This window comes from Leuciscus leuciscus, assembly GCF_965113295.1.
Source record: "Leuciscus leuciscus genome assembly, chromosome: 9".
Classification (NCBI taxonomy): domain Eukaryota; kingdom Metazoa; phylum Chordata; class Actinopteri; order Cypriniformes; family Leuciscidae; genus Leuciscus; species Leuciscus leuciscus.
This window is the reverse complement of record NC_138733.1, coordinates 45,234,237-45,306,325: the sequence shown is the minus strand read 5'-3', so window position 1 is coordinate 45,306,325 and position 72,089 is coordinate 45,234,237. Positions and strand designations below refer to the sequence as shown.

The 72,089-nt window shown below is 42.8% G+C and overlaps 1 protein-coding gene and 1 long non-coding RNA gene across 5 annotated transcripts; both read right to left on the bottom strand.

Annotated features, from left to right (window-relative positions):
• Positions 1–24,096: 24,096 nt before the first annotated feature.
• LOC309506068 lies at positions 24,097–27,319 on the bottom strand. 4 transcript variants are annotated; one of them, XR_014208628.1, is made up of 3 exons: positions 25,738–27,319; positions 25,241–25,576; positions 24,097–24,221 (listed from the first exon to the last, which is right to left on the bottom strand). It is a non-coding gene; the product is annotated as an uncharacterized lncRNA (long non-coding RNA). The 4 variants fall into 4 exon arrangements; XR_014208629.1 differs by having other exon boundaries at positions 24,104–24,221; positions 25,245–25,576; XR_014208630.1 differs by lacking the exon at positions 24,097–24,221 and having other exon boundaries at positions 25,118–25,576; positions 25,738–25,771; positions 26,073–27,319.
• Positions 27,320–41,286: 13,967 nt separating this feature from the next.
• nudt8 (nudix hydrolase 8) lies at positions 41,287–53,604 on the bottom strand. Its single transcript, XM_082179780.1, has 5 exons — positions 53,519–53,604; positions 50,642–51,478; positions 50,408–50,540; positions 42,096–42,173; positions 41,287–41,964 (listed from the first exon to the last, which is right to left on the bottom strand). The coding sequence occupies exons 2-5, from the start codon at positions 51,475–51,477 to the stop codon at positions 41,734–41,736; spliced, it is 1,278 nt and encodes a 425-aa protein (XP_082035906.1). The 5' UTR covers position 51,478; positions 53,519–53,604; the 3' UTR covers positions 41,287–41,733.
• Positions 53,605–72,089: the final 18,485 nt, after the last annotated feature.

The following is a 72,089-nucleotide window of genomic DNA, read 5'->3' as shown; positions in this document are numbered from 1 at the left end:
GATGGTGTGGCCTGCAGTGAGGGAGCTGGACATTGAGTGGGACGCGGGGATGGAGAGCGCTGTGGTGGTGGAGTGGGTCGCACGGATGGAGTGGGCTGCGGGGATGGAGTGGGTCGCACGGATGGAGTGGGCTGCGGGGATGGAGTGGGTCGCACGGATGGAGTGGGCTGCGGGGATGGAGTGGGTCGCACGGATGGAGTGGGTCGCGGGGATGGAGTGGGTTGCGGGGATGGAGTGGGTCGCGGGGATGGAGTGGGTCGCATGGATGGAGTGGGTCGCGGGGATGGAGTGGGCTGCGGGGATAGAGTGGGTCGCACGGATGGAGTGGGCTGCGGGGATGGAGTGGGTCGCACGGATGGAGTGGGCTGCGGGGATGGAGTGGGTCGCACGGATGGAGTGGGCTGCGGGGATGGAGTGGGTCGCACGGATGGAGTGGGTCGCGGGGATGGAGTGGGTCGCGGGGATGGAGTGGGTCGCAGGGATGGAGTGGGTCGCGGGGATGGAGTGGGTCGCACGGATGGAGTGGGTCGCGGGGATGGAGTGGGTCGCACGGATGGAGTGGGTCGCGGGGATGGAGTGGGTCGCATGGATGGAGTGGGTCGCGGGGATGGAGTGGGTCGCGGGGATGGAGTGGGTCGCATGGATGGAGTGGGCCGCGGGGATGGAAACACTGGTGCTGGCAAGTGCTGCTGAGGAGGCGCCTGCCTTGGAGATGGTGAGGGGCACGTAGATGCAGATGGTGCTGGATTCTTTGAAGCCCTATTGAAACGTGAAGCCAATAGGGCCCCATAATGGCTGGACTCAATGTGTTGGAGCAGTCCAACAGCACCCTGGACCCTGGCCCCACAGCTGTCACACCTCTCTTCAACGTGGTGGTCAGAGAGGTGCTCGGAGAACTTCTCTGCCTCCACAACCACACCACACAGTGAACACTTCACCCCCTGTTCACCCTGTGATGTCCCTGCCCCCTGTTCACCCTGTGATGTCCCTGCCTCCTTTGAGCTGCCGCCTTCCTCTACCATAGGCCCTGCCTCAATCAAGGCCTCATCTGTTGTCTGGGAGAAAATTACGATTAGGGATTAGGAACAAAAGAAGGTCATACTATTCATGTTAAATAATTTCAACAATTATTATGCAGAACTGTGCATTCTGAGAATAGATCAGGGTCCATAAAATAGTCTTTGATATATTATACCTACCTTATGAAACCCACAAGTGCACACTATGTGCCTGCCAAACAGGTCCACCTTATTCCCCCTTTGCAATGGACAGGCATCAATTCGCTCCAGGGCCTCCTTCCATTTTTTGCTTCCAGGCCTTTTGCCTGTACTGAACTGGAAGGTGCCCTGGGCATACCTATGGCAGATGTCAATCCAATAGGCGGCGGATTTGCCTGTTTTGGTCATATCTGAAAAATATTGTGGAACAAATTAATTTCTTGGCAGTGACGTGACGTAAATATCTCTGTTCCAATAACATTGAAAAGTTTTAATGTTTAAAATAGTAATATTATATGTACAATAAAATGTGCTTTTGTAGCTATTTGTGTCTGTGTATTAAACTATTCATAATGTCAAGGGCAGCAGACATAGTCATTCGGTATAACCAGCCTTGGTCATTCAGTAAACCGATGTAGAAAATATAAATATAATAATATTGTTTTTTAGGAACTACATTAATACAAATATAAAGCAGATTCAGGTTTTTTTTTCATTTCCCTGTGCAATGTTTAACTTGAATATGTTGGACGGTTTACAGTAGACCAATAAAATTATTACGTTATTTTATATTTCTTCTGTGTCACACTATATCTCAACTTCAGTGTCAAATCAGGTTTGTTCATGAGTAATGATCTGCAAATTAATTATTTTAAATATATTCATTGTTAATGTGGGAGGAGACGGGCCAGCAATCAGTGTCACCCAGCCAACATTTGTATGTGGGACCCATATGGGTATGAAATGGGCTGAAAAATGGGCCCCATGTAGGATTGTTGGGCCCCATGTAGCATTATTGTTCCATAATGGCCCCATGTTAACTGCCCAGATGGATTTCATGTAGGATTGCACTTGGTACTAGGCGGGACCCAAGTGGACAAAATGCACAAGACCCATCTCTGTCCCAGCTTTAACCCAGTCGACATTTATATGTGGGGCCCATGTGGGTTTGAAATGGGCTGAAAAATGGGCTCTGTATGGGATTGTCCGCGGGTTCCATAATGGCCCCATGTTAATTGCCCAGATGGATTTCATGTAGGATTGCACTTGGTACTACTAGGTGGGACCTAAGTGGGCAACATGCACAAGACCCATCTCGGTCCCAGCTTAACCCCACCAACATTTGTATATGGGGCCCATGTGGGTTTGAAATGGGTTGAAAAATGGGCTCTGTATGGGATTGTCCGCGGGTTCCATAATGGCCCCATGTTAATTGCCCAGATGGATTTCATGTAGGATTGCACTTGGTACTACTAGGTGGGACCTAAGTGGGCAACATGCACAAGACCCATCTCGGTCCCAGCTTAACCCCACCAACATTTGTATATGGGGCCCATGTGGGTTTGAAATGGGTTGAAAAATGGGCTCTGTATGGGATTGTCCGTGGGTTCCATAATGGCCCCATGTTAATTGCCCAGATGGATTTCATGTAGGATTGCACTTGGTACTAGGCGGGACCCAAGTGGACAAAATGCACAAGACCCATCTCTGTCCCAGCTTTAACCCAGTCGACATTTATATGTGGGGCCCATGTGGGTTTGAAATGGGCTGAAAAATGGGCTCTGTATGGGATTGTCCGCGGGTTCCATAATGGCCCCATGTTAATTGCCCAGATGGATTTCATGTAGGATTGCACTTGGTACTACTAGGTGGGACCTAAGTGGGCAACATGCACAAGACCCATCTCGGTCCCAGCTTAACCCCACCAACATTTGTATATGGGGCCCATGTGGGTTTGAAATGGGTTGAAAAATGGGCTCTGTATGGGATTGTCCGCGGGTTCCATAATGGCCCCATGTTAATTGCCCAGATGGATTTCATGTAGGATTGCACTTGGTACTATAGGTGGGGCCCAAGTGGGCAGCATGCACAAGACCCATCTCGGTCCCAGCTTAAGGTGCAGGTGGCTAGTTCTATCATTAAGACCGCATAAAGGGTTCTTACAGCAACAGGTGGTGGTTTTTCTGCAGTTCTGGCGGGTGTTTGTTGTGCTCAACGTGCAGCCTCTGTACCCTTTAATATAGGTATGTTTTTAGTTGAGTGGTTTGTTTGCGTGGAGTGACTGCGCCTAGTGATGGCCAGTGTTGTGCCTGAACGCGTTCATTGAACGATAGTTCATGAACTCGTTCATATTTTGGGCGAACGTGAACTGAACGTACTCTATTACTGCCTGATGAACGTTACTGTGAACTCGTTCATTCTGGTGGCTGTGAACGGCACGCTCTCTCAGTTTAACTTCGTTCATAAGGGTGCAAGATTTCTATAGAAATGTATTTGTCCCGTTCGGAACCTCCGTTGTCTCGTTTATTGACGCTGATCTAACCACTGATGTATGACTGAATCTGATACAACAGCAGCACTTGATCACGACACACCGGTCATCATCCAATCACAGTCCACACTCACGCGCACCAGACCATACGAATAACAAACTCTAAATTGAGAATTTATTATTATTTTGGGACAAATCATTGTTTGATTTGCGCACAGAATCCTCCGCTGTCGGGTCGCTTCGATCCGGACTCGCGCTACCGGCAAATCCCTTTCACTGTCCGACTGGGTTTTGATTTCGGCAAATCAGTTTTGACAAATTCAAACAACGTGATTATTGTGAGTCCAACATACACCCAGCCACGCAAGAAAGCATGAAATCGTCCTGAGGGAATAATATACTGATGTGATTTGCTGCCCAAGAAACATTTCTGATTATTATTAATAAAAAAAATTAAAAAATCAGGATTCTTTGATGAATAAAAGGTTCAAAGTAAATTCATCCGAAATAAAAAAAAACGTAACATTATAAATGTACTTTCTGAATAAAAGTAGGCTATTCATTTCTTTAATTTCTTTAAAAGTAGTGAATAATTACAAAAGCTTTCTATTTCAGATTTAAATGCTATTATTTTGAACTATGGTTTGTGTGTAATATAACTTTAATCAAAACAAATGTGTTGTCTGAAAACCTTTTAAACACATACGAACCTGAAATGACATACAGGCCTACTGTGTTATGTTGGCCTAGCCTATAGCCTACAAATATTTTGAGTGTCCCTCATTTTCCTGTAAAGAACCATGCACGATTGTCCCGCATTTGTTTAGTTGGCAACCCTACCCTCAATGCTATGTAAACCCTGGTTGGATAAGGATTTTAAAATTGGATATGAAGATGAAATCTGACACATAGTTTCAGTGTTAAAACTGATAACATAATTGCTGTCTGTGGTTTTATATGGGCTGTGGCAATCATTTTGAAAAATAATAGCTCGCAGCAACATATGGAAAAAAAGAACTGAACTAGTTCATTTTTTGGAACTGAGAACTTTAGTTCAAAATTTTGAAGTTTGAACTATGAACTGAACTAGTTCATTTTAAAATTTGTGAACTGAACTTTGAACTAGTTCATGTAGAAAGTGAACTTTCCCAACACTGGTGATGGCCAAATGAAGCGTTTCGAAGCATTATTGCTTTCTGATACAATTGTGTTGACAATGGTTCATTACTCGAAGCTTCATTCAGATAGAAATTGCAGCACCATCTCCTGGTGAAGTAAATGTAATGCAACAAAGCTGACAACCATAAAATGCAAGTAGGCTTATATGTTAACGCCCCGTTTATTACGTGTTTACCGAGGCGATCAAAGCTGAAACAGTGTTAGTGCTGTGAAACTCATTTATGTAGGTGAATTTTACAGATACTGATGAATTTCATGTGTTCACCTTGATAATAAAACATTAAGCATGATGTGTGTGTGTAATTATTTCTTTAGACAAGGACAGAAGATCAGACCAGCTTAAAAAAAGTTGGAAACCATCACAGAAATTCTAATGGTTTCTATTAAAATACCAAATAGGAACCATTGACAGAATTATTTTTTGTAGTGTGTTTGGGACATATTCCATTAGGATTTAATGCCCCCACCAATAGAACCCAACACATATCAGTAGAGACCCACAAAGACCACTATAATTCCCATTACAACCAATAAAATTCCCATGAAAACCATTAAATCCAATAGAATTTCTGTAATGGTTTCTATAGTTTTTTTTTTTTTTAGCAGGGCAGTATCATGTGTGAAAGCTTTATCTTGTTTAGCTGTGGGAAGCAGAACTCTATAACTTGTTAACTGGTGGGACTGATATTTTTGTATGTTGAAAAGGATGTGCTTGTGTAACTGGTTGTACTTGTATAATGTAGCAGAGGGTTTTTTAAGTTTCTGTCTTTGATGCATGTTTTTATGTAACAATGTTCATATGTTCTCTAATTAATAATAATAAAAAAAGAAATATAGCCGCCAGTTTTCAAACCTGTCAACACTGGATTGGGCTGTCAAAGCAGTCAGGTGGTTCACTATACAGGAGTGAACCAGTGTTTGCTTCAGAAGTCATTTTCACGTGACTAGTGACGTAATGATACAAGCTCTGAAGCAGTGGTTCATTGCAACCGTTCGAGTTTGAAGCAAGCTTCGGAGCGTCGGTGTCAGACGTAACATCTGCGCCTTGATGGCGCAATTCCATCTTTATGTTATATTTTCTTCTTTTAGGCTGATTTTTTAAGAGGTTTTATTCTCTGTCTGGGAAGCGAGGCAGACAAACTTTTATTGCTGCGGTACCTTCAATGGGCTGACGGCCGTGTTGGAATGCTGAATAACGGTAAACGCAATATCTAGGCTACACTTTAAGACCGATCGTTTATGAGTTTGATGCAATTAATATACAAATGTATTTGATGTGGTAATATTTTCTCTTGTTTTATAGTAGCCTATCTTTTATCAATCATGTTTGGGGATTGAGAGCTGAGATTGGGTAACTGTAGCCGCGTTTCCATTACCCTTCAAATTGCGCAAATTGAAATTGCGAATTGAAAATACGCTTAATGGAAACACGTCAATTTCGCAAAAACTCCCATTTATCGCAAAACTGCAATGGAAACAGTTTTTGCGCATTTACAGTCACCTGACTTGAAGTCCATGTATAGCTACGCAAATAATAATAATTTTATATTATTTTATTATAACATTTAATAGGCTATATTTAGAAGAGGCTTTTATGCAAAAAAGGAACAAAGCTGAGCGTGGAGCGCGCACTGCATGACACGGAGGCGCGGCCGCAAACACTTGCATTTTCCTATCAACAGTGGAAACAACTTATACTCTATCATTTCTGGTCAGACAGAAAATAATAATACATTATTCTCAACCACTTTTATTTGTGTAAACTCACAATAACAAGAAAATGCTGTGCTTTTGTAAAATAAAAGAAACAATCAGACGCACATGATCTCCGTAAACTGGGGCGCGAGAACTGAAACAAAATATAGCCTATGTAGGCTAAAGCTTGAAATGTCCACTTTAAAACGAACAAATTCGAATCGAAAGCTAATACCTTCTGATTATGTAGGCTAATCCGTATGAAAGTTGCATTTCTCTCTAAAAGCGCATCTGATAACAGCGGAGATGGAGATGTGATTTTAGCCGACACTTAGAAAACAATAGTTTATTAATTATATTAATGGCTCTTCTCATTCAGCACTGCGGGAAATACATCAATTCCAGTTTCTAATTTGGCCTTAGAAAACCAGTAAAATCGACATGTTTTCCATATTAATTTGTGAATATTTTAAATGTTTAATAAAGGGGCAAAAAGTCATAAATAAAGCACAGCAGTTGTGTGTAGCCAGTTCAAATTAAAATTTTGGTGTTCAACTTGTTTTAAGAAGACAACAACCGTTCATTTTTCGTTTTTCAATTAGGGGTTAAAAAAGGAAAAACAAATAGACACAAAAGTTGCCTACATGGATCATTTGGACAGAACACGAGACAGAATTATTTATTAAATTCATAAAAGAAACAATAATTAGCTTATAGGAATACTGGATTTTAAATCTCAAAGAAATGCCACAATCGGAGCAGAAATGAGGGCGAAACACCCAGAAACTCCTTATATGTGTCGTTCGGGGGTCTTTCCCTGCCATTAATGCTTGGATAACACGCCACGTCTCCTTCCATTAATAATAATAATAATGTCTAATGCGGTGGCTGTGATATTATAACCAACGTCCGTTGCCGTGATTTTTGGAATGACTTATCGCGAGAGAAAAAAAGACGTTTTAGTCGCATAACATCGGTTAATGGAAACGCCGTCATTTCGCAATAGTTTTTTATCGATATTTAGATAATAGCGCAAAACATTTGCGCAAATCTGTAATGGAAACGCGGCTTGCAGTTGTACTTTCGCTAAAGTAGGCTGTTTTGTTTGGTTGTTTTATATTGTGGGCTGCATTGATGTGTACTAACATGCATGTTCCCTTTATTGTTAAAGGGGCAGACCAGCCACTGTTTCTTGTATATTTTCGATTTATATTGTGGTTTATTGTTATTTGATATTGACTTTGATCTTAAATGTTGTTTGTCATTTGCTTTGTCTCTTTGGTATTGCTCTCCTCTTTTTGTGTGTTCCAGTGCTCAGAGACTTTGTACAGGGCCGGGCCTGCATCTACACTAAACCTCCTTTGGTGTAGGTGATTTGGGTGGTGTGACACTGCTCTGTGGTGTGTACTGGAGGTTGGCACTGAAATAGTGACTTAAAGGTTACTACTTATTTGCGATGTATACTGTGGGGTTTCTTCTGTTTTCTTCTGTCTCTTACAGGTGGTAGGAGGTCTACAAGGGCAGGCCCGACCCTCTTGCAGTCTTGAGGAGAGCTAATTCCATCTTCTGTGAATGTTATTATTGACACGTTTCTAACATTTGATGGTTTTATTGGAACAATAAAATTGTTATCTTTTTACAAACTACATTTGTTGTCCATAATCAGTATTGTGACCTCTAGAGGGCTCCTCCTGCCTTAAATAAGGTGGCGTAGTCAGCTTATATTTCCTACACTATACATTTTACCGAATTAGTTTTTTAGTGACACATTTTGTCCATCTTTTAAAAAATGTTAATCGATTGTAAAAAAAACATGTAATATCATAATGTTAATACTTAGTGAAACTTAAAAAATGGTTTCAAATGTAATCCGGCCCAGCTGCAGGATGAAATGACTGAGGGGGCATGTGAAATTGTAAAGGGGGCTTAACTTTATACCATCAATCAATACACACTGGTAACTCGCTTAATAAAAAGATAAGCCAGCGTCATTTATTATGCATATAGTAACCCTTTCACGTTTAATTTTAATATTCTAACTGACTCCCCAGAGTGAGTTTTTTCCAAGGCGACTGCTATTTTAGAACGTTCCATGGCGACGCGTCATATTTGTCACGTGACACACCGCAGCCAGATGTATCGCTTTTATTTCCTTTTTCCTTTTTTATTCAAAATATTCACAAACTTGCTTATGTCATCAACTATATGATTTGAATTCCGATAGAAAAATGTGTAAGTGAGTGTGTTTTGTCGTTTAAAAACCATTATAAATAATCTTGATCTATAACGTGAGATGGGCCGCAGTTTCTTTGTTCAGAGTTCAGAGAATGTTCAGAGAATGCTGTCAGCAGAGCCGTCGCAGACTGTGCGAACTGTGCAACCGCACAGGGCCTCGCTCGCGCCACTAGGGGGCCTCGCAATCCTGCTGTTTTTTTATTTATTTTTTATCATGTCTCTGTCAATATCACAAAAAAAAAAAAAAAAAAAAAAAATCCAACAAATTAAGCGGGTTTTTCATTGTCGCTATGTTATTAGCCTATGTAATGCGTCCTCACTGAAGACGGGAGAGGGGGAAAGCTAAAGCGAGGTAAATGTTGATGTCACCTGCAAGAGAACGCGACCGATTTCGCAAGCACACGAATCAGGTTCTGAGGAAAGAAAAAAAAGAAAAACGAAAAGAAGGAAGACTGTCATAAGTCACTGCGGGGATCGCTGGAGAAATTTATCAGCACTTCCAGAGATGCGGTGGCAACAGCTAGAATCTGCATAACCCATAATTATTGTTTCTTTTATGAAATTAATAAAGAACTCTGTCTCGTATTCTGTCCAAACGATCCGTGTATAGGCTACTTTTGTGTCCATTCGTTTTTCCTTTTTTAACCCGTAATTGAAAAACGAACAATGAATGGTTGTTGTCTTTTTAAAACCCAAAGTTGAACACCAAAATTTGAATTTGAACTGCTACACCAAATGCAGCGCAAAAAAGTAAATATCGACGAATTTTCTGATTTTTGTTTATGACCTTTTGCCCCTTTATTAAACATTTAAAATATTCACAAATTAATATGGAAAAACATGTCGATTTTACTGGTTTTCTAAGGCCAAATTAGAACCTGGAATTTATATTTTTCCCGCAGTGCTGAATGACTCTGGAACCACAGCCTACAGAAAGGTGATTTAGCCTATAGGTGAGTTATAGGCTAATGAGAATAAATGTGTCTGAAAAAATAGCGAGGCATTTTAATTGTAAAATGAGATAATTTTTCTGATATTGTGAAAAAATATAATTACAGTTACAATACAAGTCAACTCCTATTTTCACTGTAGGAATATTTTAATGTAAAGCGATTTCAGACACCCCTATTGTGGACCGTACCATTTTTAACCACCGTGGCTAGAAGCAACGGAGATAGAGAACGACTTCAACCAAGCAAGTGTCAACGTTGAATGACAAAACGCTAGTTTCATAAAGTATCATTCTTTTCAACATTCCTTATTTGTATATTCAAAAATATTTAAAATAATCTAATTTAATACAGTTATAATTTTTCAATGTAAATTATTTAATTTTATTGGTAACAGCCTAGTGTCATTATTTTAATTGAATATATTTATCAAATTTAAGAATTTGAAATGAAAGATGGAGCATACATTTAATAAAATTAGGGGAAAATGCCCTTTATAAAGGTACAAAAAAGTGTTTTCAAACAGTGCACTCTTAGAAGAAAAGGTTCTATATAGAACCTTAAAAGGTTCTATCAGGCGCTACGTATTTGGAACCCCTAAAAGGTTCTATATAGAACCCTTTTTAAGGGTTCAATCAAAAGAACCCTTTAGGGTTCTTTGTAACCAGGAAAAAGGTTCTATATGGAACCTTTTAGGGGTTCATTCATTATCATTTGTTTTGTCCTTTCCGGATTAAATATTTCATATTATTGACAAACATCAGGACCCTAAAATGTAAAAATGTAATTCACATAAAAAAGTCACCCATGAATACTGAAAAAAAGCACACCCAAAGTGCATAGAACTAGTAATTTATTTATATTAACAAAAATAATTACTATTACTATTACTGAAAGAATGCTACTGTAATTTCAAGTATTCAAGGCTTTAAATGTACAAATCAACATTAAAACATCAACCATTTAAAAAATATCTCATAAATAATGAAAATAGAGTTTCACCTACATCTACATATTACAAAATAAGTCCATAAAATATACAAAATTACATTAATCTATCACTAACAAATAATGCAAATATACAGATTCATCTAAATTCCCATCAGTGTTAGAACAACATCAAGTCCCTCAAAACTACAAATCCATATTAATATAACTCACAATGGAAATATACAGATATAGAAGTACTTCAAATCTACAAATTCATATTAATATCACTCATAAAGAATGTGAATACATAGATTAAAATTCAGATCAGCATTTCAGAACATCAAGTACTTCAAATCTACAAATTTACATTAATATCACTCATAAAGAATTGTAATTACAGATTCAAATTCAGATCAGCATTTCAGAATAACATCAATCGCCTCATATTTACTAATTTACATTAGCACTATTCATGACATATCAAAGTATTATGATAATTGATTATACATTTTGAGCACTGGGACAGACAGTTTTTTGTTTTGGCTGCTGGAGAGTTTAAACAGGTAGTGCTCAACAAAATTCATTGTGTGAGTGATGTGCTTGGGGTATTCCACACTGAATAGCATCCATCACTGGTTGATGGTTTGGAGCCATTTGCAGACATCATCTGTAATCTTGAAAAGGAAAACAGAAAGTTACTATTAATTTCACATCATGTACATGTCACTACTTTATTAACCTCTTAGTCTACCATGAAAACAAGTAAAGTTGTATTCTGTAAATGTAAATATTAAAGTAAATATTAGTGGAATTTCTAAATAATTTATTGATTTTTCATATAAAATCGCCAAAATTTTTAAAATGAACAATCATGATGCGTATGTAAATTTCTCAAAAACAAATCTTCTACAAAAAGCATTAAACAAATTTGTATTTGAACAGGCAATTTAAAAATGTTGCTGAGGGAAAAAGGCTCCAGCCTCCCAACAACCCTAAAGAGGAAAAGTGATTTAGGGAATTAATGGATGAAGGGGAATAAGAACATGTGAATAGACCCTAATTGTACAGTCTACAAGCAAGTGTATTCCAAGTAAAGATACAGTGTCAATTTAATACACTTGTTATCAAGCCTGATTAATTGTAGTTAAAGGGATAGTTCACTTTAAAATGAAAATTCTGTCAACCTTTACTCACCCTCAAGTTGTTTCAAACCTGTATGAATTTCTTTCTTCTGCTGAACACAAGGGAAGATATTTTGAAGAATGTCAGTAACCAAACAGTTAACTGGAACCATTGACTTTCATAGTATTTTTTTTTTCCTACTATGGAAGTCAATGGTTCCAGTTAACTGTTTGGTTGGAACTATCCCTTTAAGCTGTGTGTGCTTTAGAAACAACCGAACCCTGGCCTGCTTCCAGTTCCTTAGACACCACTTGACTTGAACATAAAATAATCATTTATAAAGTTTGAAAAGGTTGAAGTGAATCACAAGAGTGTTCACATTGGGCTGTTTACAATTATCTAGCATCATAAAAGCATTCTGAGTCGAAGTGCGAGTACATTTAACCACTAGCTATAGGGCATACCTGTCAAGTATCCCGTTTTGGCCGGGAAAGTCCCGTATTTTACCCTTCTTTCCCGCCGTCCTCCCGTATTAGTATTTTCCCTTATTTTCAAATCCAAAACTTGACAGGTATGCTATAGGGGCGGTTCTAGGATTTCACCTTTAGGGGGGTCGATCAGTAAACAAGAGAGAAGGATAAACTTTACTGAAGAAGCAGCACTGGCCTGATCATTCAGACAGCTGATTATAGTTCTCTTACGAGAGTCCTCTCGTACTGCGTTTTGTAAAAACGCTACGGGAAAAGTCTCTTTTCACGAAATACTGAAGCAAAAAATTATCCTTAATTTTCATACATGTAAAGCGCGTTGCGGCAGTGCTTAGCTATGGCGAGACGGCTCGCTCGCTCATTGGCTGCTCTGCAGCAACTGCATAAGCCTATCGAGCGAGGCCTGAGGTGACGTCAGGCCAATGAGGACGCTTCGCGCCCTCCTAGCCATTTCCCGCCGAGACGGGTGTGGCTAGCCTCTATATAAGGAGCTCGAGAAGGCTGATTCACTTGATTTTCATCTCTTCAGCGAAGCTCACGCATCGCTGGATCACGAGGAAGCACGCGTCGTCTGATGCAAGCACTTCAGCGGGACGAGCCCTCGAAGCAGCTGGCCAACGCCGCCTTCTACCGCCGTACCTGCTGCGCTTTCCGACGCCATATCCTTTACATTCTTGTTCTTGTGTGTGTGTGTGTGTGTTCGCTTTGCAACACTCACCCCTAAAAGAGCTGCGTCTTTTTCAAGATGCCTTCAAATGCAGCGCTCGCGCTCGCTGACGGCGAAACGCCTTCACTCCGAGCCAATTGCCTACGGTGACTCTGAGGACTCGCCGGGCATCCTTTCCGAGGCTGCCCTTCCTGGAAGCGGATGGCGGGATTAGTTTTTCTTTACGTTACAAGAAAAGCTACCCTGCCTCTGCACGCGTCATTCACCGGCGAAGGAGAAAAGAGCGTTCTCACCGTTGGTCGGTCTGACCTCTTTTCTCTCACATTTCTCAGTTCCCTGTTAGGCGACTGGAAATATTATTGCAGCAAGTGAGTCTGTTATAACACGCTTGCCTGCCAGCAAACGCCGAAGAATAAATGTTGACGCCGCTTTCAAAAGCCTGTATCCCCCTGTGGCTCAGTGGTGGAATTATAGGTTTTCCACATGGGAGACCGGAGTTCGAATCCCGGTCTAACGGCATATATATTTATGCCGCCAATGCTTTGCTCTGTCAGTCCCCTGAAGGCGACTGCAGAGATGCATTTTGCAGCCAGCGAGCGCGTAGTACCCGCTTGCCTGCAACCGAACACCGTTTCTACGGTTCCCGTGCGTCACTGGCGAAAGGAGAATGGAGGGTTTTCAGCCCCGCTGTAGCTGGGCGATATCCACTCTTCTCACATTCTGGCATTTTGCAGGCGTCTGAAAATGCAAATCACTTTGTTTGTTCCCCGAGAGGCAACTGCAGACGTGTTTTTTGCTGCCCACGAGCACGTGGTACATGCCTGCAAGCAAACGCCAGTGTGGATAATACTCGCGCTGACGTTGTCTATGTATCTTCACTGTGGTCCAGTGGTAGATTCTTAGGCTTTCGCGCGGGGGATCCGAGTTCGAATCCCGGGTCTACCGGCAGAAAATATTTATGCCGCCGAATGCAAATCACTCTGATTGTTCCCCGAGAGGCAACTGCAGACGTGTTTTTTTTTGCTGCCCACGAGCACGTGGTACATGCCTGCAAGCAAACGCCAGTGTGGATAATACTCGCGCTGACTTTGTCTATGTATCTTCACTGTGGTCCAGTGGTAGATTCTTAGGCTTTCGCGCGGGGGATCCGAGTTCGAATCCCAGGTCTGCCGGCAGAAAATATTTATGCCGCCGAATGCAAATCACTCTGTTTGTTCCCCGAGAGGCAACTGCAGACGTGTTTTTTGCAGCCCACAAGCACCTGGTACATGGCCAGACTTCTACCGAAGTCCCGGCCACGGCCGATAATGCTATATGTGTAGAGAAGATGCCCACTGCCTAGTGCCCATCCCTACACACTAGCACAGCCCTTCACACAGAGCCCGCGCTCATATATTCGACTCGGGTCGATCACGCACACAACATAGTGAACGTGCCCACTGCCTAGTGCCCACAAACACTATGTTCTGCATGCCTTGTGGTTTCTGTAAAGACGAAACCTGTGTGCATTCACTCTGCTCAGGCAGACAGTGCACTCGTTGCAGTAACTGTGCCCGCTCTCCCGCGCCCACACTTACTCACGGCCATTATATGTCCTACGGGACTCGCCCAGCCCTCCTTTGCTCGGTTAAACACCGCAGCGGGGTCGAGCGCAGGCATTCTGTCCACTGTGATCAGCGCGCTTCCCCCTAGGGCTCGCGCACATAAAATCGACTCAGGTCGATTGCGCTTCCAACATAGTAAAAGTGCCCACTTCCCAGTGCCCACGAACACTATGTCTCACAGATCACAGGCTCTCTGTGAAAACGGGACCTGTGCGCGCTCGCTCTGCTCAGGCAGGCAGCGCGTCCAAAGCAGTGAATGTGCCCGTTTCCTGCCCACATTTACTCGCAGACAGCATGAGTCCCACGAGACTTTCTCAGCCCTCCCTCACTCAGTTAAGCACTGTAGTAGGGTCGAGGACGAGCGTTCTGCCCGCTGTAATAAGCGCGCTCCCCGCCTCGAATGTCACAGGCGTAACGCCTATGTTATTGCGCCCCGAAGCACCTCTGTTGCAGAACAGAGCGTGCTTCGCATCCAACCCTTAGCCAGCCATGCAGAGGCATGGGCAGCGCTTCCAGGGGTTTCGGACTGGGTGCTAGACATTATAAACAGAGGCTTCTCGCTACAGTTTTTTCGACGCCCTCCCCGCTTCACAGCGCGCGTCGAAACTATGGTGACTTTAGGAGTAGCACACCTACTTCGCGCCGAAATATCAAAACTGATGAGCAAAGGGGCGATAGAGCATGTATCCCAAGCTCAAAGCGAAGGGGGGCTATACAGCAGATACTTTATAGTCCCCAAAAAGGACGGTGGTATCAGACCCATACTGGATCCAAGACGGCTGAACAGAGCATTAGTGAAACGCAGTTTCAAAATGCTCACGACCAGCAAAATTCTCGCGCATGTTCGCCGAGAAGACTGGTTCATGTCGATAGATCTGAAGGACGCGTATTTTTAAATACAGATAGCGTCATATCACAGGCGATACTTGAGATTCGCCTTCGAGGGTCAGACATACCAGTATACAGTCCTGCCCTTCGGCTTGTCCCTGGCACCTCGTACATTTACGAAATGCATGGACGCAGCGCTCGCTCCTCTCAGACTCAGAGGCATGCGAGTGCTGAACTATTTGGACGACTGGTTGATCCTAGCTCAATCACGATCTCAGCTCGTGGAGCACAGAACCATTTTACTCGATCACCTCGAGAATCTTGGTATCACGGTCAATTGGGCGAAGAGTTCACTGAACCCCAGTCAAACGATTTCGTTTCTGGGTATCGTTCTGGACTCGCAGTCTATGACGGCGCGGCTGTCGCCACAGCGTGTGCTGCACATTCAGCGCGCGGCGGAAAGACCGCGGCGTTTTCACCCCGCTCAGGAAGTTTCAAAGGATGCTGGGTCTCATGGCCTCAGCATCATCAGTTCTCCAGCTGGGCTTGCTCCGCATGCGCCCGCTGCAGTTCTGGTTGAAAGCGCGAGTACCGCGCGGAGCGTGGGTGTCCGGCCGGTTACGCCTCAAGATCAATCAAAGCTGTGTGACAGCCCTGATACCTTGGTTGGCGGACGGCTGGTACCAATCAGGTGTAAGCCTGGGGACTTCCTCGAGAGTGAGGATGGTGTCGACAGACGCATCCACCTCGGGATGGGGAGCGCTGCTCGAGGGCAGACCGTTCTTCGGCCTGTGGTCGGAACGAGAAAAGCTCCAACACATCAACTGCCTGGAAATGCTGGCAGTGCACAACGCGCTGACGCGTTTTTGTCCCCATATCAAGGACCAACACGTCGCAGTCCGTTTGGACAACACGGCCGTGGTGTCCCATATAAATCGCCAGGGCGGTCTGAAATCCACATCCCTGTACAGGCTGGCGAAACGCCTCCTAATATGGGCTCAGCACAATTTGCGCTCGCTGAGGGCAGTGCATGTGCCTGGGCTCCAGAATGTGGGCCCAGACAGACTGTCCAGGAACAACATTCCCCTGGGCGAATGGTCTCTACACCCACAAACAGTCCGGCTGTTGTGGGAGAGATTCGGCAGAGCGGAGGTGGACCTATTCGCGTCCTGCGAAAAACGCTCATTGCCCGTGTTCTTTTCCAAGAACGACAGCGCGCTGTCCTAGATGTGGCCGCGCTGCCCGCTATACGCTTTCCCCCCCGTCTCCCTCCTGCCACAGGTGTTAGAGCGGGTCAGGGAAACAGAATGCCCAGTGCTGCTTGTAGCACCGTTCTGGAGGAACCAAGCATGGTTTCCAGTCCTGATGCAGCTAGCAGACTTCGCTCCATGGCCAGTGCCATTGAGGAGAGATCTCCTCTCGCAGGCCGGGGGCTCGATTTGGCACCCACACCCGGAGCTGTGGTCCCTTCATGCGTGGGCGCTCAACGGATATCCGTTGACCTCGCAGAGGGAGTGATAAATACCATCACTCAGGCCAGAGCGCCGTCGACTCGGCGGCTTTATGCCTCGAAGTGGTCGGTTTTCTCCGGCTGGTGTACAGCTCGGAGCGTATCACCTATCGATTGTGAGGTGACGGAGGTCCTCTCCTTCCTACAGGAGCTGTTGGATAAGGGCAGATCCCCTTCCACGCTCAAAGTTTATGTGGCGGCTATTACAGCGTTCTCTGGAACAACGCTGGGGCAGTCTCTAGGAAGGAACGATTTAGTCATCCGCTTCCTCAGGGGAGCTAGGAGGCTGAATCCTCCCAGACCTCCTTCAGTCCCTATGTGGGATCTTTCTACGTTTTTGGCGGCCATGAAAGGTGCCCCTTTCGAGCCTATCCAATCTATTAGCCTCAAACATTTGTCTTTCAAAACAGTGTTCTTGATGGCTCTCGCTTCAGTGAAGCGCATAGGCGACCTGCACGCGCTCTCTGTGAGCCCAGCGTGCTTAGAGTTTGGACCTAACGACTCTAAAGTCATACTCAAACCTAAGCATGGCTATGTGCCAAAATCCCTCAACACACCATTTCGGGCTCAGGTTATCTCCCTGTCTGCCCTGCCGGGATCAAGTGAGGAAGGGGACTCAAGTTTTCTTTGCCCCATTAGGGCTTTAAGAGCTTACGTGTCCCGCTCTGCTGTCTTCAGACAGACTGAGCAGCTCTTTGTCTCGTTCAGTGGACGTTCCAAGGTAATGGCTGTTTCGAAACAGAGCTTATCCAGATGGATAGTTGACGCCATAGCGCTGGCTTATACTGCCAAGGGCCTCCAGTGCCCGTTGGGAGTTAGAGCGCACTCCACGAGGAGTGTTGCCTCCTCGTGGGCTTGGTCCAGCGGGATTTCCTTACAGGATATATGTACGGCGGCGGGCTGGGCCTCGCCGTCTACATTTATTAGGTTTTACAACCTAGAGGTTCCCGCCTTACAGGCTAAGCTACTATCGGTGTAGCCGATTCAGCTGTCTAACTAGAACACTGAAATCGCATGCGCAACGCACTGCCGACTGTCTTATGGGCAGAACTGTGTAAGACCCACATTTCCCACATTTAGCTCAGGTTTCCCCACCCTGTCTATGTGATGTCATATTCGCGTCTGCTGACGCAACCTTATAAGGACAGAGGAATCCCCTCTTGTCTCTAGACTCTCTATGTGAGGTCATGTTTTACGTCCGCGGACGTCACAATATAGGGAATTATGTAATCCCAGGCTCTTTGTGAGTCTATCTGGTGATTATGCACTGTACACCTGGTTTGCTTCCAGTGATCGGTGTCTTTATCCCAGCACGCACGGCGTTTTACAAGGGGTTCCCGTAGCGTTTTTACAAAACGCAGTACGAGAGGACTCTCGTAAGAGAACGTACTCGGTTACTAACGTAACCTCGGTTCTCTCTAGAAGAGGGAACGAGTACTGCGTTCTCTGCCGTGCGTACGGTTCACTCTGGTTCGCTTCGGCGATGAAAATCAAGTGAATCAGCCTTCTCGAGCTCCTTATATAGAGGCTAGCCACACCCGTCTCGGCGGGAAATGGCTAGGAGGGCGCGAAGCGTCCTCATTGGCCTGACGTCACCTCAGGCCTCGCTCGATAGGCTTATGCAGTTGCTGCAGAGCAGCCAATGAGCGAGCGAGCCGTCTCGCCATAGCTAAGCACTGCCGCAACGCGCTTTACATGTATGAAAATTAAGGATAATTTTTTGCTTCAGTATTTCGTGAAAAGAGACTTTTCCCGTAGCGTTTTTACAAAACGCAGTACTCGTTCCCTCTTCTAGAGAGAACCGAGGTTACGTTAGTAACCGAGTACGTTTTAGGGGGGCTGAGACGAAAAATATGGGGGTTGAAGCCCACCTAAAAAGGGTCTAGAACCGCCCTTATGCTGAACGCACAAGCGCTCTGTTCTGTTCTGTTCTGTAGTGCTGTTCTTCATGACCATTTGAGTGTGCGGTCAAAAACTAGCTTAGAAGCACTATCTGCAGTTAAAAACTAACTTAAGCTTAGGATCAGAAAACACAAAATTTAACAGTTTGCAACAAGCACAACAAAACTTACCGATGTAAGGCAACTTGCCGTCTGTCGCGGTTCAGGCTCTTTCGTGTTTTAGTGTAAATCCGCTGTAGAAACATTGACAACTTCATTACTAATGGGTTTAAAGCTTATAACAAGTAAATTACTTTAAAAAATCGATGTATTTCTCTGACTTACCACAACAATATTTCCGTCAGACCATAAATCAGCAGACGGGGATCAGTCTCTTCTCGACCGTTGGAATTCAAAAACGTGCACTGCGCTCGCGAGACAGCGCTGCGTGAATATGCTCGCGCAAATGCAAACAAATTGTTTACTTTGTAAAATTAATGAAAATAATGAGTTTATTACTTCTTTTTGTTTATGTTTGCTGTTCAACAGATAAAAAAAAATTAAATCCATAATGCTAAATTGTTTAGTTGTGGTACAATAATTTCACATAAATGTCAAAGAATGAAATGAAAGAGCAGCAAACAAGGCTAAGTAAGACAAGACGAAAGCCTATTCAGCTATAAATGGCTTAGAATGAGCCCTTATTTATATATTGTTTTTGTAGCCTACTGAGTAATTTCTTGTTATGATGATAATAATGATGATGATGTTGATGACGATATGGTCAATATAGGGGTGTGCGATATAGCTAAATCGTCTGCGATAATATCGTATTTTTTGTTTTAACGATGTGCGCTTTAACATTATCAAGTATATTTCAAAAACTAAACAAATCGTGCCTAGGCTAATGTAAAGTTACATGATGAAGTCTAGTTAGTGCGCGTGTGCATTTTGAGTGCGTTCTTTCACTGCATTATTCAGTGTATTCAAATGCATTTATGAATGCATGTGAATGATCACAAAATTCAAGATATGGGGGTTAGAAAATGTATATATTTATATCATTTTATGTAGTTAATCAATATCACACGAAGAGTGCCATTTCAGTTCTATATAGAACCCCAATGAACCCTTTTTTCTAAGAGTGTAGTTTCTCCCGAAATACATGCAAGAAAACGGCCGGTGAACTGTGACAAGAATAGAGTAAACTTAATAGTTACTTCCACTGTGTCTGATTTGAATAACACTTCGGCGAATTATATTTGAATAGATTGTAGGCTAATAGCTGCTTCCACGGCCATCAGTGTGTATTTTACAGACTCCAAATGTATTGTTTTACTCGTGCTTATGTGTATTTAAATGTCTGAAACCTAAAATAAACATTACGAGGTTGAAAACACTGCATAGTTGTGATGTATGTCAGCGCTGAGGTCGTCCGTCTCTGGCTCAGCGCTAAAAAACGCGCGAAAGCACAGTTTGAATCTGGGTTATGCGACGTCACTGAACATTCTAAATACCATGTCCATGTGGGACCGTACTCTCAGGGGCACAGAAGTAAAAATCCCATATATGCGACCATAACGCTCAAAAGGTTAAACATTTCATTTGTGACCATGAATACAAAAATGAAACTGAGGGGACACGGGCCCTAATGTAATCATATCTCCATAACTTACCTGACTACGCCAGCGTACCGACCCAAATAAATAATCTTTATTCAAAATCATGAATTAACGTTTGAACAAATAGGTTACCATTAGTGTCACAATCGGATGGTAGGCTACCTTGAATCTCTGGATATCAGATGTCCCGTGAGATGCATACATCTGGAATGTGACGAAACTAGGTCTGCTAATCAGCGCGCGAGATTGGCATATCAACTCGATAGCTGATTGGCTCTCTCAAACACCGTTTGGTAGGAATTGATTGGCTCTTTTGTCCCACATGTTCGGAGTTTTCGGATTTGCGTTAGGATGTGTTCGGATTTAGTTAGGAGGTGTTTGCACCTCGTTCGGATTGTGTTAGGAAGTGTTTGCACCTTGTTCGGATTGTGTTAGGAAGTTAGAAGCCGGCCGATCGCTGGAAGTAGCGGCCACGAATACAAGCTGGCCTAAGGGGGCACGTCATTTTGCTTGGTGCCTTACAGCATCGCTGCCCGAGGCCAGCGCAGGTCAGCAAGAACTCGACAGCAAAACGTAGCGCTCCACAAAAAAAGAGGCTCGATCGCCCGAACAGGGACTTGAACCCTGGACCCTCAGATTAAAAGTCTGATGCTCTACCGACTGAGCTATCCGGGCTCTTTCTCATGATGCGTGCGAGTTGCATGGGAACGCGCAGAAAAATGAATTGTATCGGCTGAAAAAACAGACGTTTCTCCCATGCATCGCGTTCCCTTCTTCGACGATTAAGAACGGCCGTCCAAATGTCTGCTATGTCAAAATATATTTGCGAATCAGTAGGAATGCAGCCTATTAGACGGATAATAATAATCAACAGACAACAATGCTAGGAAAAAGAACAAAAACTCAAAGCTTCTTGTCTGGAAAGCATCTTTACACGCTTGAATGCTGTGGACTTGCCGCACTCTTATCGTTATTGTAAACTTGCTTCAAAGGCGCAATTGTTTGGAGAAAATAGCAAGTCCACTGCACTCTAGGTAACAGCCAGCGAGTCTACTGACACCTAGCAATCAGAAAACACACCAGCACCATATTCTCTCTGAAGCAAGATTCTTCCAAACTAAACGGGAGCGTTTCATTTTCAGACTTTTCTCTAAGGGTTCAAACCTGAGAGCTCGTGCTCTCAAAGAAGGTCCCAGTGGCAATTCACTCAAACATCAAGAGCACGTCAAGGGCGCACCGTGCAAAAAAAAAGAAAAAGAAAGTGGTCTGAAGGACGGGGTGAGGAGAGGTGGTAACGTGTAGCTCAATTTCAAAGGTACCCTGAAAATCTTGCCATGACCCGGATTCGAACCGGGGTTGCTGCGGCCACAACGCAGGGTACTAACCACTATACGATCACGGCGAGCTACCGGTCTCCCCGATGTATCACCGAGTGCAAAAGGGCCCTTGTCATCTTTAGCTTGCAGACAAAAGTGTTTCTTACCAACCTAACTCTTTTCAAGGGTAATATTGTCACAGTGACTTTTTTCTTTTTATAAAGTTTTAGCAAGGCCTCCAGAAGGTTACAACCTAAAGCAGGCGCATGCTGTCAAACGTAGTCGGCAGGATTCGAACCTGCGTGGGGAGACCCCAATGGATTTCTAGTACATCTCCTTAACCTGGGCGGAGGCCTGTCATGACATCTACTTTTTCTCATGCCATTAACAGGCCTGGAGCCAACGTCAGGAAGGGGTCCGATGAGGGGCCTGCTGTAAAAACCTTGGAGATGGAGGCCTCACATGTTGGGGATCTCGGCTGCTTCGTTTTCATGGCAAGTTGTGGTGTTGTTAGGATATTCCTACAGAGCCTGTGACAGTTTCTCAGCGGAAGAACTGGGATCCAGATTCAGAGACGTCTCCTCTCCTGGAGGAAAATACAAGCCTTAGTGGTCCTGCTGGAAAATCTGGTAGAGGCCGGGCTTGAGGGGAAGGAGTCAACAGACCTTTGCTGGTGGTCTAGTGGTTAGGATTCGACGGTCTCACCGGCGCGGCCCGGGTTCGATTCCCGGTCAGGGAATGAGCTTTTGCCATCCAGCGGTGGTCGTGATTGCAAAATGCTGCACTACAAACTCAAGCGCTGACAGCCTCGTCGAGAAGCACGGCCAAGGAAAAAAGACCTCCTTCGAGCCGGAGTCGAACCAGCGACCTAAGGATTGCTAATTTGCCACCTTCCCTGGTGGTCTAGTGGTTAGGATTCAGCGCTCTCACCGCCGCCTCCCCGGTTCGATTCCTGGTCAGGGAATGAGCTTTTGCACTCCAGCGGCGGTCGTGATTTCAAAATGCCGCACTACAAACTCAAGCGCTGACGGTCCCGTCGAGAAGCACGGCCAAGGAAATGTTTGCATGTGAAAAAGACCTCCGTCGAACCAGAGATCTAAGGATTGCCAACTTGCCACCTACAGTCCTCCGCTCTATCAACCGCAGCTATCGCAGCTATCGAAGGCACGCTGGTCAGGGACAGAACCTCAACCCATCAGGTTACTGAAGCTCCGCCGCTGGCTAAAAGTTCTAGTGGCACAGACAGACGTCCCGCTTGGCACTACGTGGTAGGAGGTAAGTGGACCGCTGCGCACCGCCCCCTAGGCGATTCTTTGGGGCCCGGCTGACCACGACCAGCGCACGTGCCTCCCCCTGAACGAATATCCCTGACCGCCCCCGCCGACCACGAAGGGCCCAGTTCGTCCCCCTGACCACCCGTGACCGCCCCCTGACGCAAACAGCCTATTCGTTCTCCTAATCGCCTGTGTGACCATGAACGGCCCATCCGTCCTCCTGACCGCCTGTGCCCGCCAACTGACGCCCTGGGGCCCCGCCCACTGACCATGAACAGCCTATTCGTCCCCCTGACCGCCTATGTGACCACGAACGGCCTGTTTGTCCACGGCCAATCTAAGTGACAGCCCGTGGCCTTGTCCATTGACCACGAACAGCCTATTCGTCCCCCTGACTTAAACATTTAAACAAGTAGGAAAAAGCATCACAATTAAATCATTTTCATTTTACAGCAATGTATATTTCCATTACAAATTATTTTAGCAACTATAAATGAAAAACAATAACAACATTTTAACCATTGAAAAGTAAACCCCTATGGATACTGCATCTAAACATGGTTTACAACACTGAAAATGTAATGAGGTAGACATTAAAGGAGACAAAATACAAGTTATACAGACTGTATAGGCTTATCACAAGTTTTTTTTTTTTTTTTTTTACATGAATGTTTGGTTTCTGTTACAGGTGTTTTTTGCGGGATGAAAACTGCGGCAGGTTCTTGTGATGATTAATTTTCTTCAATTTGAAGAAGTTCCTCATCAGTATCGTGGTTGGGTGTTGTTTGCATTTGTAGAACCTGCATTTCGGAGAAAATTCTTGCTGAAGAGTGGCACACTTTGGGCAGTGTTTACTAATGTTTATTTGGACACCTTGCAAAGCAGAGGTGATGCTTTTGTGAGAAGTAATTTCATCTTCATACATTTGGTGAAGTGGTCCAGTAGAAATTTTAATGGTTGGTGTAGGTGTAATTGTCGTGTGTCTGGTTGATTGTAAAAAGGTTTTTTGTTGGTACCTTTTTGTCGCCAAGTTCGTAAAGTCATACGAGTTCCCTTGATAGACGTCATTAATAAAGTTGTCCCACAAGGCAATTTGAATTCCTCCTGTTTCGTCGATTATCCAACAGATTATCCACCTCTCCTTCAGTCTTGTTAAAAAACAAATTTTTAACAGATCTTTCTCACTGTGGCTTTTAGTATCTGTGCACAAAGAGAGTGCGAGAGAGAAATCAACAGTCATGACATTTGTTTTCAATGTACTTCAACTTTTTAAATGTAGTGCAACTTACATGATGCCGTGCATCTAGGGTTTTCCTTTCGTCAATGGTTGAGGGGTGTACTTGCTTTGGGGGTTAAAGGGGGAATGGTCCTTGAGTCACTTCGAGTGTTGTAGAGCTGGTATTCTGGATGTCATATTTTGTGTCATTGCTGTCTGGAAAATGAAAGAAACATTAAAAAAAAATTAGATGACAAGGAGGCACATGTGCAATCACTTACATTTTACTTAAAATACCATGGCATTTTTTGTAATACTGATAATAACAACAAACAAAGCATTGTGAATTTGTAATAAATAAATGTTGACCACGTCACAAAAGTGAACCGAAACAGTGTATACAAGTATATCCACAGACATGAGAAATGTATTAATGGAAAGTTTGAAATGTCTACTTTAAAAAACATGAACTGATTCAGATCTTAAACACTTTCAGATTATGTAATCTGCATGAAACGTTTTTTTCAAGACACATTAATTATTATGTTTGCCGGTGCACCACAGCCAGCTTTATGCGTTTGAGCACTGATTAGGCATAATGAATGGAATCCTTTGTTGCCAGCTAGCATGTCCTGAGTAAAAGTGATATAAAAAAACAAAAAAAAACCCACCTAATTACTTCTTGTGGCCTGCGTATTCACAACGAGTACAAATAGCGATGCAGATTAACACTAGGCGATTTCCTATGCAGATTTTGACTTGGGACTATATTAGGGGGAAGCACAGGCGAAGCACTGCTACTTGGGCGCAGAGAGTCAATATCTGCCAAGGAAATCGCCTAGTGTTAATCTGCATCGCTATTTGTACTTGTTGTGAATACGCAGGCCACAAGAAGTAATTAGGTTTTTTTTTTTTTTTATATCACTTTTATTCAGGACATGCTAGCTGGCAACAAAGGATTCCATTCATTATGCTAAGCTAAGCTCACGCCGACCCTGTCAAACTAAAACAATGCATGCACTGAGACAAAAAGTCATTTGCCCACCTATCTAAATGTGGGAAAGAAGGTGAATAAGCCCTATTTCAAAAAACGGTGGAGTGTTCCTTTAAGTGAACAATTGCTAGTTGACTAGAAAAATCTAGGACAACCAAAGAAAAAAAAAGAAAAGTAACTTATGGTAACACAATTAAAAATTATTACAAATAAGAAGTGGAGTAAAATATACAAGGCATACCTACTTGGAACTTTCTTTGCATACGTGAGTGTGATTGCAGCATTGTGCCATGAGGTTTGTTGATTACACTGAAAGATGCCTGTGTGGTGGTATGCGTCCCTGTCTGTTTGTAGGGAAGCTGTGAAATATTTGCTATTCATTTTAGATAGTTTTATGGGTGATACAGAATGCACATATCCTGAAATTGAGTCTGGAAGTTGGTTCATTTTTCTCTCAATTTTGTTTTTCAATATTTCTGTTCTTACAGTGGAAAAGATCTAATGGGATTCTGTGCAGGATACTGGGAAGCTGGTATCCAATCTATGAAGGACCACCACCATGTGTGAAACAGAACAGCTTAATAAGAAATGATTGTAGCCACACACACACACACACACACACACACACACACACACACACACACACACACACAAAAAAAAAAAACATGAATAAAGTTATAATTAGTAAATTAATAATGCATGCATTAATTGATAAAGCAGAAAAAACAGAATACACACCATACTGGACAGGGCTCCCAGTCAACCAACATTTCTGCTTTGCCCATCAAGAAAAATAAACACATTGATTCCATTCTTAGCATAAGGCTATTACGTTTTGTTATAGGCATTGAGTTTCATTGATACAATGGGTCACTGTTGGTATTTACAGCATCTGATCATGAATTTTCTGTAATCTTCCTAATCTGTAATCCAAAGACTAAACACATCAAAAGTATCTACCTAACAATAATGGTATGTATAGTATGTACTGCCAACACACAAGGAAGTTTCTAAATCCTATATTACTCTCTGCATACTGTCTACACTATGCAGTTCCTTTATGACTGTCTAACCTTTCTCACTCTTTCTCTTCCTACACTCCTGATGGGGAAAGCCTCTAGGTGAGTCTGGTACGAGCAATCTGTGAACAGCAAAAACAGGTCATCATATTTCTTAGATTAGGAACAAATAACTCTGTGAACTGTGACTTTAAAAATACAGTGCATGCATCTCATCTTCACAGAGGTATTCATGAAATGAACCTATCTTCTGAAGGTAGTCCTGGGCACAGGCGGAGAGTGTGCGGCGAGGGGTTAATATTTCACACTTAATTTCTGTCTTTTTGGTCTCCTTTCCAAGAAGCAGAACTGGCTTGTATCCAATGGCATGGAGTTTCTCAAGCTGCAATGACAACATCAGGTATTTTCTGTTTAAAGTAATAGAAAAACAACATCAAAAATATCTAAGCATATTAATTATTGACAAAATATAACATTATTGATGACAGCATCCAGGTTAATGCCATCAGGATTTTTAACTTCATGGTGAGTTTAGCTTTTGTATAACCAATGTGCAAACAGGACAGGCTCAAACAGTAGAAGCAAAAACGAACTCTTCTATATAGAATCACAGCACAAAGATTAATCTGACACCATAAGGGTACGATAGAAGTTTTTGCAACATTAGTAACTCAGGTTTGGGACCTGATAAGATTGTGTAACCTCTGTGCAATTGGACAGTGACAGTCTATAGATTTATGCAAAATAAAGGCAGAACCTGTGTGAATATATGACCAAATGGGGCACATACATTTACAGTGTATGAGTGTACATGGTGAAGTGCTTTGAGTAGTACAGTATGAATGCAGTCCATTTGTTATTTCTCATTCACTCGACAAGAAAGTTTGATTAATATATTGTGTTCCAATTTTGTTGAAAAAATAAATTCAACTTTATCTATATTCTCAATTAGATGATCTGGACAGTTTAATGTCATGGATGAAATTGCACATACCATGACAATGGCTTCGATCCTTGATGGATGCAATGTTGTGGTTCTTCTTACGACCAACCACCCATTCCTCTCGCTTCTCCTCAAACCTCTGAAGCTTCTTCTTGAGGCGCTGCTCCTTCTTACAATGGGAACAGATCTTCTGTGCACAAAATAAAATGCCCTGACAAAAGGGACAAATCTTTTTTGTAGACCCCAAAAGCATGATAACAAACTGACAAACTAAGACAGACTGACCGACAGAGACGGATAAGACAGAGATGGATAAGTCGACAAAGACAGACAGAGAGGAAAGATTAAGGAAATAGATAAAGACTGAGATAGATAAAGATATAGATATAGATTGGAGAGATGGATAGAACTACAGATAGTGAGAAAGATGGACAGATAGTTCTCTTACGAGAGGTTCTCTCGTATTGCGTAAGTTTAGCTTACGCTACGGGTAAAGTCATCTTTTCTCGAGATATGAAGCAAAAAATTATCCTTAATTTTTATATCTTGTCAACGCAGTGCGGCAGCAAGCAGACCTAGAGCAGGCAATCTAGCGTGCTCATAGGCTGCTCTGCGGCAACTGCAGCAGCCTATCACTGAGCCCTTGGCGTGACGTCACGCCCAATGAGCGCGAGCAGCGCGCCTACGCGTCACGGCCCGAGGCGGGGCGTGGCAGAGGGTATAAATATGGGCTGAGAGGCTGCTTTCACTGATTTTTGTCTCTTCAGCGAAGCTCTTGGCATCGCTGATCTCTGAGGAAGCCGCCGTTGAAACCAGCGCCTTGCAAGCCGAGGATTCTGCCTGAGGAAGCCGGCCGCCTTCGCCGCCTTCAGCTATCCCTGCCTGCTTCGCTATCCGGCGAATATATCCTTTATTTGCTCTATGTGTGTGTGTTGTGTGCTCGCCCCGCGACACACTTTGCATCTAAAAGAGCGCGAGGCGTTGTTTCAAATGCCTCGCTCATCCTGTGGCTCGTGCAGAGCCACGCTCAGCGACGGAGACCGCCTTGTGATTGCGCTCTCTGCCTGGCCTTCTACCCGGGCGGCTGCGTTCAGCGAGCCGGGTATGACAGCTGAGCGCTCGCCGGAGCCCCTCCCGCGAGCCTCGCTCTCTCCTTCTCCCCCGCCCTTCACCGACGCGCAGCGGCCGGCCATTGCCCGCACTGCCGTCGCCTCAGGGGACGAAGCAGATGACGTCAGACCCCTCTGTCAAGCCGCGCAAACGGCGCCGCTCACAAGGGATGTCAGAAACGGACGGTCTCGGGCTATAGCTTCCTTTACGTTACAAGAAAGCTACCCCCCCCCGTCACTGGCTAAAGGAGAGTAGAGTGTTAGCGGACTAACCTCCATTCCTGACATATTTCTCAGTCCCCTCCTAAGCTCAGGCGACTGGAAATACATATATTGCAGTAACGAGCCTGTTTTTATGCACGCACGCCTGCAAACTAACGCTACGCAAAACATGACGACGCTCGCCCTTCCTGCGCTCTCCCCCTCTGTTCGAGCCGCGCAAACGCGCCGCTCACAAGGGATGTCAGAAGTAGGCGGTCACGGGCTGGCTTCCTTTACGTTATAAGAAAGCTACCCCGCGTCTCGGTCGTGCGCGTCACCTACCGGCCACCTCCATTTCTCAGTCCCCTCCTAAGCTACAGGCGACTAGAAATATCTATGTTGCAGTAAACGAGCCTGTTTTCATACACGCACGTCTGCAAACTAACGATGTCACAGCACATGATGACATCTTCCCGCTCTCTCTCCCTTTGTCCGAGCCGCGCAACCGCGCCGTTCTCAAGGGATATCAGAGCGGACGTCACGAGCACCGGCGAAAAGAGGAAGTCCCACCCAGGTCGGACTAAACTCCGTTCCTGACATATTTCTCAGTCCCCTCTAAAGTTCAGGCGGCTGGAAATACTAATACTGCAGTAAACGAGCCTGTTTAATACACGCGCGCCTGCAAACAAACGCCGAAACGAAACACGACGCTCTGTCATATGCTCGCGCTAACTAAGAGCTTATGTGTGCCCCTGTGGCTCAGTGGCAGAACACTAGGCTCCCGCGCGGGGGACCCGAGTTCGAATCCGACTCTGGCGGCAGATAAATATATTTTTTTCTGCTGGCTTCTCCGAGCTCGCGGCAGCTTTCTTACATACAGAAAGTGAACCCGCATCTCGCACCCTCCCGCTCACAGGATGGTGCTTGAGTATTTATGAGCGTCTAAACATATGAGCCATCAAAGCATTCGCTCTATCAGTTTCCTATAACGCCAATGGTGTTATAAGTGTAGAATATGTGCCCACTCCCACGTGCTCACTGCTACACACAAACACGGTCTCCCCGGTAACGCTCACAGAGCGCACTCTCATAGCGGGCATGCGCCGCTCGAGTGCTAAGCGTAGAGAATGTGCCCACAATTCTGTGCCCACACCTACCCACTGCCCGCTCTGTTACACAGTTACCCCGGGTTGCAGATCCTCCAAAGCTCACAAACATTCCGGCTCTGGCCGAAGGTGTCATAAGTGTAGAAATTGTGCTCACCACTACACACAAACACTATCCCCATGGTAACACGCTCAGAGCGCACTCTCATAAAGCGGACACACGCTCGAGTACCAAGTGTAGTAAATGTGCCCACAACCCTGTGCTCACAACTACCCGCTGCTTGCTCTGCCACTCAGTTACCTCGGGTTACAAAGCTCCCAAACACTGGCCGTGTTATAAGTGTAAACTCTGCGCCCGCTCACGAGCACGCGCACCCACTTTCAGACATGACAACCCCCACGCCGCTCTCGCGCCAGGGGTGTTTAGCAGCAAAACGCGCTCCATCCGTAGCGATCGAGCCATCATATGCTGTACAGCCAGTCAGCACTGTTTTCCAGCCCCCGTGTTCGAGCACTGGCGGCGCGTCGCCGCCCCATCCTCTCTGATACAGGTTCCCCATCCCGCTCAGCGCGGCGATCTGAACCCAGAGACCATTCGACCCCTAGCTATGCGTGCAAAAGCATGGGAAGCTATTCAGGGCGCGTCAGAATGGGTGCTGAATACTATATAACACGGCTATTCGCTTCAATTCGCTCGTCGCCCCCCGCGCTTTCTAGCGCAGACGGAGACAAAAGTGACTTTAGAAGCAGCGCACCTGCTTCAAGCACAAATAGCGAAGCTGCTGCGCAAAGGGGCTATAGAACAGGTTTATCCTTCTCTGAGCGAGTCGGGCTTTACAGCCGTTACTTCCTCGTACCCAAGAAGGACGGAGCGCTGAGACCTATTTTAGATCTGAGACATTTGAACAAAGCTCTCATGAGACGGCCGTTCAAAATGATCACAACCAGACAAATCCTCGCGCAAATTCGCCCGGGAGACTGGTTCATCTCTCTCGATCTAAAGGACGCATATTTTCAGATTCAGATAATACCCCGTCACAGGCCATTCTTGAGATTCGCCTTTGACGGTCGGGTATATCAGTACACCGTCCTGCCGTTCGGTCTATCTTTAGCACCCCGTACATTTACGAAGTGCATGGACGCGGCTCTCTCTCCCCTGAGGAGACAAGGAATGCGGATACTGAATTATCTGGACGACTGGCTAGTCCTCGCGCAGTCAGAGGCAGAGCTTTTGTCTCACAGAACAGCGCTTCTCAGCCATCTGGAATGCTTGGGTCTCTCGGTCAACTGGACCAAGAGCTCATTTACTGCCCCGCCAGTCGACTTCCTTTCTCGGAATAGAACTGGACTCGGTGGCTATGACGGCCAGATTGTCAGAGCAGCGCGCGCGCCGCATTCGACATCTCGCCGCGTCTTTCCAGACAGGCAGTCAGGTTCCGCTGAGGACATTCCAGCGAGTCCTGGGGCATATGGCCTCAGCTGCAGCAGTGCTCCAGCTGGGCTTACTGCGCATGCGCCCGCTTCAACGCTGGCTGAAAGCGCGAGTGCCTCACCGAGCCTGGACGGCCGGCCGCTTACGAGTCAGAGTGGATCATGGCTGTGTTTCAGCCCTGCAGCCCTGGCTAGCAGCCGAATGGTATCGCACGGGAGTGACGATGGGAGTTGTCTCGCACCGGAAAGTTGTCTCGACAGATGCGTCCAACCTAGGTTGGGGAGCGCTATTAGAGGGCAGACCGGTCTATGGCCCTTGGTCAGACCAGGAGAGTCACCTTCATATAAACTGTCTAGAGATGCTGGCAGTCGAGAAAGCGCTCAAGCACTTCCTCCCATACCTACAGGGCCACCATGTACTAGTCCGCACGGACAACATGTCAGTGGTAGCCTATGTGAACCGTCAGGGCGGTGTCAGATCCAAAACACTCTGCGCCCTGGCGGAACGCCTCCTTTTGTGGGCTCAGCACTCACTGCGCTCGCTGAGAGCCGCGCATGTGCCGGGTCTCCTGAACGAGGGTCCAGACAGACTGTCCAGGGACAATGTTCCCCTGGGGGAGTGGTCTTTGCATCCCCAAACAGTCCAGTCACTGTGGCGCCGTTTCGGCAGAGCGGAAGTCGACCTCTTTGCGTCAAAAGACAACGCGCACTGCCCACGGTTCTTTTCCAAGAGCGAGGACGCGCTGGCCCAAACCTGGCCCAGCGGCCCGCTTTACGCTTTTCCCCCTGTCTCTCTGCTGCCACAAGTCATCGGGAGAATCAGGGAAGCGCGCCACACGGTGCTCCTCATAGCCCCGTATTGGGAGAATCAAACGTGGTTCCCAGATCTAATACGGCTGGCGGACACACCCCCCTGGCCGATACCGGTGAGAAGAGACCTTCTCTCTCAAGCCCGCGGCTCGATCTGGCATCCTCATCCAGAGCGCTGTCTCTGCATGTATGGATAGTCAACGGATACCCGTTGACTTGCCAATAGGGGTTGTGAACACGATCACACAGTCTAGAGCTCCCTCTACGAGACGGCTCTACACATCTAAATGGTCTGTGTTTAATAAATGGTGCACCGCCCAAGGGCTGGATCCACAAACATGTGAGGTGTCGCGTGTGCTTTGTTTCCTCCAAGAGCTGTTGGACATGGGCAGGTCCCCCTCCACGCTCAAAGTATATGTTGCGGCCATATCAGCTTTTTCCGACTCGGCGCTGGGCCGCGCATTAGGGAGGAATGAGTTCATTATCCGCTTCCTTAGAGGAGCTAGGAGGATGAACCCCCCGCGACCCCCCTCGGTTCCTATTTGGGATCTTTCCCTGGTCTTAGAGGCCATGAAAGCGCATCCCTTTGAACCCATGGAAACTGTGGATATGAAATACCTCACGCTCAAAACCGTTTTTCTGATAGCCCTGTCTTCAGTCAAACGTGTGGGTGACCTGCATGCGTTATCAGTTAACGCGGCATGTCTCGAGTTCGGACCTAATGACTCTAAAGTCATTCTCAAACCGAGACACGGTTATGTCCCCAAAGTGTTGGGCACACCCTTCAGAGCACAGGTCATTTCTCTCTCAGCTTTGCCGGCTACCGGCAGCGAAGTTGACAGTAATCTCCTTTGCCCTGTCAGAGCGCTGAGAAATTACATTACGCGCTCCGCCGCCATGAGGCGCTCGGAGCAGCTTTTCGTTTCGTTTGGTGGGCGCACCAAGGGTCTCGCCGCCTCGAAACACACTCTGTCCAGATGGATAGTGGACGCTATTGCAGCTGCTTATGCGTCTAAAGACCTGCAATGCCCTTTGGGCATCAGAGCCCACTCTACTAGAGGCATGGCCTCGTCATGGCTTGGACTAGCGGAATTTCTATTCATGACATTTGTACGGCGGCGGGCTGGGCCTCCCCGTCTACATTTGTTAGATTTTACAATCTAGAAGTTCCCGCCCTGCAGGCTAAACTTTTATCAGTCTAAATCTCGCGTAGGCCGGCCCACTTCTGTGCGCGGGCTACTGCTGTTTGATTTAGCCCTCCTGGTTGAGCTGTACAATATAAGGGTTGGTTAGTCAGACCGGCCGCGCCGTTCTGTTCCCCCTACTATGTGCTTATGTACTTGCGCTAGCCATATCATTGGCCGCCTGGCTCACACTCTCGTGTTCCCCGGGCTTCCCTGGGACTCATTCAGTGGATGCCGGGCGCGCACGGCGTTGACAAGGGAGTTCCCGTAGCGTAAGCTAAACTTACGCAATACGAGAGAACCTCTCGTAAGAGAACGTACTCGGTTACCTAACGTAACCTCTGTTCTCTCTAGAGAGGGAACGAGTATTGCGTAACCCGCCGTGCTCGCGCCACGAGCTCACTCGCTTCTGCGACAAAAACCAGTGAAAGCAGCCTCTCAGCCCATATTTATACCCTCTGCCACGCCCCGCCTCGGGCCGTGACGCGTAGGCGCGCTGCTCGCGCTCATTGGGCGTGACGTCACGCCAAGGGCTCAGTGATAGGCTGCTGCAGTTGCCGCAGAGCAGCCTATGAGCACGCTAGATTGCCTGCTCTAGGTCTGCTTGCTGCCGCACTGCGTTGACAAGATATAAAAATTAAGGATAATTTTTTGCTTCATATCTCGAGAAAAGATGACTTTACCCGTAGCGTAAGCTAAACTTACGCAATACTCGTTCCCTCTCTAGAGAGAACAGAGGTTACGTTAGGTAACCGAGTACGTTTGCGAGAGATAGAAAGAGGATGGCTCTTGAAAGTGCCTTTGGGTGTTGAAGTTCAGGTGTATCTTGGTTGTAAAAGGAGAAGTTTGACAGAATCTGCAGGGAGAACAGAAGTGTTGTGTAGGCTAGCTAAGTTGATATACGTTTTAAAAAGTGTTCCCCAATAGTGAGAGATTCCCATTTCCTTATAAATACTTATGGTTAAATAAATAGAAAAATAATGTTTTTAAAGATGTATGTGCAGTAACGTTAGGCCAAGTGATATTGTTATTACTGACAGTGACACTTTAATGACGTTCGAGAGAAAATGACATCGTCTAGATAATGAGAGTTAGCTTATGTTGAAGTTAGCTAACCATTTAGCAAGCCTAATTTCACAAGAGTTTTATTTATTTTTTTGCTGATAACGAGGAAACCGTTGGTCGGGCTTTTATTTGTTGCCCTAACATGTAAACCATGTGAGTCTAATGACACAGAAAGGCATCAATTATGACATTTAAGCAAAACGTGTTCATTAAGCCTACTTACCTGGACGGTAAGTAGAATACCGTAGTTTAAATACTAAACTAAACCTTTATATTTTAAAGGTCTGCTTCATTTAAAAAAGTTATTAAAGTTGTATGTGAAGGAAAAACTTTGTATATTCGCTTGATGTATTTTTAACCTCTGTTGTTTGATGTGTTTTAATGGTCAGGCTTGAAAAGTTTTAGAACCAGACTTTACCCCTTTTTTCTAGTATATTTAAAAGCCTACGTGAAAGACATTCTCTAACTTGTTTTAAGAACTTTGACTTTTTTGTTTTTAACGTTTTTAAATGATGTATGTGAAGGAATAACCTTCTCTAACTTTTCTCTGATAACGTAAGGCAAGGCAAGGCAAGTTTATTTATATAGCACATTTCATACACAATGGCAATTCAAAGTGCTTTACATAGAAGAAATTAAAATAATGAAAAGAAATAAGAATAATTAAAACAGTTTAGAAAAATAAAATAAAATACAGTACTTTTAAAAAATAAAAAATAATATTTATTATAGATCTTTCTTTCAAAGGATTCCCTTAAGACTTAAATCTTTCAACCTTCTTTTAACCTTCAATCTTCTTACGACTTCCATCTATCAACTTTCCTTTAACTTTCTTTTCTCCCTCATTTACTCACACGTTCTTTTCACTTTCTTTAGCACTTTAGCACTGCGTTCACATTCTTTCTCAGACGAAAACTTTAATATCGTCATTTAAATACTGTTCTACTTTCAAACCCACATTAATCACTTTCACATTATCACCTTCTGAGTGGGCATTTACAGTTTCGGGCTAAATGCCCTGCTGACATAGGAGAAATTAAAATAATTAAAAGAAATAAGAATAATTAAAACAGTTTAGAAAAATAGAGTAAAATACAGTACAGTACAAACAGTCGGACGAACAGCGGCACAGTGCTCATTCAGTAAATGCACAGCTAAACAGAAGTGTTTTGAGTCTGGATTTGAATGTGACCACTGTAGGAGCACATCTGATCTCTTCTGGAAGCTGGTTCCAGCTGTGGCTGGCATAATAGCTAAAAGCAGACTCACCATGCTTAGAGTGAACCCTTGGTATTTCTAGCTGATATGATCCTAATGATCTGAGTGATCTGTTGGGTTTATATTCAGTGAGCATATCTGCAATGTATTGAGGTCCTAGGCCATTGAATGATTTATATACCAGTAATAATACTTTGAAATCAATCCTAAATCTAACTGGGAGCCAGTGTAAAGACCTGAGGACTGGTGTGATATGTTCATATTTTCTGGTTCTGCTCAGAATCCTGGCGGCAGCGTTCTGTATGAGCTGCAACTGTCTTATGGTCTTTTTGGGAAGGCCAGTGAGGAGTCCATTACAATAATCCACCCTGCTGGTGATGAAAGCATGCACAAGTTTCTCTAAGTCTTGTCTGGAAACAAAGCATCTAATTCTTGCAATATTTTTCAGATGATAGTATGCTGATTTAGTTATTGCTTTGACATGACTACTGAAACTAAGGTCTGACTCTAGTGTCACACCAAGATTCCTGACTTGATGTTTAGTTGTTTTACCCCTAGAGTGAAGGTATGCGTTCACTTTGAGAACTTCATCTTTGTTTCCAAACGCAATAACTTCAGTTTTGTCTTTGTTTAATTGAAGAAAGTTTTGACACATCCAACTGTTGACTTCGTCAATGCATCGGCACAGGGAGTCAATGGGGCTGTAATCGTTAGGCGATAGGGCTAAGTACAGCTGTGTGTCGTCTGCATAGCTGTGGTAAGAGATTTGGTTATTTCTCATTATTTGGCTCATTGGGAGCATATACAGGTTGAACAGGAGTGGCGCAAGAATTGAGCCTTGAGGGACTCCGCATGTCATGGATGTCCACTCAGACTTATGGTCTCCTATACTCACATAATAACCTCTCCCATCTAAGTATGACCTGAACCATTTTAGGACTATCCCAGAAAGCCCCACCCAGTTTTCCAGCCTGTCAAGAAGTATGTTGTGATCGACAGTGTCAAATGCAGCACTGAGGTCGAGTAGTACCAGCACTGATAATTTGCCTGAATCAGTATTTAAGCGAATATCGTTTATTATCTTTATGAGCGCTGTCTCTGTGCTGTGGTGCGGTCGGAAACCAGATTGAAAATTATCAAAGTATCCATTCGAGCTTAAGAATTTGTTCAGCTGATTGAAGACAACTTTTTCAATGATCTTGCCTATGAAAGGAAGATTTGAGATCGGTCTATAGTTGCTTAATATGGTCTTATCCAGATTGCTCTTTTTCAGGAGGGGCTTGACAACTGCAGTTTTCAGGGAGTTTGGAAAACTCCCAGAGAGAAGTGAGGCATTTACCACTTCTAGAAGATCTGCTTCTAAACTGTTTAGCACAATTTTGAAGAAAGATGTGGGAAGTGTGTCAAGGGCGCATGTTGATGTTTTAAGGTGTTGTACGGTTTCTTCCAAAATTTTGCCATCAATTTCTTTGAAGTCAGACATAGTAACTACTTTCTCAGGTGGTCTGATCTGTCTGACCTCAGTGCAACTCAAGGATGTGCTGATCACCTTTCTGATATTATTGATTTTCTCAGAGAAGAAAGAAGCAAACTCACTGCACTTGCTGTTTGAGAGCATTTCACTAGGAATCTGGCTTGGGGGGTTTGTCAGTCTCTCTACAGTAGCAAAAAGAGTGCGTGTGTTGTTTAAATTGCTGTTTATAATATTTGAGAAGAAAGTCTGTCTAGCTTTGCCTAGTTCCATATTGAAAGCATGCAGGCTGTCTTTGTAGATGTTATAATGGACTACAAGTTTTGTCTTCCGCCACATGCGCTCTGCTTTTCTGCATTGTCTTTTCATATGTTGCACTGCTGTTGAGTTTCTCCAAGGTGCTTTTTGTCTGCCACTCTTCTTCCTGACTTTAACAGGAGCAATATCATCAATTATATTTTTAACTTTTGAGTTAAAAGAATCAAGGAGAAAATCAACAGAGTCAGCAGATATGCTTGGTGTTAAGGATATAGCCTTCATAAATAGTACACTAGTGTTCTCATTTAAGCATCTCTTCTTGACAGACACAGATTTAGCTTCAGTGGCAGGAGAGATCAATATATCAAAGAAAATACAGAAATGATCAGACAGTGCTACATCCTTAATAAAAATCGATGAAATGTTTAGACCCTTACTGATAAGTAAATCTAGAGTGTGTCCATGATTGTGTGTGGGTCCATGTACATGCTGAGTCAGATCAAAAGTTTTTAAAACAGTTTTGATTTCTTTTGCCATATTGTTTTCTGCATTATCTATGTGAATGTTAAAATCTCCAGCAATGGCAAAACAGTCAAACTCTGAGGTAATTGTTGATAACAGTTCTGTAAAGTCCTCAGCAAAGGCTGGAGAATATTTTGGAGGCCTGTAAATAATGATAAGTAAAATGCGAGGAGCACCTTTTAACACAGTACCCAGATATTCGAAAGACGGGTAATTCCCAAATGATATTTGCTTACATTGATAGATATCTTTAAAAAGAGCAGCTAGACCCCCACCTCTCTTAACAGCTCTGCAGACACTCATAAAAGTAAAGTTAGGAGGGGCTGTTTCATTGAGGATTGTTGCACTGCAGCTGTATTCTAGCCAGGTTTCATTTAGAAACATAAAGTCCAGGTTGTTTGTGGTTATTAAGTCGTTGACTAGAAGTGATTTATTTTTAAGTGAGCGAATGTTTAAAAGTGCTAACTTAACAGTCTTACTTTTTGTCCCCACAGCAATCTTAGTTTGACATGTAATAGGCACCAGATTAGTTGGGTTTGCTGTACGGCTATTGAAGGCCTTAGACTTTCTATCTTGTAATAGAACAGCAATAGAGAAAGATACAGGCACACTGGGTTCCCGCTTGTTCTGTAAACATTTGAGAAAGTTACTGTTATCATAACAGGAACCCAAAACACATCACTGAGAGCTGGTATCAGTTGTTTTTGGTTCACCTCGAGCAGATGGAGGAGGGTGTGGGCCCTGGCGTTTTGGCCGAAGAGGCCGAAGAGCTCTCACAGGAGGAGGGGGCGGGCGAGCTCGGCGCGCAGGCTTCGGTGTTTGAGGTGCCTGACGATTTTTGGTTGGTATCTGGGGGCTTGCAGCAAAAGAGTGGGATAGTCTGGTTCCAGCATGCACTAATTCTTCCATTTTCTGTGAGAAGCACAGGAGTGGAGTCGCTGGCGAGAGTGAGAAAGTATCTGGTGAAAGGGGCTGTTGCTCAGGTGTTATAGGAGGCTGTGATATGCTGTCCTGGCTTCCCTGGCTGTTTTCCAGGAAGTCGTCCTTGGGTGCTGAATCTTGGAGCAGTTCTAATGTGTCTGTCTGTGGTGAGCTCTGTGGGCATGGCTCAGCTGAGATTGTGTCCGTGAGCAGAGGTTGTTGTGGCTCAGTGGTGTTATCATTGTCCTTGTGTGATATGTCAACCGCATGTCCATCTTGTTGCTGAAGTGAAGTCCCGTGTTCATTCATACTGTTTCCAGGTGTGTGTGTGTCGTTCAGATTGACACACACTGCAGAAGGATGATTGAGGGAGAAGTCGATATTGTCCTTTAACACTCTTGAACCAAGTTTGTTTGGGTGATGGCCATCCCGATGAAATAGTTGTCTCTGACTCCAGAAAAGATTGAAGTTGTCAATGAAGTTTACTCCTTTTATATTGCAGGTTTTTTGCAGCCATGTATTAATCCCAAGCAGCCGAGAAAACCTGTTTGTTCCTCTTGCTGGGAGTGGTCCACTGATGAATGTTTGAACTTTCAGTCTTTTAAGTGTTTCAAAAAGTTCGTTGAAATCCTTCTTAAGGAGTTCTGACTGCTCTTTATGAATGTCATTCTTCCCCACATGAATAATGAGTCGATTTGCAGTCTTATGTTTCATCAGAATGTTCTGAAGTTCCCTGTTTATATCAGAAGTTGTTGCTTGTGGAAGGCAGCATGTAGTTGTATCCCTGCTGCTAATGTTTCTGATTATGGAGTCCCCCACTATCAGAGTCCTGGGCTCGGCTGTGCTCTGAGCTGAGTGCCGCTGTCTGCTCGACCTTGAGCGCCAGTTAGCATCAGTGTTAGCTACTGGCTGATACAGTCTGTGTTCGATCACATTCATCACGTTTGGGGATTCCTCATTTACATTCATTAGTACTTCAAATCTGTTCTCAAGATGTATAGGTGTTGGTGGGAGACCAGTGTTTGCCATCCTTGTCAGAGCTGTATCTGGGGTAGAGGATGCTACTACGGCAATATGTGGGGCTCGTGACAATCTGATGTCTCGAGTGCCTTTGGGTCTCGCTCCCTGTTTGTGCCATCGATTTGTAAGTCGATCGGCTTGTTTCTCTACCTGTCGAGGAGCACTAGTTTCATGGGACTCACCGGCTATATGCTGAGGGTGTCCATGACGAAGCTCTATTGTGTGTTCCGTCTGGTTTGGTGGTCCCGTAAATAACTTTGTTTCAAGAACTGCAATCCTTTGTAAAAGTCTGTGGCAGTTAGTGCAGCAAGTAGATTCCAGAAGAGGCATTTTCTCTCTTATCCTTGTAGGCAGTTGTGTTTTCCTTTCCCCGGAATGTAAGCTGGTCGGGTAGAAGAATTCTGCGTTTTTGTGGTAATCCAAACTTTGTCGTTTGAGCACTGTGCTGATTTGCTGAAGTTAAAATTAGGTGATAAAAGGAGCTAAAATATAAAAATATAGAAGATAAAATATAAAAGCGATAGAGCAAAGCGCGGAGCAGTAAGCAAGAGCGTCCGAACGGTAGCTGAGCTGAGCAGGAAGTCCGTAGTAAAACTAAGCACCCAATCACTCACTTCTTTACCAGTTAATCTTACACCGTATTCCTGCAACACAGCCTGTTTTTACCCCCCAATGCTCCAGAATTCGCTGGATCGTAGTCAATTTTTTTTCAGTAGTTCTGCCATGTCGACGCTATGAGATTCCAGACAATAATGAATCAAGTTACAAAGTTGCTCAGGTTTTTTTTTTTTTTACAAACTCATGGTTTGAATTATATATCATCATCAAACAATATTTTAACATGTATTCAAGTATTTTTTGTAAAAAAAAAATAAAAAAAAAAATAAATAAATCACACACATTAAAAAAATCTTTTTACAACCATCCGGGTGCTCATTTCCTAACAATTTGCAGATATCAGTTACATACGTACAAAGGCATAAAATGTTTCCTATTCTAAGAGAGTTCTGGCATTCTGGCATTTAATCGAGAATGTTTTTGATAAGCATACACAGTGTGCAGTTATATGACTGACAGACATGTTTACCATATTATTCCAGTCGTTCGTTAAGTTCCGCACGGTCTTCATTTGACTCATTAATTCCATTAGACGCTTTGGGGGATTGGACCACAGATCCCAGAGTGAAGTTTAAAGATTTTTTTTGGTACATATACCAAATAATTGTGTCTGATTTGTCTCAGTCATTACAGCTGGAGTGGTACATGTATTCGTATTGAACCGAAACGGTACGGGCGTGTTTATTTGTGAGCGTGTGTGTGTGTGTGTGTGTGTGAGAGGCGCGGGCGCGATCGAACAGTGGAAACATAAAAACATGCTCCGTCATTTAGTTTTTACAGGACATCATTCAAACTGCAAAGTGTTTAAGTTACTGTTAATTAAAATGTTAAGGAAAACAAATATATTAATCTGAAATATAGAAAATTAATTTGCAATTCATTCAGGTACAGTTACCAAACATATCTCAAGGTCTTTTTGTCTTTTTATTAATTTAATTAATAAACTAATTATATAAAACTATTGTCAGTGCACTACAAATAAACTGGTTCTATGCCTTTACTTTATTAATAAATCTTATTTAAAAAATAAAAGGCTTAGGTAATGTATTTTCCTTTGGTGGAACAGCCTGAGACATGCACAAGCCTTCTGCATTTCTGTTTTGCTTTTCCCTCCATTGAACTGAACTCGTACCGAACCGTGATGTCTGAACCGAGGTATGAACCGTCCGGTGACTTCTGTGTACCATTCCACCCCTAATTACTAAGCCGTAATTAAGAGTTATGTATCTGTGGCCATGACAAATATCCTTTCTGAGAGTTGATAGACAATCAATACTGTGTGTTTGCTGGACGAACAGGTTCAACTTCGGTTCAACTTCAGGAAAATGGTTGTCCATGTGCAGGATTGAAAATCCCTGCTGTCAAAAAAATAAAAATTCAGTACAGATACCTTGAATTTTAAAGCATTTTAACACTTTTATTATAAGCATTGGTTAAATAAATGGACACTCACATTTAAAACAACCATCTAGGTTAAGATGATGAAAACAAATCTCATAATGCTAAATCCCAAAAAATACATTCATTGTGTGTTGTGTAAATTAACACTCTTCATTTCACTGAAGGCATGATGTCAAACAAACTTGACACTTTTCATAACAGCGCACCAGCTAACCAATGCAACTCATTTAGTTGCAGTATAGGCATGAACCCTGAAGCCTAAACACAGCAAAGGGGGAATCTCAGAGAAATGGCCAGGACATATTGAACTTCAAAGACCTTTTGGATACAGGAAATAAAACCCATTTTAAAGACCAAAATATTAAATAAGACCCAGACTTTTCTTGAGAGTTTTCCATGAGATTCTTCCTAAAACCAGATCTGTAATTTGCTCCTGTTTAGCAGGAAGCCTCTGTGGTGAAGGTGCTGTGGTCCAACAGATGCTCTGGCGGCACAATAAGCTTGAGTGCTTGATCTAAGGCCACTGCCGTCAGACCCCAGATTCGATACTTCGGACTGTGAAACACAGGGAGTGTGTACCCATAACGGTCACCAGTACGGAAGTGTGTGTAGCCTCTGTTTTGGGCTTGACATAAATGCTCAAGTGTCAGGGTAAAAATCTCTTCCACCTGTCAATCAAAGAAGTGCAGTGTTACTCAACCCTTTCCTGAGGACAAACACTCTGCCATGATGTGGTCAAACTGAGTAGATTGTAATGGATGTAAACTGTCTGGGGAAATGTGCAGTGGTCTGCCTGTACCTCGCCTGGATTAGGTCGGAAAGAGAGTGTCTCCAATGGTCCAAGATTGGCTATTACAGGCGCAATCATCATTCCAGACTGCAAATTAGGAAACACAAAATTAGATGAAGAATTGCACTGATCTTTACTTCAGAAATAGTTCAAAGCTGTCTGACACTCAACTGTGCATTCATACCCTTAAAGTGCCCCTATTGTGCTATTTTAAAGTTTCTTCATTTAGTTTTGGAGTCTCCTACAACAGGTTTACATACAGCGAAGGTAAAAACACTTTCATTTTCTCATAATATACATTGCGCATCCCCACATTGTTCAATGATTCTCAAACAACTCGAAGGATGAATCAGTCTCTCTAAATCCCTCCTTTCCGTGAGTCTACTCTGCTCTGATTGGTCAGATGGCCCAGTCTGCTGTGATTGGTCTATTCTACTCTGATTGGTCAGATGGCCCAGTCTGCTGTGATTGGTCTACTCTACTCCGATTGGTCATATGGCTCAGTCTGCTGTGATTGGTCTACTCTGCTCTGATTGGTCAGATGGCTCAGTCTGCTGTGATTGGTCTACTCTGCTCTGATTGGTCTGATGGCTCAGTCTGCTGTGATTGGTCTACTCTGCTCTGATTGGTCAGATGGCCCAGTCTGTTGTGATTGGTCTACTCTGCTCTGATTGGTCAGATGGCCTAGTCGGTTGTAGGGTTTGGCGATATGACCAAATGTAAACATTACATTAATATCGTTATTTTATCGTTCTGTTAAATATTTTAATTTGGCAGTCAACCAATCACGAATTGAAAGAGTACAAATGTGATATTGAAGCACTGCCTATCCAACGTGAGTGAAATATGCCAGCGCTCAGCTGTCAAGTCATCATAGGTTTTTCCGAGGATATACTGGATGTGTCACCAACTGGCAAACAATTAGGCTTACATTTCAGTGAAAATTAATAGTGGGTAATATGCAGCTTGTTGAGTGTTTTGAAACCAGCAAAAATTGCAGGATAGTGTAGAACATGGATTCACACAACATCATATATCACACACTTAAAGTGCTTCTGTGAACAGAGAAAACCTTCATATATAAAACTAATATATAGGCCTATACGCGAAATATAGGCTATTTAACTTAAATGATTACAGATTAACAAAATGAAAGGATTTTTTCGATTTTGTTTCGGTTCATTGTGACGGGGTCCAAAGTTCACAGAAAGGAAACAGACGGCAGGAAACGGCATCCTGCTTGTTTTCTGTATTTTAAAAAAGCTTTACAGTTTTGAATAATGTCTTGCTTCTATCCGTATGACCATAAACTATGGAGGAACAGGTTCCTCAGAAGGACAAAAAAAACTCCCCTGATCGCGCCGGCGCCTCACAACTTATTCTAGCATTGCTAACATCGCAACCTGTTCATTATCACCATTACAACAAGGTTGCTTGTAAGATTGCAGTCATCCAAATGATGAAAAAGTTTTGCCGTAAACAATGTAGCTTATTTTGCGAAACCACGAAATAAACGATAGAGCATAATATGAAACGATAGACTTTTTATTTCATCCATCCGATATATATCGTTATATCGCACAGCCCTAGTCTGTTGTGATTGGTCTACCGCGGACAGCGCCTACTTGCTAGTTGGTGAATGACCGTAACATAAACGTTGGTAAAACAAATCTTGCTCCATCCTTTATCTTTACTGAAAGTAGTGAGAACGACAGACGATCTGCATTAATAGACAGTTACAGGTAATAGTGGCCCACAGCTGATTAGCAGAAGTATTTCAGTAAGACAGTGATAACGCGAGTTAGCCAGTTAGCAGGAGACCTACACAATATAAAACACAGAACTACATGCAGTATTTTGAACACCCGGTAAAAAGATATACATCAATAATGAATCACACTTACAGGTTGTGATTCTGAGGAGCAATTTAGTCCGAACCCCCTTTACGAGTCGTTTGTGTTTCAAATCCTTCTGCTTTCCAGTCTACGTCACTAGAAGATGCCTAATGCCGGCCCGTGGACAACTGGACCAGCCCTTACATGTCGCTTTACTCACGACTGCTTTTCAAATCTTGGAGTTTAACGCAGGATACGCAAAACACGTTCTCTTGAAAGATGGGTCAGTACCCAGTATATTTGGAGTCGATTCTTTCTTTTGGGAGACAATAACTTTATTTATCGTGCAATTTCGACTTTACAACTTTGCAGAACTTTTACATTCACAAACAGCTTTATCAGACTTTTTTTTTTCTGGGCTACAACACTCTAGATATATCTAACAGCTAACAGACTCATAAAGGAAGTTTTTGTATGTCAGTGTGTTTCTGAGACAATAATTACACAATTTTGATTATGTAAACCAACAACATTACAATTTAGCTTTTTGTACTGGATCATATAATATGTAAAGTTCTCAACAATCCTACATTGATTTTCAGGGGCATTTTTTACAAGGACAAATTTTATAATTACCATAATCAATGTATCTGTGTTATCTTTTGTGTAAAATACTTCAATTGAATCAATTAATTAAAATAAAATAAAGAAATTTAAGAACACAAACTTCACGCAGTGATTGACAGGCTGGGAGGGGGAGGGGACACGATTGGCTCAGAATGCATTTTGAATTTGCACATTGAATTTTGCTACATTCATTGCGGGCACTTAATGAAAATGCAATCGCAAGTGTCTTAACTGTGAGTGTAAATGCAATTAAGAAAAATAACATTTAAATGATCATTTTGCTACAGTTTTTGCTTGAACATGTTACACGTTACACAAACTAGTGCATGTTCTCATTTTGCACCAAACGTTGCACAAATGTAATGGAAATGTCAATTTAAATACAGAAATGCACTGCCATTTTACATATTGCACAGTCAGTTTGCACATTACATTTCAAATTGAATATTGCTACCCATGTGCTTCTATACAAAACAAGCTTAGAACCCTTTATCAATTACTTTATAGCTGTTTTATGCATTAGTAAATTAAAGGGTTCCTACTGTGCTCTTTTAAGTCTTGATTTATTTTCGGGGTGTACTAGAATATGTTTTCATGCTTGATTGTTTAAAAAACGCATTATTTTTCACATATTTTATATTATTACAGCTCCTCTTTCCCCAGTCTTGTTGAACGTGTCGTTTTCAATGAAGCCCCTCCTTCCGAAACATATAATGTGCTGTGATTGGTCAGCTGGCCCAATGTGTTGTGATTGGCAGCGCTTAGCGTGTGTTCGGGAAATGTCCCGCCCCTTCATAATCGTGAGTTCTGCTCTAGTGTAAATAAATGATGGCGGCAATTTCAAACCAATTCAAGCCCGATTCAGACCCTGACAGTGTTGTTGTTAAACAAAAGGATCATCCAGAACGGATTTCATGCATGGACTTTGCAAGCACGGATTTCACGGGACGTTTCAGAGTGGTATGTTTTTCTTATACATTATGGGTTATCCACCATTTAATAATGATATTTTTCGGAAAACTATGGTTATACAAACAGTAATCGCTCTGGTTGTGATCCAATAACAGATTGTCCCGACAAAGTGGGAACTGCTCCTTTTCAGGAGAAGCCTGCATTGTACTCATCTTAGATTCTGGAAGCTGTTTTCCATAAAATGTGCAGAGCACAGATAAACGTTGGGATTATAATGTTCATGAACAGTATTTTAAATAAATTTTAAGTTCGTCAGCCTTAGGAATGTCAAACAAATGAGTTAAAGGAATAGTTCACTTAAAAATGAAAATTTGGTCATAATTTGCTCACCCTCCCTGTATGAATTTCTTTGTTCTGCTGAACACAAAAGAAGAGTGTAGGTAACCAGACAGTTGATGTACCCCATTGACTAAACAACTTGAAGGTGAGTAAAGGTGAGTAAATGACAGAATTTTAATTTTTAATTGAACTATTCCTTTAAGGAAAAAAACAGCATCTCTTTGACATAGCAGCAGCTTATCCAGGCTTCGTCAGCTTTACCGCGTATTCAGTGATTCAGTATTCAGTAAATCCTCCACGGTCAACTGTTAGTGGATTTTTTGACGGGACGCCCCCAGGTGGTTAAACTGGGAAACCTCCTCTACACTCATCCCCAACACTGGAGGCCCTCAGGGCTGTATCCTCAGTCCCCTGCTTTACTCCCTCTAAACCAGCAACTGTAAGGCTAGCACAGTTCTAACAAACTGGCGAAGTTTGCCGACGGCACAGTGGTCTTAGGCCTCATTAGTAAAAACGATGAGAAGGCCTACCTTGAGGAAGTGGATGCTCTTTCCACATGGTATCATACTAATAATCTCTCTTTGAATGTCATTAAGACTAAGGAGATGATCATCAACTATGGGAGGAAGCAAGTGAGGAATTATAGCCCTTTGATGATCGATGAGGCCACAGCTGAAAGGGGCCTACATATTTTTTATGTTTTAAGTATCTTCTGCTCACCAAGGCTGCATTTATTTGATTAAAAATATAAACAAAAACAGTAATATTGTGAAATATTATTCCAATGTAAAACAGCTGTTTTCTATGTGAATATATAGTAAAGTGTAATTTATTCCTGTGATCAAAGCTGAATTTTCAGCATCATTACTCCAGTCTTCAGTGTCACATGATCCTTCAGAAATCATTCTAATATGATGATTTGATGCTCAAGAAACATTCATTATTATTATCAATGTTGAAAACAGTTATTTACATTTTTATTTCATAATGCTATGATGAATAGAAAGTTCAAAAGAACAGCATTAATCTGAAATATAAAGCTTTTGTAACATTAAACACTACCGTTCAAAAGTTTGGGGTCAGTAAGAATTGTAATTTTATTTTGGGGGGAAATAAATAAAATAAATCAATACTTTTATTCATCAAGGTTGAGTTAAACTGATCAAAAGTTACAGTAAAGACATTTATAATGTTAGAAAATATTCTATTTTAAATAAATGCTGTTCTTTTGAACTTTCTATTCATCAAAGAATTTTGACAAAAATTTGTACACAACAGCTTTCAACAATGATAATAATAATGAATGTTTCTTGAGCATCAAATCATCATATTAGAATGATTTCTGAAGGATCATGTGACACTGAAGACTGGAGTAATGATGCTGAAAATTCAGCTTTCATCTGAGGAATAAATTACTCTAAAATATATTAAAATAGAAAACAGTCATTTTAAATTGTCATAATATTTCACAATATTACAGTTTTTTTTATTGTTTTTTTATCAAATAAATGCAGCCTTGGTGAGCAGAAGATACTTCTTTTAAAAACATTAAAAAATCTTACTGACCCCAAACTTTTGAATGGTAGTGTGTATATATATATATATATATATATATATATATATATATATATATATATATATATATATATATATATATATATATAATTGGTTTATTTATTTTTCTTTTTATCATATTGTTGTTAGTATTTCTGCTTTGTGGGACGAGAAACTAGGGGAAAACTATTTCACTACATTGCATCGTATGTGACATAATAAAGTACCTTGAACCTATTATAACAAACGGGAAGCAACTGGGAGCAACAGCAACTCAGCCAGGAAGTGGTAGGCCATGTACAAACCACAGTCAGCGCATGCTGAGGCTCACAGTGCACAGAAATCGCCAACTTTCTGCAGAGTCAATAGCTACAGACCTCCAAACTTCATGTGGCCTTCAGATTAGCTCAAGAACAGTGCGTAGAGACCCTCATGGAATGGGTTTCAATGGCCGAGCAGCTGCAGCCAAGCCTTACATCACCAAGTGCAATTCAAAGCCTCGGATGCAGTGGCCAGTCCAGTTCCTCTACACCACACTCCTCATCCAGGTCTTTATGGTCCTGCTTTGTGCACTGGTGCGCAGTCATGTTGGAACATGAACATCCCCAAACTCTTCCCACAAAGTTGGGAGCATGAAATTGTCCAAAATGTCTTGGTATGCTGAAGCATTAAGAGTTCCTTTCACTGGAACTAAGGGGCCAACCCCTGAAAAAAAACCCACACCATAATCCCCCCTCCACCAAACTTTACACTTGGCACAATGCAGTCAGGCAAGTACCGTTCTCCTGTCACCCACCAAACCCAGACTCGTCCATCGGATTGCCAGACAGAGAAGTGTGATTCGTCACTGCAGAGAACACGTCTCCACTGCTTTACACCACTGCATCCCACGCTTTACATCACTGCATCCCACGCTTTACTCCACTGCATCCCACGCTTTACGACACTGCATCCCACGCTATAATCCACTGCATCCCACGCTTTACGCCACTGCACCCCACGCTATAATCCACTGCATCCCACGCTTTACGCCACTGCATCCCACGCTATAATCCACTGCATCCCACGCTATAATCCACTGCATCCCACGCTTTACGCCACTGCATCCCACGCTATAATCCATTGCATCCCACGCTTTACGCCACTGCACCCCACGCTATAATCCACTGCATCCCACGCTATAATCCACTGCATCCCACGCTATAATCCACTGCATCCCACGCTATAATCCACTGCATCCCACGCTTTACGCCACTGCATCCCACGCTATAATCCACTGCATCCCACGCTATAATCCACTGCATCCCACGCTTTACGCCACTGCATCCCACGCTATAATCCAGTGCATCCCACGCTTTACGCCACTGCATCCCACGCTTTACGCCACTGCATCCCACGCTTTACGCCACTGCATCCCACGCTTTACGCCACTGCATCCCACGCTTTACGCCACTGCATCCCACGCTTTACGCCACTGCATCCCACGCTTTACGCCACTGCATCCCACTCTTTACACCACTGCATCCACTCTTTACACCACTGCATCCCACTCTTTACACCACTGCACCCCACGCTTTACACCACTGCATCCCACTCTTTACACCACTGCACCCCACGCTTTACACCACTGCACCCCACGCTTTACACCACTGCATCCCACGCTTTACACCACTGCACCCCACGCTTTACTCCACTGCACCCCACGCTTTACACCACTGCACCCCACGCTTTACTCCACTGCACCCCACGCTTTACTCCACTGCACCCCACGCTTTACTCCACTGCATCCCACGCTTTACACCACTGCACCCCACGCTTTACACCACTGCACCCCACGCTTTACACCACTGCACCCCACGCTTTACACCACTGCACCCCACGCTTTACACCACTGCATCCCACTCTTCTGGGAAGGCTTTCCACAAGGTTTAGTGTGTTTATGGAAATTTTTACTGGGAAGAATTAGAGCGGAGACTGAGAGCCAGACCTTCTCGTCCAACATCAATGCCTGACCTCACAAATGCGCTTCTAGAAGAATGGTAAAAAATTCCCATAAACACTCTAAACCTTGTGGAAAGCCTTCCCAGAAGAGTTGAAGCTGTTATAGCTGCAAAGGGTGGACCAACTCCATATTAAACCCTAAAGATCAGGAATGGGATGTCATTAATGTTCATGTGCATGTAAAGGCAGACGTCCCAAAATTATGGACAATATAGTGCATGTTCAATCGGACCACAGGGCGGCAGTGCACAGGCCAAACTTGTGCTGCGTTCACATATCTGAGCAAAGTATGTTTCTAGCCCAATACCTTATGCATTCAAAGCGCCCCTATTATGCTTTTTCGGATATGACCTTTCATGTAGTGTGTAATATAGCAGTTTGTGAATGTTATGGTCTCCTAAAAGAAAGAATAGATTAAGGACTGCCTGAAACAAGTCGTCAGCAATTCCAGTCTCACTTCCTGCACAACGCTATGCAGATTTTGAACACATTTGCATACTAGCAGCCTATGGTCTTGATTGGCTGAGCAGTGTCTCTTAGCTCTGCCCTCAAACACTGTAGTTTATCTGAGACTGGAAGAGTTTGGTTCGTGTTGTTCATGTCGAGGAGACGCTGTTTTCTGCAAATCCTGCAAAAATTCTGCAAATTTCAAAGCAAATCCACTGATGAGATCGATACGGTAAAACCCACGCCATCGTTACTGTTCATATCACTGTGCATCAAGTGCCGAGATTGAGATATGATAATGAGTGTTTGATTTCTGACCAATCCCAGCAGACTGGGCCATCTGACCAATCAGAGCAGAGCATTTCTCGGGAAGGAGGGCTTTAGAGAGACTGACTCCTTGAACAAACCGTTTCAGACACTGTGAGGAAAGAGCTGATGCTGCAGTGGATATTATGAGAAAATTACAGTGATTTTTGATCTTGGATGCATGTAAATCTATTGTAGGAGACTCCAAGACAACATTAGGAATCTTTACATTAGCATAATAGGGTCCCTTTAATAGTGAAATTCCTAACCTTATACTGAACAGCACATTTGTGAACTCACCATATCCCGCAGAGGTTTCATCACACCCCACACTTGATCTTCTGTGACGTGGATTCCCAGCTCCTCACCAGCTTCTCTGAGAGCCGTCTCTACCACAGATCTGTCCGACGGGTCTTTCTTTCCCCCTGCAAAACTGACACAACAGGGATGAGAAGGACATTCAGCAGAGGGTCGACCCGTGAGCCACACTATACAGCTTTTAGCATTAGAAACGAGCTTTAGGTGACCTTTTACCTGACATCCCCTTTGTGCCGCCCCTTCAGCTGGGCCGATCTGAGGGTGAACAGTAGTGCGGGATCCCCGCTCACAGCACACAGACACACCAGCACTGCCGCCCAGCTCTTCCCCTCCCGCTCGTACAGAGCAGCGCTGGCCTGCAGGGAGCGTCGGCAGCGGGCCTCGTTCCCCGAAGACAAACACCGGCCAGTAACACCGCCAGCCTCGTTCCCCGAAGACAAACACCGGCCCGTAACACCGCCAGCCTCGTTCCCCGAAGACAAACACCGGCCCGTAACACTGCACTGCTGGCCGTCTCTGTGCAGTCCGCGGGTCTGACCCGTTCGCACTGCAGGGCGGCAGCGCCTTGTCCACAGGCCTGAGCCAATGTCGGCCAACCACCGGGAGCTGCCTGTGTTGTGTGCGCTGCATGCTTGTCTTTTAATATGGCTTTCAGGAGAATGTAGGCATTTCTCCAGTTTGCTGCAGGTCAGAAGGCACTTGCTCCGGTTAGTGGAGCACTGGGATGGAGATCCATTCAGAGAGGCGTGTGAACACAGGACAAGAGTCTGTGGTGTGTGTACCCAGTTAATCCTGCTAAAGTCCATGTGCGGTAACAGAAAATGAGTGCTGATGCACATCCGTCTTGTGGCCCGTGGACACACGTGTTCGGAAGAGTCCGGAACGACAGAGAATCCTCTAGAAACGGAGCAGTGGGTGTGTTTTTCCCACAGGACATGTGAAGCGCGGCCGCAGACGTGTTCATGTTGGACACGAGCATCTCTGAGCATCAACTGCAGTCTGTGAAACCTCAGCTGATTTACACAAGTCTTCATGTGTGGGTTCCTGAACATCCTGTGATAACACAGTCCAACATTAAAGGGAGAGTTCATCCAAAAATGAAAATTAGCCCATGATTTACTCACCCTAAAGCCATCCTAGGTGTATATGACATTCTTTTTTTCAGACGAATAAAATCAGAGTTATATTAAACAAATGTCCTGGCTCTTGCAAGCTTTATAATGGCAGTGAATGGCCATTTCTGTTTTGAAGTCCATAAAAGTGCATCCATCCATTATAAAAGTAATCCATACAGTTAATAAAGGCCTTCTGAAGTGAGACCATGCGTTTGTGTAAGAAAATATCCATATTTAAAACTTCATAAACTATAAATCCTGGCTTCCAACAGACGGCCGTACGCACTGATTTACGGTGGAAGACTAACCCCTGACCCGACGCACAGCGTAATGACGATCCGGGAAACTGGTCAAAACAAAACACTGGTCGTAAATTAGAGATTTTGAAGAGAAATGTTGGAGGATATCTGTAATAGAAGAGGACCTTCAGTTTGTTGCACAGCCCTATTTTGTTTAAACCACGAGATGCGTCTAAGCTTATGATACTCCTACATCATACACGCGCCACGGGTTACTCTTGTGAAGTCGACTTGCGTAGTATGCGTATGGTCATCTGGTGGAAGCTAGATATTTTAGATTATAAAGTTATAAATATGGGTATTTGTCTTACAAAAACCCATGGCTTCTCTTCAGAAGGCCTTTATTAACCCCCCGGAGCAGTGTGGAGTATTATTATAATGGATAGATGCACTGTTTTGTGCTTCAAAATAATTTGGCAGGAGGGTCGAAATCCGGTAGAACACCGGTGCTACACATGCTTGCAGAGAAAGGCTTAACAAAACAAAGTTACTGGGTTTCACTTTACATGTTTCCTGGGTTGGTAAGAAGCACCGGGGACCCGATTATAGCACTTACACACGGGACAAGTCAGATTTTCATGATACATCCCCTTTAACAAACTCAATCCAATCCAATGATGCTGATCATCAACCCTCTCTTGTCACCTCAGACCCGGCGTGTGCAGGAGTGTGTGATGTCAGCAGTGAACAGCCAATCACACGAGAGAGTCACTTCTCTCGTCAGATTAACACATTTTAAACACATTTAAACAGCAAAAACATAAGAGTTGTCCTCAAAAGGGGACTATTAAAAGAAAACACTATATTAATGCGAGTGAAACTTGTTAATTTGTATATGAAATACTCTTCTGTAGTTCAACTGTGTGTTTTGGGTCTTTGGGTTTATTTGAGAATGTCAAAAATCTTCTGCAACAATATCTGTATTTAAAATGTCTATAGTTTAGTTTGAGTTCAGAAAAAGTAGAAGCCGACAATAAGTTTGATGATTGATTGGCTTTACGCATATCTATGTGAAGTCAACTAATAAATGACACGAGTCTTGATCTTTCTGACTGAATAAACTGAATAAGTGACCGTGACTCGTGCCATATGACAGTGGTAACAGTGGTAACAGTGATGACAGTGATGACAGTGATAACAGTGGTAACAGTGGTATCTCCTCACAGTAGCTGATGTGAGGCGTTAAGGTTAAATCATGGACTCTAGTCATTCATGGTCATTATTAGTGTGTCTGAACCGATGAAGAGCCACAAATGAGCCGGATCATCTTCATCAAGCTGTGTAGAACCAGAACTAACCCATCAGATATACAGTAGATCACTGGAGCACTTCTGCTGATGAGGAGACACCGTTCTGTGCCTCGATGTGTTTAAGTTATTCACCATTCTGCATTATTATATTAGACTAAAAATATATATTTTTAAACTAACTGAGACCTTGTGGTATGTGATCCAAATACTTCAAAATGATTTATGTATTGGCACAGATTAACACCCTTTATAATAAGGTGTTAGTTGAGAACATAAAGGGGCAAAAACACCACCAAGTTCTCAGATAAGTGTTGAACATCATATGCGTTTAAATATACGTGGGAACTGAATCATTATAATCCCCAGCGATATAACCAAACATCTGTTTTAATTGGAATAAATGATCATAAAACACATTAAAAAACTCACCTCAAAATAACCCCAAATCAGTACTAACGCTGAACGGGTGTTGTGACAGAGACAAGCTTCTTCTTCGGTGTGTGTTTAACATGTCGCTGAACAGGCGCATTTCGCCACCTGGTGGACACACACACACACACACACACACACACACACACACACACACACACACACACACACACACACACACACACACACACACACATTCATTACAGTTTTTCTCGATTGTTTACACACATTTTCTGGTACTTGAGACACAATGACCACAACATGTAACTCATTCACCAACCACCTGAACCAATTCTGCTAAACCAGAAGCACAATTCCTGCTTTACACTCAAATTGCAGTTTTAAAACACACTTTTTTCAAAACACTACACACAATTCTCTGCTTTTGGCACAATTTTCATGCAGAAAATCTCTTGTTTTCACAAGGAACACACTGCCATTCAAATATGCACACTGACTCATCACATGGGCAAACACCCGTCACACAGTTTTACAATTAGCAATCAGAGCTTTAGCATAAAAGGGCAATAGGTCAGCTCTTCAATGGTGCAATGGATGCCAACATTGGATTTTTTTTTTTTTTACTGTAACTGTATACAGTAAATTCTTCTGTTGTTTTGTATGTAGACCACTGTATGTGCAGCTTTGTGTTGGTTGGGATGTACAAATTGTGGGAATGTACAAATGTACATTGTTTTTGTGGGAAAAATTAAATATATTTGTTACCATGTATTTGTGTGTTCTGAGTATAAAAACAATATTCTCAAATATTTTACATCACACTTATGTATGTACTGTCTGTAGTAAGTGTAACACTAAACAAAAAAAGGCCTAAGTCATTATGATAAATGGAGAAGAAGTGTTTTCCATTCATCATAGTGTTTTACACTGAGCACATCAGTGTTCAACTGGTTCTTATAAATGTCTATTCATTTGATGGTTTGTGTGTGTCATTTGAAAACAAAATACCATTTTGAGAAGAAATAACATTGTTTTGAATGTAAAGTTTCATTTTGCTGGAGAATTGAGGGGTTTTGCCCATTGTGTGTGTTTTTTTGGATTTGTGTGTAGAGTTCTGAGAATATGAGGCATGCTTTCAGAAAATGTGTGTAAACAATCGAGAAAAACTGTAATTATATTACGGTAAATTATTCAAAAGAGCATGTTTGTGATGTTTATAGTCCATCCCGACTCGTTCACATAAAGCAGGACTTGTGTAAGGCTAAAGCTTTCATGACGGAAATAACATGACAATTATAGTTTCTTTATAAGTCAAATCCGTTCTTTATTTTACTGTGATTTAAACATGTTTTACGTAAAACAATCTTCACATAAGCCCATAATAAATGTCATATATGCCCTGTCTAACAGAAATACACAGCAACACTTTACAGTCTTCACTGCATAAATGATAAGTTACTGTAAATATATGAATCCTAAAATAAGCGTCTAGTCAAGAGCAGTGAGGGATTATCTGCTGTCTCATTCTCTCACTCTTTCCTTTAAGACTTTAACTCATGTAAGACTGCTCTTATGAGGATACTCAACAAAACGGACATTTTGGCATTATTATTATTCGTTCAAGCAAAGAGAAGTCGATTCTGGCGCGCGTCGTTCTGTGCGTCCTGAGTGTGTGTGTGTGTGTGTGTGTGTGTGTGTGTGTGCGCGCGTGTCCTGAGTGTGTGTGTGTGTGTGTGTGTGTGTGTGTGTGTGCGCGCGCGTCCTGAGTGTGTGTGTGTGTGTGTGCGCGCGTCCTGTGTGTGTGTGGTTGTGTGTGTGTGTGTGTGTGTGTGTGTGTGTGTGTGTGTGTGTGTGTGTGTGTGTGTGTGTTAGGTCATTCATAAGCGCGTTCTCTTTTGTCATGTCCGCTTAAATGGTTTTGCAACGCTATGACAGAGAATAAACGGATGCTGCGTTAATTGCGTTAAATATTTTAAACTGAAACACATTAATCGCATGCGTTACTGACATAACCGAAGTGTGAATATACTGCAAGAAGAACGCTGTGACAATATGTTCGTGTGTGTTTGACCATAGGGAAGACTGAGTACAGCTGAGACACATTTTGCGTTTTGGTTTTTCACACAAAAATAGATATAGGCTACTGAAAATAAGTGAATTTCCACATGACATTACATTAACTTGTAGACTAAGATATTATTATCAATCAATAATACCCATAAGTATAGTTTATATTTTCCACAATTAGCTCATAAAAATAAGGTGTTTTTTTGTCTCAACTTTGTCTCAATATGTGCTACAGTTCAGACACCCATTGTAATGATGTAACTAACCGTTCACTGCAAATATAATAAATAAAGACAAATAAAGAAAATAACAATTGGGCAACATGTTTGTTTATTCATCCATATACTGTATATTCATTCATTTTATTTAAATTAGCACTGGTTAAAATGTATAAAACAGGAACAAGATATTTAATATATTATATAAAAATGAAATAAAAATAAATTTTTATCATAAATTAGTGTGCATTTAGTTGTTGTTGGAGACATCCGAGATTGATGAGTTTTTACTAGTCGTCAACTGATATATCGCAAATGGGCATCATTTCAAGATGAAATCTCTGAATATCTAATAAACATTTAATTTAACAAAGCTTGCAGATGTAATGTAATCCAGCTGTGATATCTTGTGAAGTGTGTAGCCCGCATGAGTGACGCTCTCGGTCCTGCAGTGAGTGAGTGCGAACAGGAGATCAGCGGTTTATCTGAACGAGTCTCTGCGGCGAGTCTCGACTCTTCATTCGGTTCGATCGACTCATCATAAAGATCCGATTTCAAAGAATGATTCAGTGACTAATCACCGCCTCGTGTAGAAATGCAGTGTTTTGATCGCTAATATCCTGAATTTACACTCAGACTGACTGAATTCTGCTTCATAACTGCCAGGGTAAGTACATTAAAGGGTTGCACATCAGTTAATATCTGTTGATATTGTAATAGTTAAGCTAACAGCTGTACACGTGTAAACACACCAGGTCAAGGGTCATGTTGAATATCTGTATAGTAGCAGACATGTACACATTCATCCCTACATGTGCTTTAATATGAGACGGTTAAGACAACAGTTTAGTGAAGCAAGGTTTGTGTCAGGCCTGACTCCAGATATGAGACCAGTGTGGGTCAGACATTGCTGGTGGTGTTTGTTTTATTTATTTATTATTGCACCTATTTAGTAACTTTATGTTTTATAATCTTAATCTTTTTTTTAATTTTTTTTTATTATTAAACATTACAAAGCATTAAAGCAATACAGATAAACATGGGAAAAAACCCAACAACAAAAAAAGACAAAAAAGATACACAGACACAAATAATTTGCCAGGGTAACAAAAAAAACAAAAAAAACAAGAACAATGCTATGCATTTACCTTAAGAGGACAAAAAGGATGAATATAGAGATACAGTTTTCATTGCTTTGGGATTAACAGAGCTTTGGATAGTTTCCATGTATTTGTCTAGATCATCTTTGAATAGAGAAAAGAGAGGTTTAGAACCAGTACATTATTGCTTATGTATGTGAAATTTAGCTAGTAGGAAGCACAAATTAATTATGTAATATTGTCCTGTTTTCTCTTTTGAGTAGTCAAACAAACCAAAGAAAACATCTTTAAAACAGAAAGTAAAGTCACTTACAAAATAAGATTGGATAAAAATGAACAAATCTTACCAAAATTTCTCAGTGTGGGTACAGTGCCAAAACAAGTGAATGACATCTTCCTCAGGAGAGTGACAAAAACAACAATTCACTTCAATGTCTGACTTATATTTCCTAAGAAAGGCTTTGGTTGGGTAACATTTGTGGATTAATTTAAATGTTATTTCTTTTACTTTATTGGTAAGCAGATACTTATGAGACAAAGACCATACTTTTTCCCACGGTAAATTCTCTACAATATTATTCCAGTATGGTATTACATAAGGAATTGTCATTATTTCTTTCTGGAAGAGTGCTCTGATTTTATCATTTCTTTTTTGTTGCTCTACAGAAAAGCATACATTTTCAATCATTGTGTCAGTTAGGTTCAAGGAGAAGTACATGGCCATGGAAATGTAGAACCTTGCAACAGAAAAGACACTCCAGAGGGAATTGCATTGGAAACAATAGCATATTCATTAGCAGTTATAGGAATTTTATATTTCTGTAAAAAATCTAAATAGTTGTAAAGTCTGCCCTGTGAATTAAAAAGCTGTCCAGCTAAAAGAAGGTCGTTTTTGAACCAGTTGTCAAAAAAAAGTGATTTATTCTTGTAGAGAATATCCTTATTGTTCCATAAGTAATATCTGTGTGGGGGAAAGTTGTGTTTGTATATTAGGGACCATGCCAAGAGCATCTGCTTATGAAAATTAGAGAGTTTGACAGGGATCTTTGTAACATTGAAGTTACAGAGTAGGAGAAAATTCAGGCCACCTACTTTTGAGAAAATATAATTAGGGATAATATTCCAAAGTGAAGAGGGAATTTTTAAGCCAATTAATTTTAAAAGTGTTGTTTAAAGTAGTAAAATCAAAAAAATCTAATCCTCCCTGTTTTATTGAATTCATCAGTACTGATTTTCTAATAAAGTGGGTTTTATTTTTCCAAACAAAATTATATAACATTTACATTTACACTTTACATTTAGTCATTTAGCAGACGCCTTTATCCAAAGCGACTTACAAATTAGGACAAAAATTCAGCGAGTCATCATAAAGAGGCAAAAACAACAACAACGCAGGAAGTGCTCAAAATACGAAGTTCAGGTATTATTCAGAGTAGCATAAGCCTGATAAGTGATGTTTCAAAGGGAAAGGATTTTTTTTTTTTATAAGGCTTTTATATAATGCATATAACATGCAACCTTTTTTAATGTTCCTTTATGAACCTCCAGGGAGAGAGCAGCATACGTTAGTCTCTAGACAATCCTTCAGCTTTAGAGAGTAGAATTCTTCCTCGAATCGACAAGTCTCTCTGCAGCCAAGAATTGAGTTTCTTTTGGGTTTTCATTATTAGAGGATCGGAATTTAGTTTACATCTTGTTTTTTGGTCTTTATTAATTACAATTCCTAAGTATGTTACTTGATCTTTAACAGGGATATTGCATCTCGAGGGAACATTACAGCTTTTGATTGACATTAACTCACATTTTTTTTATATTTAGATACAGACCCGAAGCTCTGGAAAATGAATCAATCAAACTTAAAGCTAAAGGGATTTGAGAGGCATCATTCAAAAACAAAGTGGTGTCATCAGCCAGCTGGCTAATAATAATTTGTCTATTGTCAATTGTAATACCTTGTAAATTACTACTGGAAATATGCAGAGCTAAAAATTGCAAGGCAAGCAAGAATAAATATGGAGATATCGGACTATGGAAGCTTATGTGTAGCAATATTCAATTTGAAATGTAATATGCAAAATGACAATAAATGCAATATGTAAAATGGCAATGCATTTCTGATTTTAAATTTTAATTTTCCATACATTTGTGCAACGTTTGGTGCAAAATGAAAATGAAAATTCAATTATATCATTTACATTTGCCATTTCATACACTAGTTTTAATATGTAAATTGAATACTAATTTTAACGCTTTATAAGTTGCAAAATTAAAATGTATTACATAAATTATTTTAACATGTTCAAGCAAAAACTGTGGCAAAATTGTAATTTAAATGTAATTTTTTCTTAATTGCATTTACACTCACAGTTAAAGCTGCCGTCGGCAAGTCTGGCAGATCGGGTCGATTAGCCAAAATTTTGAATGTTTACAACTCTCATGCCCCTCCCCACTACCAGCGAGCACCCTCCCATCGAGGTCGTGCTCGTCAGTGCGTCACTGTGCGTGTGTACCTGATTTTCTGTGAACGCGTCCGTCTCTTCAGCATCTATCAACACCATGGACTCGGAGGTAGGCTGCCCTGGCTAATCTATCCATAAATAGCAATAACCGAGGAATTGGGAGCTTGTTAGTAGATTTTCTCTCCGCCATCACGCTTCATGCAATCTCCAGGCGAACTTCAGGCGTGGCGTGTGCATGTGTTATTAACGTGCGCGAGTGAGGGGGATCTGTGGCGTGTGCACGACCTGTGATTGACAGTCAGATCTCACACCCCCCTGCGCTGATTGGACCTGATGAAGCGGGAGCGCTGGATTTTTGCAAAACAAATAACACGCTCCAGGTGGAGTTAGAAGCTCGGGTTTTTTTCTAAAACCAGCTTATTTATGTTGTTCTGTCGGATTATAGTGTCGATTACACTGAATATGATCAAAAAAATGTTGCCGACGGCAGCTTTAAGACACTTGCGATTGCATTTCCATTAAGTGTCACGCAATGAATGTAGCAAAATTCAATGTGCAATTTGAAAATGCATTCTGAGCCGATCATGTGCCCGTTACCTCGGCAACAGGTAAACATAGGCTTTGGTGCATATTTAGAGGTGTTGGAAGGAAACACGGCGGTGGCAGAGCTGATACGAGCGTTAAATTCACTAGCAGATGAAGTGGAGCATGGACAGAGAATGGTAGTGTTTCCGAAGATTATTACGAGTCTGCAGGTGATAGAACCAGTACGATGTTGGACCGTCTGGGTCTGGGAGAGTGTTCTGCCTATCAAGCGTCGTCGACACACATGCTGCACTGCTGTTGTCTGATGCTGGACTGTGTTGATGGTTTCGTTTTGTATAAAATATTGTCATTGTCTGATACATGCTTATCTTTATTCTTATTAGCCTACTATTAACTGTAATACCCAATAATGTTGGAGATCCTATAGTTTTTCCTTACAAATGCATAGGCCTATTACCCTGTGATCACATAGGCTAATATGACAAAGCTCCATTGGTATTCGGTATTAATAGCTACCGAAAAATAAATGTGACCGCTCTTTATTTATTTATAACTGACTGTAATGTTCAATAAAGTGACGAATGTGATGTGTGACCATCTCTGTTTATTCAGCTGTATAATCATAAAATATGAGGCAGACATATGCGAGTCCCTTTCCATTTTATAAAGCATATTGATAAGGTATTAATACCTACGTTACATGGTCACGGAATCTGACGGGTCAAATTCATCGACCTAGCCTTTTTTGGGTGAATGTGGAGCAGGTTAAACAACGAAGCAGCACACGAAACTTTAACCGGCACAAGACTATTTTGGGCCAATGTGGAGCAGGTAGGGGGGCTGAGTGACCTCAGAATGACTAATAAATAATATTTTAATATTTAAGAAACCGAAGCAGCACAAAATAAACGTTTATCGGCGCAAATTAGAAAAAACATGAGTCTATTTTGGGTGAATGTGGCCTATTTTGCCGACGTTTTGCATTGGATTGGGGGCGGGGCCAACTTCACTCAGTGACTGACAGGGCCGATCAGCTCAGAATGCATTTTCAAATTGCACATTGAATTTTGCTACATTCATTGCGTGACACTTAATGGAAATGCAATCGCAAGTGTCTTAACTGTGAGTGTAAATGCAATTAAGAAAAAATAACATTTAAATTACAATTTTGCCACAGTTTTTGCTTGAACATGTTAAACATATCTAATCATTTCTGTAATACATTTTAATTTTAATTTTGCAACTTATAAAGCGTTAAATTATGTATTTAATTTACATATTAAAACTAGTGTATGAAATGGCAAATGTAAATTTTATAATTGAATTTTCATTTTCATTTTGCACCAAACGTTGCACAAATGATGGGAAAATTAAAATTTAAATACAGAAATGCATTGTCATTTTGCATATTACATTTCAAATTGAATATTGCTACACATAAGCTTCCATAATCGGATAGCCTTGTCTTACTCCACGTGACAAATTGAATCTTGGTGAGGTTCCGAATTTTAACTTAATAACACTATTATTAAAATTGTAATTTAAATGTTATTTTTTATTGATCCAAGATGGCGCCGCGGATGGCTGCCTCGGTGTTGAGCTCTCCAGTTGTTACACTGTTTTTGTTAGTTTGTCCTGTTTTATGTTTGTCATTCGCTATCAGTTATACCAGGGACGAACTGCTGAACATTCGGCAGTGCACACCAACTGATCACCAACCAGTTTTTGATTCTTCTGGCGTTTTGCGGAACATTGTCGTCGGTTGCGCCGCTGCACTGTGGAAACAGTATAAGACGCGCAGGCGTGGGAAGCGAGCCGGCACACTCGTGAAGCTCAGGCAGCGCGGATTCAGAACGGCGCTGCCTAGCATCCATCTGGCGAATGTCCGCTCTCTCCCTAACAAAATGGACGAACTACTTCTGCTCTCACGCAAAAACAAGGACTTTACCAACTCTGCTGCTCTGTGTTTCACGGAAACCTGGCTGAACGAAGCCATTCCGGACAGCGCGTTACATCTACCGGACTTTCAGCTGTTCAGAGCGGATCGCGATATGGAGTCAACGGGGAAAACGCGCGGTGGTGGGACATGCTTTTACATCAACAGAAGGTGGGGTACTGATGTAACTGTGTTAAGGAAGATGTGCTGTCCTGATGTGGAAGTGCTTTTCATTAACTGTAAGCCGTTCTACTCGCCGCGGGAGTTTTCCTCGCTCGTTCTCATCAGTGTTTACATTCCACCGCAAGCACACGTGAGTACGGCGCTGCAACAGCTGGCTGATCTGATCACAGAAACAGAACAACAACACCCGGACTCTGTTCTTATCATTCTCGGAGACTTTAATCAGGCAAAACTCACACGTGAACTGCCTAAATTCAAACAGCACATTACATGCCCCACCAGAGACAATAATATTTTGGACCATTGCTACACCACAACAAAGGATGCATATCGCTCCGTCGCCAGAGCAGCTCTAGGACTTTCCGATCACTGCCTGGTTCATCTTCTACCAACTTACAGGCAAAAACTTAAAACTGCTAAGCCAGTAATAAGGACTGTAAAGAGATGGACCAACGACACAGAGCAGGTCTTACAAGCCTGTTTTGAATGCACTGACTGGAGTGTTTTTGAAGCTGCTGCCAGCGATCTGGACGAGCTCACAGAGACTGTAACATCATACATCAGTTTCTGTGAGGATTTATGCATCCCTACCAGGACTTACTTATCATTCAACAATGATAAACCATGGTTCACACCAAAACTCAGACAGCTTCGTCAGGTCAAAGAAGATGCCTACAGGAGTGGGGATAGGATCTTGTATAATCAGGCCAGGAACACATTGACAAAGGAGATTGAAGTGGCTAAGAAGAGCTATGCCAAAAAGCTGGAAAACCAGTTTTCCTCCAACGACCCTGCATCAGTGTGGAAAGGCCTGAAAGACATTACCAACTACAAGACACCATCCCCCAGCATCGACAGCAACAAGCATCTTGCGAACGAGCTGAATGTCTTTTACTGTAGATTTGAGACCCCCGATCAGACACCCCATACCCGCCCTGACCATCTCTCTACACAGCCATCAACACCTCCAGCCATCCCCCTCCCCTCCCCCCCTGCACTTCAGATCAGTGAGGATAATGTGCGTCAGATCTTCAGGAAACAGAAGAGAAGGAAAGCACCAGGCCCAGACGGTGTTTCACCAGCCTGTCTGAAAACCTGCGCTGACCAGCTGGCCTCTATCTTCTCACTGATCTTCAACAGATCACTGGAGCAGTGCAAAGTCCCTTTCTGCTTTAAACGCTCCACCATCATCCCAATCCCGAAGAAACCAAAGATCACAGGACTCAATGACTACAGACCTGTTGCCTTAACATCTGTGGCCATGAAGTCATTCGAAAGACTGGTGTTAGCATATCTGAAGGACATCACTGGACCCTTGCTGGACCCCCTGCAGTTTGCCTACAGAGCAAACCGGTCTGTGGATGATGTGGTCAATATGGGACTGCATTACACCCTACAACATCTGGACAAACCAGGGACCTATGCAAGGATTCTGTTCGTGGACTTTAGTTCTGCCTTCAACACCATCGTCCCATCACTGCTCCAGACCAAACTGACCCAGCTCTCTGTCCCTAGCTCCATCTGTCAATGGATCACCAGCTTTCTGACAGACAGACAACAGCTAGTCAGAATGGGCAAAATCACGTCCGACAGCCGCACCATCAGCACCGGTGCTCCACAGGGATGTGTTCTCTCACCACTGCTCTTCTCCCTGTACACAAATGACTGCACCTCTAAAGACACCTCTGTCAAGCTCCTGAAGTTTGCGGACGACACTACTGTTATCGGACTCATCCGGAACGGTGACGAGTCTGCGTACAGACAGGAGGTGGAGCAGCTGGCTCTTTGGTGCAGTTATAACAACCTGGAGCTGAACACGCTCAAAACAGTGGAGATGATCGTGGACTTCAGGAGAAACCCCCCTGCACTCCCTTCACTCACCATCATGGACAGCACTGTGACTGCAGTAGAGTCATTCAGGTTCCTGGGCACCACCATCTCTCAGGATCTGAAGTGGGACACTCACATAGACTCTATTGTGAAGAAAGCCCAACAGAGACTGTACTTCCTGCGTCAGCTGAGGAAATTCAACCTGCCACAGGAGCTGCTCGTACAGTTCTACTCAGCTGTCATCCAGTCCATCCTCTGCACTTCCATCACCGTCTGGTTCGGCTCTGCTACCAAAACCGACCTCCGTAGACTACAGCGGATAGTTCGGACTGCTGAGCGAATCACTGGCACTACCCTTCCCACACTCAAAGTACTGCACTCATCCAGAGTGAGTAAAAGGGCTCGCAAAATCACTCTGGACCCGTCACACCCAGCACACTTTCTGTTTGAACTGTTACCGTCTGGTCGACGCTACAGAGCACCGAGCACAAAAACCACCAGACACAGGAACAGTTTCTTTCCCCAGGCCATCTACCTCATGAACACTTAAATGTTCCCCTACTGTGGAACAAACATGTGCAATACTTCCCTCAGACATTTCATTATAGCACCTTATAACTTTATATATATTTATAATTTATAATCTTTTATTTCTATTTTATTTTTATTTTTTTCTATTTTTTATTTATACTTATGTTACTTGTCACTTGTCTTGTCACTTTATATTGTATGTGTACTGGAAGCTACTGTCACCAAGACAAATTCCTCGTATGCGCAAGCATACTTGGCAATAAAGCTCTTTCTGATTCTGATTCTGATTCTGATTCTATTATTATTTCTATACAATGTCCTGATGGCTCTACAAAACAAATCTCCAAACCCAAATTTGGTAATGGCTTGAAATATGAAATTGTGCTCAAGTGAGTCAAAGGCTTTGTAGAAGTCTAGGAAAAGCAAATAGCTATCATTAGGGATGAGATCCTCGTAATCTAAAATATCTAGGACTAATCTTACATTATTCGTAATGTGACGTTTTTCCATAAAACCTGATTGTGATTCATCGATAATACAATTAAGGACATCTTTAATTCGTTTTGCTAAAATTAAAGCTAGAATTTTATAATCATTATTCAAGAGGGTTATCGGTCTCCAATTTTCTAAACATTCTTTATCTTTATTTGGTTTGGGTATCAAAGTGATGACCCCTTGAGTCATGCTTGGTGGAAGTGTTTCCGATTCTAGACTTTCTTCAAACACCTTTAGTAAGAAAGGGGAGAAGCTCTCTGCAAACATCTTATATAACTCAGAGGTTAAACCATCACAGCCGGGACTTTTATTATTTTTTAAACTCTTACAGTTTTCCTCGATTGTTTACACACATTTTCTGAAAGCATGCCTCATATTCTCAGAACTCTACACACAAATCCAAAAAAACACACACAATGGGCAAAACTCCTCAATTCTCCTGCAAAATGAAACTTTACATTCAAAACAATGTTATTTCTTCTCAAAATGGTATTTTGTTTTCAAATGACACACACAAACCATCATATGAATAGACATTTATAAGAACCAGTTGAACACTGATGTGCTCAATGGAAAACACTATGATGAATGGAAAACACTTCTTCTCCATTCATCATAATGACTTAGGCCTTTTTTTGTTCAGTGTTCACTTACTACAGACAGTACATACATAAGTGTGCTGTAAAATATTTGAGAATATTGTTTTTATACTTATATTTATACAAATACATGGTAACAAATATATTTTATTTTTCCCACAAAAACAATGTACACAGTGTACATCCCAAACCAACACAAAGCTGCACATACAGTGGTCTACATACAAAACAACAGAAGAATTTACTGTATACAGTTACAGTAAAAAAAAAAAAAAAACAATGTTGGCATCCATTGCTCCATTGAAGAGCTGACCTGTTGAAGAGCTGACCTGTTGAAGAGCTGACCTGTTGAAGAGCTCACCTGTTGAAGAGCTCACCTCTTGAAGAGCTCACCTGTTGAAGAGCTCACCTGTTGAAGAGCTGACCTGTTGAAGAGCTGACCTGTTGAAGAGCTGACCTGTTGAAGAGCTCACCTGTTGAAGAGCTGACCTGTTGAAGAGCTGACCTGTTGAAGAGCTCACCTGTTGAAGAGCTGACCTGTTGAAGAGCTCACCTGTTGAAGAGCTCACCTGTTGAAGAGCTCACCTGTTGAAGAGCTGACCTGTTGAAGAGCTCACCTGTTGAAGAGCTGACCTGTTGAAGAGCTCACCTGTTGAAGAGCTGACCTGTTGAAGAGCTGACCTGTTGAAGAGCTGACCTGTTGAAGAGCTCACCTGTTGAAGAGCTGACCTGTTGAAGAGCTGACCTGTTGAAGAGCTGACCTGTTGAAGAGCTGACCTGTTGAAGAGCTCACCTGTTGAAGAGCTGACCTGTTGAAGAGCTCACCTGTTGAAGAGCTCACCTGTTGAAGAGCTCACCTGTTGAAGAGCTCACCTGTTGAAGAGCTCACCTGTTGAAGAGCTGACCTGTTGAAGAGCTGACCTGTTGAAGAGCTCACCTGTTGAAGAGCTGACCTGTTGAAGAGCTCACCTGTTGAAGAGCTCACCTGTTGAAGAGCTCACCTGTTGAAGAGCTGACCTGTTGAAGAGCTCACCTGTTGAAGAGCTGACCTGTTGAAGAGCTCACCTGTTGAAGAGCTCACCTGTTGAAGAGCTGACCTGTTGAAGAGCTCACCTGTTGAAGAACTCACCTGTTGAAGAGCTCACCTGTTGAAGAGCTGACCTGTTGAAGAGCTCACATGTTGAAGAGCTGACCTGTTGAAGAGCTCACCTGTTGAAGAGCTCACCTGTTGAAGAGCTGACCTGTTGAAGAGCTGACCTGTTGAAGAGCTGACCTGTTGAAGAGCTGACCTGTTGAAGAGCTCACCTGTTGAAGAGCTCACCTGTTGAAGAGCTCACCTGTTGAAGAGCTGACCTGTTGAAGAGCTGACCTGTTGAAGAGCTCACCTGTTGAAGAGCTGACCTGTTGAAGAGCTCACCTGTTGAAGAGCTCACCTGTTGAAGAGCTGACCTGTTGAAGAGCTCACCTGTTGAAGAGCTGACCTGTTGAAGAGCTGACCTGTTGAAGAGCTCACCTGTTGAAGAGCTGACCTGTTGAAGAGCTCACCTGTTGAAGAGCTGACCTGTTGAAGAGCTCACCTGTTGAAGAGCTCACCTGTTGAAGAGCTCACCTGTTGAAGAGCTGACCTGTTGAAGAGCTGACCTGTTGAAGAGCTCACCTGTTGAAGAGCTGACCTGTTGAAGAGCTCACCTGTTGAAGAGCTCACCTGTTGAAGAGCTCACCTGTTGAAGAGCTGACCTGTTGAAGAGCTCACCTGTTGAAGAGCTGACCTGTTGAAGAGCTCACCTGTTGAAGAGCTCACCTGTTGAAGAGCTGACCTGTTGAAGAGCTCACCTGTTGAAGAGCTCACCTGTTGAAGAGCTCACCTGTTGAAGAGCTGACCTGTTGAAGAGCTCACATGTTGAAGAGCTGACCTGTTGAAGAGCTCACCTGTTGAAGAGCTCACCTGTTGAAGAGCTGACCTGTTGAAGAGCTGACCTGTTGAAGAGCTGACCTGTTGAAGAGCTGACCTGTTGAAGAGCTCACCTGTTGAAGAGCTCACCTGTTGAAGAGCTCACCTGTTGAAGAGCTGACCTGTTGAAGAGCTGACCTGTTGAAGAGCTCACCTGTTGAAGAGCTGACCTGTTGAAGAGCTGACCTGTTGAAGCGCTGACCTGTTGAAGAGCTGACCTGTTGAAGAGCTGACCTGTTGAAGAGCTGACCTGTTGAAGAGCTGACCTGTTGAAGAGCTCACCTGTTGAAGAGCTCACCTGTTGAAGAGCTCACCTGTTGAAGAGCTCACCTGTTGAAGAGCTGACCTGTTGCCCTTTATGCTAAAGCTCTGATTGCTAATTGTAAAACTGTGTGACGGGTGTTTGCCCTTGTGATGAGTCAGTGTGTATATTTGAATGGCAGTGTGTTCCTTGTGAAAACAAGAGATTTTCTGCATGAAAATTGTGCCAAAAGCAGAGAATTGTGTGTAGTGTTTTGAAAAAAGTGTGTTTTAGAAGTACAATTTGAGTGTAAAGCAGGAATTGTGCTTGTAGTTTAGCAGAATTGGTTCAGGGGGTTGGTGAATGAGTTACATGTTGTGGTCATTGTGTCTCAAGTACCAGAAAATGTGTGTAAACAATTGAGAAAAACTGTAATAGCCTGTAGAATTTCTGATTGGGATATATCATTATCACAAGCTTCTTTATCTTCTAAGGAAATAACTTTATTTTGATTAATAGATTCAAAAAAAGATTTGGCTGAATTGTCACAATATCTTGATGTATACAAGTCATTATAGAATTTGGAGCAAAAAGAAGCTATTTCCCTAGGATTCTCCAGAACTCTATCATTTGTACGGAGACGATCAACCGAAACATTCACAGCATTGGATCTTTCCAACCTAAAAAAGTAGGCTGAATTTTGCTCTCCTTCTTCCAGCCATTTTTTCCTGGATCTAACATAGGCTCCTTTAGCTTTGGATCTATAGAGGTCATCTAATTTACTTTGAAGTTTGGAATATTCAATGCTTTGAATATCTGTCAATGGTTCCTTCAATGATATAGCAGATAGTTGTGAAAGAACTTCATCCTCTATTGATCTATTTTGCTTTGCTATATTACTTCCAAATTTTCTTAAGAATTTCCCTAATTCATATTTTAAAATCTCCCAGTTACGTCCAAAAGCTTTTTGTGATTTAGCTCTTTCCCAGTAAATTTGGATTAGTTCAATAATCTGTTGTTTGGCCCTTTTATATTTAAGGATGGAGCTGTTTAATTTCCCGAGCTACGGTTTGCAGGCATTAATTGTAAATGTCATTATGGTCAGTCAGTGGGCTGTTACTAATATTAATAGAGATATTATTGCTACTCAATGTTTTAGAAATCAACCAATAATCAATTCTGGCCTGTTGTCCTCCTGTCTTTGTTACTCCAGGTGTGCTGTATTACATCCGGATACTTTTCTCTCCAGATGTCAACTAGGTCAAATTTATCCATAAATGCTACAAGATTTGAGTTTGGGGAAACTGTTTTTCTTGGTGGGTGCCTACATAGCATGTTATTCATTGCAATGTTAAAATCACCACCTAAAAGCAGAAAAGCTGAAGGATATTTGCCTAAAGCATATGAAAGTTTTTGATCTAGGGTGTTAAAGAAAGCACAGTTTTCTGTAACAGAGTTGTAACCATAGATGTTGACAATAATCAACATAAAATGATTGACAACAACAACCATTAGCAAGAAGTGTCCTGAAGGATCAATACTGGTTTCCAAAATGTTACCATTAAAATGATACCTCATAATCCCTACTCCAGCAGAATGTTCTGACCCATGTGATAACCAAATATCATTGCCCCACTGTGACCTCCAAAATTTGGCATCTTTAGATGTAGAATGACTTTCCTGGAAAAAACAGAAATCTACTTTGTGCCTCTTAAGAAAACAAAAATAAAGCCTTCCTCTTGATATTGTTTTTCAAACCCCTGGCATTTAAAGAAAATAAAGACAAAGACATAAATCAAACAAGAGTATATAATACCTGAAGAACTAGGTATGAAACAGGATATCAATTAGAACATTAGAAACTAGAATAACACAAAAAATGCAGTAGTTCGCCTAACTCTGCAACATTATATAGAACCATGAGTAATGAGTACAAGGGCATGAGTACAAGTCTTTTTCGTTTTGTTTCTTTTAATCCTTTTGTCTGTTCTATCTGACTTTCGTTCCTCTTTCAGTCATCAAGTTTTTGGTACCTTAATTCTTCAGAACGAGCACTCTCATTGACAGAAAGGTATGGTTTCAAAAGTAAAAATTCTGTATTTATGACCATTGTCATAAAATAATAATTTTCCAAATAAAATAAAACAATTGCGTTAAATATCCAGCATGAGCAAACAAGGTCAAATGGGCAACGCTAAGTAGCCTACTACAAAAAGTCTATCCTCTGTCTGAAGAAGAAGAAAAAAAAAAAGAAAAAAAAAACATCCGTGCCTACCCGAGAGTACCAGAGAGTGGTGTGCTGAAGCTTCGACGAGGATGCCACAGCATCATTCAGCATTGCTGATCATTTGCAGAAATCTTTTTACCGTCAACATATGCAAAGGGCCCTCTGAAGCCTGCTCTCTTCCCCTCCTTTCTTGCTCATTCCACAAGTGGCCAAAGTTTGTTCCTGGCGTCTTTGGTGCTTTGCGCTAAGTCTTCAAAAATTCGGATTTTCCTTTCTTTGAGAATGGCCGCGGTTCTGGCATCCCTCCAGATTTGATCTCGAACGTTGCGTGACAGAAACTGCACGATGATGCGACGGCTTGCGCGAGCTCCCTCAGAGCGCGGGCCCAGTCTGTGGGCGATGTTCAGCGTGTAGACCAGCTGGTCTGCGATCTCCGGAGAAACTTTGCAGAATAAATCGATTAGAATTTTCCGAACATCTTCTCCTCGCTGCTCCTGAATACCGGACACTCGCAGATTCCACCTTTGATAGGCATCCAGTTCCTCGCATTTATCACGTAGCACGCAGTTTTCCTTTTCCAGTGATTCCACCCTGTTCTGCAACGAGCTTACCTTGCCTGATACCTCTTCAATTTGATTGCTCATAAACTCAAGCGCCTCAGTCACACTGTTTAACGAGGCCGTATTGACTTGAACTTGTCGTCTCGAGGGATTGCATTCGATTCATAAATTCCAGTTGCATTTTTTCAACTCTCTCCAAAACTTCCATCAGGTTCGAATTGGAGACCATCTGAGTATCCGACGCCGCTCTTTCACCCAATTTAGATTTTTTGGCTGGCTGTCTAGGTGTTTCAGGAAGGGGAACTTTACATCCTGATGTATTCTTAGCGTCATTCCCTTTAAGCGAGGCATCCAGAGATTTCTTCGCGTATGAGTGCATGGCACCTCGAGTAGGCTTATCTTCTTCCATCACGCTCGTTGAAAAGTTAGAAAAACAAAAGAACGAACAAAGACTTTCTCAGATTAGTAAAGAAATTATTACTTTGAGCCCTTTTACTTATTAAGTATTTTGTTCATTATATAATGAATGCAGAGCTTCGGCACAGGGATGTTACTCAGTCGCCATCTTGGCCCGCCCCCTCTGAATCCTTTATAATCTTAATCTTGAGATCTTCCTGAAAGATCCTGCACAGAACTCTTGATATCACGATTCAGTGGCAGATTCCCTGACCGCCCTCCTCATACGCAAGATGACATCAATGGAGAACAATATCTGTGATGTTTTTCCTGCTTAGTTGATCATCATAACAGTAACAAACGTTTTCATTTTAAATGTATTTATTTATTAAAAATTTAATAAAAAATCATATTCCTCATCACGACGACTCCTCTTCCTCATCATGACTCCTCCTCTTCCTCATCACGACGACTCCTCTTCCTTATCACGACGACTCCTCTTCCTCATCACGACGACTCCTCTTCCTCATCATGACTCCTCCTCTTCCTCATCACGACGACTCCTCTTCCTTATCACGACGACTCCTCTTCCTCATCACGACTCCTCTTCCTCATCACGACTCCTCTTCCTCATCATGACTCCTCTTCCTCATCACCACTCCTCCTCTTCCTCATCATGACTCCTCCTCTTCCTCATCACGACTCCTCTTCCTCATCATGACGACTCCTCTTCCTCATCACCACTCCTCTTCCTCATCACCACTCCTCTTCCTCATCACCACTCCTCTTCCTCATCACGACGACTCCTCATCACCACTCCTCCTCTTCCTCATCATGACTCCTCCTCTTCCTCATCACGACTCCTCTTCCTCATCACGACTCCTCCTCTTACTCATCACCACTCCTCTTCCTCATCACCACTCCTCTTCCTCATCACCACTCCTCTTCCTCATCACCACTCCTCTTCCTCATCACGACGACTCCTCTTCCTCATCATGACTCCTCTTCCTCATCACCACTCCTCTTCCTCATCATGACTCCTCTTCCTCATCACCACTCCTCTTCCTCATCATGACTCCTCCTCGTCCTCATCACGATGACTCCTCTTCCTCATCATGACTCCTCCTCTTCCTCATCATGACTCCTCTTCCTCATCACCACTCCACCTCTTCCTCATCATGACTCCTCTTCCTCATCACCACTCCTCCTCTTCCTCATCATGACTTCTCCTCTTCCTCATCATGACTCCTCTTCCTCATCATGACTCCTCC

Excerpts from the sequence above, each read along its gene's own strand:
- nudt8 (XM_082179780.1), bottom strand. The coding sequence starts at position 51,477 with ATGTTCAGGAACCCACACATGAAGACTTGTGTAAATCAGCTGAGGTTT. Across the intron at positions 42,174-50,407 it reads TGAAACCTCTGCGGGATATG|TCTGGAATGATGATTGCGCC; the intron begins GTGAGTTCACAA and ends CCTAATTTGCAG. Across the intron at positions 41,965-42,095 it reads TCCGACCTAATCCAGGCGAG|GTGGAAGAGATTTTTACCCT; the intron begins GTACAGGCAGAC and ends TTTGATTGACAG.